Source organism: Drosophila grimshawi, unplaced genomic scaffold, assembly GCF_018153295.1.
Source record: "Drosophila grimshawi isolate 15287-2541.00 unplaced genomic scaffold, ASM1815329v1 contig_311, whole genome shotgun sequence".
NCBI lineage: Eukaryota > Metazoa > Arthropoda > Insecta > Diptera > Drosophilidae > Drosophila > Drosophila grimshawi.
This window is the reverse complement of record NW_025063098.1, coordinates 3,561,671-3,631,997: the sequence shown is the minus strand read 5'-3', so window position 1 is coordinate 3,631,997 and position 70,327 is coordinate 3,561,671. Positions and strand designations below refer to the sequence as shown.

Sequence of the window (70,327 nt, the reverse complement as noted above, 5' to 3'; positions counted from 1 at the left end):
AGCAAGGAAAGTGCAAAAGACCTTCTGTGAATCATAATAATAGTTATATAATAATAGTTAAATAAGATAAAACATTATTTAGCTATAATAATAGTAATATAATAATAGTTAAATAAGATCAAACATTATTTAGCTATTATTATATAACTATTATTAAGATCAAACATTATTTAACTATTATTACATAACTATTATTATGATTCACAGAAGGTCCTTTGCACTTATGTTACAAAATAAATAATGTTACTATAATATTATTGCACTCTATTCTTCCATTATAAAATATGACAGTTTGTATTTAAGTAGCTAAAATTCTACAGAACAACCAACTTACAGATAATAGGTAAATTTTTCACTATAGTCATGATACAAGCAAGTCATAAGATTTTAAACAAAACAAGATGCAATGATCATTATGGCAGTAATATTTTGTACACATAAAATGCTTTTAAATATTTCAAGAAGATAAGCTACAAACTGCACGATAAAATCGTAAGGGTATTCCCCTTTGCAAGTGTAGCATTAAATAAACGCAGACAGACTGCACAGACAGTTGGATATTCGGATAGTCGCATAGTCTGTGCATTGGCACACCCACCCCATTGAGTGCGTCTATAGGGTGGGGTCTCTGTACTGTTCTATTCGGTTCGGTTCTGTTCAGTTGCGTTGTCTTTTGTGCTTTTAAGCTGCAATTTGGTTGCATGTCACATTGGAAATGCTTTCAGACAATGTGCCCCGGCTACTTCACATGATGTTTTCCATTAGTCAGCTGCGAGTCAAGCACCTGCTAAACGTTTCCCTTTGCCCACGTGACGTATGCTTAATTTACACTTAAGAGCATTCCCAGCGGTAGAACAAGCTGACGCCATCCAATTTACCCTGGTCGTCCTCATAAAGGTCTGCAAGAGAACAAATAACGTTTCTAAGCTGGAAACAACTACAATTTTGTTGATATGGATATCTCTTAACGTCAAATCTCAGTTAGCTACTTGGCGAAATCAAAGAGTTATTGTATTTGGAAACGCTTTAATATCGATTGAGTAAGCTACAAGAAATGCACCGGACCTCAACATTGTTGAACACAACAAGACTGATTTGTAAGCTAATCACTCAGCATCTATATCATCTTATATGGGAATTGTATAAAAGTAATAAACAATTCAGACGAACAGCCAAAACCGAATTACAACCAAACTTGGCAACATGTTTTTGCAATTAAGTTACGGTTTTTGCTGTCCAAATATTAGCACTTACGTTTTCAATAAATGTCCCTTACTGCAACTCGGTAGAGCCAATTCATTTGCATCAGGATATGGTGTGGTGTGGTGTGTATATTTGAAGTGGCCGAGGCGATGGACAGCCACAGAGCTCAATAAGTTTGGCTGGCATTGAAAGTAAAGTCACTTCGATGCTAGAATTCGCTCAATTGAGTTGAAGGGTGGCGGGGGAAGTGGCAGAGGAAGGAGCGACTGTTGAAAGACAAACAAGAATGGCACGCACTGATTTGGCCAGTGAATGGAACAGGACACCATGAGTTGCACTCGAAAAAATATATATCCCCTTGAGTTTAGAAATCACAATTTTATTTTAAGCGTTATCCACATAAATAAATATGTATAAATATAGCAGATAGAAATCTTTTGGAAACAGAAATAAAACTACATGTAATTTTCTGATTTTTAGAAATTGAAACTCTCAATTGCAAATGAATAAAAAAAAATATATATATATTAGCCATTATCGCTAAAAAACAAAACTTAAGTTGAAAAATTAAACTGACTTTCGTAAGTTTAAAAATTATATTAAGCCATTTTCATTTTCCCAAGTGTGTCGGCACAGGACTAAATATTGCGACAGAGATGGGCGGACGAGCAGCTTACAACACTCGAAGTTTGATTGGGTAAAAGACAGGAGAAGCCGGCAACAATTAGCAATGCTGGCCAGCTCAGAGCTTGATGATGATGCACAGACTTTTCCTTCAGCGGTGAATGCCTCACTAAGTGCATGAATAAATAAACTCAAGTCACTTGACTACTTGTCTGCCCCAGTCCTCTACCCCTGCTCACTCAGTCAGTCACAGTCAACACATGTTAACAACTTGATGGCCAAAAGTCAAATGGCTTAAATGCCCAGCACATTGTAAGCAAACAGCGTCAATTCTCCATTGCCTGATGAAAAAACACAAACCAACTGAGGGACATATGCAAATGCAGGCAAATAAAATTATTATTCACATTTTTGGCATGTCCCATGAGCGTTAAACTAACAGCTACGACTACAATGGACAATTTGGACTTTAGGATGAGGTTTGTTGTTCTTGCTTGTTGTCTCTGTCTCTGTCTCTGCCTCTGCCTCTGTGTCTGTCCCCTGAATTGGGTGACAATCTAAACAACTTCAAAAGCGCTTCATAAAACCCAAGCACCAGCTACAGAATGTTCATCCCGATGTTGTTTGATGGCAGCAGGAGTGGAAGCTTCTGGCAATTCCAAATGAAGCGATCAACAGTTATGTTCTGATGATTGCCTCAAATATGCACAGTGGGGCAAGCCACAAAAGGGAAATGTTCAAACAGCGGAAAGCTTTGTAAATAAATTGCTATGCTGTCAGAAAAATGTATTCATACTGCAGCACTTAAACACAAATGCTGTAAATACTTTAAAATACAACCAACATATTCACCAATTATAGAATTAGGTTAGCTTAAGCCTTAAAGAGCAGATTATTAGAGAATGCCTTTGATATTAAAATTGAACTCAAATTTGAGTTAGATATAAAATTAAAACTAGAAAACAAGAAAGAATGGCTTAGGCCTTTGTAGACAGGAGTCAAATTGCCGACACTCAAAGTAAAGTCAAAAAGCGTCCAATTGGTCCTATGAAATCTTTATGATAGAGCTCGATCATTTTAGTCCAATTATTTGGAATATACCAATATGCATATTGGATATGTTTGGTGAGGATATCTTGATAAACAATAAAGGGGGGAAAAAACAAGGAAACAAATGGTCAAACAGACATGGCTATATCGACACGGGTAGTGATGTTGAGGTTAACGTGAAGTTATCAAAAGCTAATAAGCAAAACTGCAATTGAGTAGAAATTTAAGTAGAGTTCTTAATATGAAGTTAATAACTAAAGCCTTGAGGATAACTGAAATTCAATCTTTGAATATTAAAACAGTATTAAAACTAGATATATGTCTGAAGATCACAGGGATTTAAATGTTCGCTGTCGAAAAAACCATCGATATTGCGGACTTTCGATACGGAAATAATTAATGTATTTGATTTAATAATAACGAACTTTTAAGATATTTCTTAGGTGTAAATATGTAACTGTATTTAAGTTTTATTCTGATATTGCGATCAGCAATTGAAATGTTACAAGTAGTATGGAGCAAGTTTTCTTCAGTTGTGCCACCAATTTAGTTATCTTATGAAGCTTTAACTCAATACAATCGTTTATACAAGAAATACCATGGAGAGTGCCAATCACAGTTCAGTCTTTAATACGCCCTAGCTCTTGGAGATATAACACCCTATCTTAACGCTGAGACCGAGGAGCTCACATTGTTTTAGGGCAACACTGCAAGCCATTAGCTTGGCCAAATGTTCTCAGGCCGAAAGCAAAAGCTAGACAACAAAAGGTCAACTGCTTCTGGTCGGACTTGTACAGCAAAACTCAGAGAGACAGCCAGACAGACAGACAGACAGAGGAGTAAAGTGTTACGCCCACAAATCACGCCCTATACATGACAACCACACGAAGGCAACAAACCCAAAGAGCCACCCAAATGGCAGCAACAAAAAAAAAATGACAAGAATTTTACAGCCAGTCAATTATGGCCGGGTCTGGCAATACGAACGAGGCGGCCCCAGACAAAACGCATGGTTTGGGATTTTGTTCTGGTAGCACTTGGCCAAGCTAGTTCTGGTAGCGCAGTACCGGCAGCAACAATGCCAGCCAACAAGAGACCAACAGGCAACACAAACCCACCACGAAAAGCAAAAGTTGTTACTGCACCATTGTTGTTGGTGTTGTTGTTGTTATTGTTGTTGTCTATGTTGTAACCAAAACGCGCTTTTTCCATTCCATTGGCAGCAAGGAGAAAAAAAAAACAGCAGGCAAAAAGTGGCCATAAGCGAGGAGGGAAACGGGGCGGACCAAATCGACATATTGACAGACTAAATGGAGTTGTGGGTTTTGAGTAGTAAATCAAGTTAGGCACTCACACATACACACTCGTATATACACAAGGAGGTGCATACATAAGCGCAAATTGCATGCCACAGAGAATTTACAGAAGAATCCGACGAAAAATAAAAACACTTTGGGAATTCTCAAGTTCGGTTCGCCGAATCTTAAATGCTCTCTAGCAAATATTTTAGTAAGTTACTAATTTAATTCTAATTACAATTTTTAGAAGTGTTGACTTAGATCAATATTTATAAAGATATATATAAAACTTGCAGTTCTTTAAAAAACCAAAATTTAAATATTTATACATCTGGAATTTAATCAAATTATTTCTACAATTTATAAAAACGTACCCTGGAATTGGGAGTACAATTTTTAGAATGTCACAAGGTGAGTTACCCTTGGCCAAAAGTATGGTGATTTTCTAAAATTCAGGCAGATTATTTATTTGAGTGCAATAGTCATATATTTGCTCATATCGGAACATATCACAACATTGTGAGATAATACCTACATACTATATAACCCTCCCGCAATTCCTACTCTGTGAAAACAGTTCTATAATCTGACAAACACTCGTTCCTGAGTCGAACCCAAATTGAAACCAGATCCACTCAAATCTTGAAATAAATCATTTAATTTGATTATAATTATTATTTGCTTCTCAGAGCGAAGACGAAATATTAGAAGAGGTACTATAATAAATGAGTGTATCTATACCTTATGCAAGTCACTTTAGAAGATTTGACGTATTATGATTTAAAGGCAGAGTAACATTTTGAAGATGTACAAATGCAACCGTGAGATTAACTAGGTGAAACTATTGAAACCCTGTAAGCATTCGCTCCTTAGCCAAAATGAAGCTATATCAGTATTACAGAAGCATCCTGTAAAATGTTGTAGATTCACATGGCTGATGCAAATATGTACTTACATGCAAGAAGTATCCTTCTTCATTCGAAAGTTTTGTTATACTCTGCTGCACGTTGACAATAACTTAGCCCACCGCCCCTCCCAAAAATAACCAAAGCCAAAAGGTCTGCACGAAAGGCTTCTTGTTGTCTGCTGGTCCGCTTGGGGACTCGGTTTGGGGCAGCAACAGCAGCTTTTGTTGTCTATCAAGCGGAGTGGCCAAATATGGTTGTTAGATTGCTAGACACAAATTCAGTCCGGGCAGCGACAGTTCCACCTCCAGCCAGAGCAAACAAGTACAGCGCCAGCAGCTCTTGATGCATTGAGGCATTTGCATATTTTTGCTCGCCAAGTTGTGTGTTTTTGTTTCCTCTGTCTTGTCTTCTCCAGGGAGCTGTCTTTGGTCAGCAGTCAGTCGACTGCAGGAGCAGCTTTTTGGCTGGCTTTCTCACATGTTGGCGCCCTGTGCTCTTACGAGATTACAACAATTCAAAATCAAAACAAAAGTGCTCTTGTCGAAAGTGCTTGACTAGCAAATAACCTGTATAAGGTACCCAAAATTAAATTAACAAATGATTATTTAATCAATGTCGATATTTATCGATACTTAATAAACAAATCGACTTAGTTCCCGTCTCTGATAATGAATATATTTGCATAAGGTGGTAAATGCCTCTAGCTGTTTGTTACGAACGCTTGCTCCCTTTCCTGACAGCTCTTTCAATTAAGCAAATGATTTTTGGATGAACATCGATATTTATCGATACGTAAAGAAAAAAGGAAATAGATTGATTTAGCTGCTGATGCTCATCAAGAATATATTTGTTCAAATTAAAAGGTGGTGTTCCCCTTCATGATACCGCATTGGCCCACACAAGTTTTACAAGGGTATACAAAATCAAAGCGAAAATTCGTTTATTGCCAACTTCGCTGAATGTGGCTGCCACTCGTCAAATCATCCTCAACTGTGTGCCCCATGAGACAACTTACGTTAGTTGTTGCCACTGCCACTGCCACTGTCAGTGCCACTGCCCGTGCCACGCATTGTGTCTCTGCCACATTTCGTTGCGATTGTTTGCTGTTTGCACGCAAATTTGAAAATCACAATATGCTAGTCTCGGCTGCGCTTAGCCTTTGGCCAGGGCCTCCCAAATATCCCACGTCCCGAACACATCGATGTGCCACGTGAGGGAATATTTATGCAAAAGTCTGACTCGCTTCAGCCCGCTGTCCCAGAACTCGTTAAGTGCTGCGCTGCATTCATTGTTCCAGACGCATTTATCCATAAAACATGAGACGATTTCGTTATGATGGAATCTTGCGAATGCGATTTAGGCACTAAATTTAACTAACTGATACATTTTTCATCAATAGCTCTTGAAATATTGGGCATATTCATTAAACATTAAAGATTATTTTTAAAAAAGAAAAGCATCTCGTTTGAACTATAATTAATGTTATATATTTTCCAACTACAAATGAAAAAATCAATTTACATTTATTTTAAAAACATTAATTAAAAAAATTCTGTTATGAAATTTTGGCAAATCAAAATAGGATTTTGCATGTTAATCAATTTAGATTGAAAACAAGGACTAAGTTCAAGCTCGAAACTCCGTAATTGTGAAAACTAATTGAACTTGAGCAGAGTTTATCTGACTATTAAATGGCTGCTGACCAATCGGACCACATTTTTTTTTTGTTTGCGTCTGGTCTGACAATAACTTCATTAGCAGCAAACCGACAATCACTCCACTTGACCCAGCACTGACCCATCAGGAAGTCAAGACACTATCCCCAAACACTAACTTTTAATAAGTACACAAGCGGGTGTGTGTGACTGTGTGTTCGAGTGTGTGTGTGTGTGTGTGTGTGTGTGTGTGTGAGTGTGTGTGAGTGTGTGTGAGTCTGTGTGTGTGGGGTAGCAGTAAAAATCAACAGCAACGTTCAACAAGACAGCAAAGTGCAGCGTGTTTCCCTAATTGGCATCTGGCAAAAGGCTTCGATAGTGCAGTTTCCTACGGGTAGTTATACCCTGTTAATGGGCAAAGAAAGGGTATCATACTGTTGTGCATGAGCGTCTTCGACAGTATTAAGAGTATATATAGAGTATACACATGAGCAACACAAATGTTTTTGTGTTGCAAGCACATATCAACAATATTTTCCAAACATTTTTGATTGAGTTTTGATTTTGACAAATTACATCTAAGCAATTACAAGGTATCTTCAAGTCGGTTTTTCTCAACTAAAACTCTTTCTTTTTTTTTTTTTTGCTGCAGTCTTACCAGAAGACTGTGTGTCAATGGGTAGTCAAATGTGCGGCGTTTATTTGTTGAGCCAACCTGAGCATTTATTGACATCTTTTGGGCGTGGTTGTCTGAGAATTTACTACAAATTGGCAGCATGGGCAGCAGTTGCCACTCGCCACTTGCCACTTGCCACTCGATTCTAAGTTTTGCTCAGTGCATGCAATTTTCATTAGTTTTGAGTGGGTGATTCTTTTGCCAGTTCAGAGCTCAAGCGACCAGAACGCCCAACGGCATTGTTTCAAGTTACCAAATTTAATTAGACAAATTTTTAATTGATATCATATGGCCAACGCCCCATTGTCGGTTGCTCTCGTCTGCTTATTAAGTGTGCACACCAGAAAGTTGCACGTTCAACTTGCGACAAGGCACTGCGCCAATTATTTCCGTACAAACACAAGGCAACCAACTTTCTTACAAAATCCAGCCAGATGCCCAGTTAGTGCAGCCGCAGCCAGTAGCCAAATACGAAGAGTTTCTGCAAAATCTTATGAGTGTTGCGGTCTCTTAAGAGGCTGCTCAAGCTCCCAATTTGCTACTCGCTTTTCATCTCACTTTTGCAGCTCGCTAGCATATATATTTGGGATGCGTAGGCATCAGAACCTTTGTTAAATACTCGACTCTTCAGACTTTAGTTTTCGCTGTGATTGCCACTTACGGACAACAGGTGTCGCCAGCTGCCAGCTCCCTCTCTATTGTCTTAATATAATGCAAATACAAATGTATATGTTTTAAAATCTTGCCACAGCTGATTGGATTTAATGGGCTCAGCGGCAGCTTAAGATTGTTTTGAATAACTTTGATTATTTTATGCCCAGTCACTTGGCGCCTAATTGCGCAGACAATTAAGTCATTAAAGGCCATAGATGTAGATAGATGTGAAAGTGTTTATCCAAGTATTCAATTTGTATTTGCTCTGACTTAAATCAATAAAGCGGGTGGGATATGGTGGGGGGGCGCAGCTGACAGACAGTTTGCTAACAATTGAGGAGCTTGTCGTATGTCGAAATGGTAGCTGGATTTCAACTGCTGGCGACAAAACTTTTAATCAAATTAAGTCGAAAGCAAAAGCTGGAAATGTCAGTGACACAAGGTGACACATGTGAAGGAGCAAGCGGGAGACGAGGATGGTGGGCGAGGGGGAGAGGGGTATAGGGGAAGGCATAGACAAAGTTTTGGCCTGTCAAGCGGCGACAACTGAACGCTATGGGCAGTCACTCTGCTTCGAATACTCAATAAGCATGTATTGCCACGCCCACCGCCCCCCCTTGCGGCCAGAGCATCGCGCAAAAGCCGCACAAATGCTCAATTAATCGCATTTCGGAGCGTTAATGAAACGAGAATCTTGTCGGATCATGTGGTTTAGGCCGCTTTATGGCTGGCGCGTCTTGGCCGCAACACCCGCACCCAATTTCGGTAGTGCTGCTGCTGCCGGCTAATTGAATCAAAGCAATGTCCTGGCCATGTCCTGGCTGTGTCGTGCCGCACGCGTCGCTTAATTGCAAACTGAAAGCATACTTTTTAAGGGGTACGGGGTGCCGCCCAGGGACTGTCAAATCCATTCAATATAGCTGTTTGACCAGGTTGCCAAACGATTACGTTGCTCGCACTCCTTTCTTGTGTTGTTTGCTAATTCATCGTTTTGTGGAGTGCAACGAGCTCCCCAGCAAATGATTCTCTCGTCTTGACCAGCCAGCCAAGGGCTCAACGGGAAAAAACAATTAATATTACAACCTGCAGGCACATTATTTCCACCCATACCCTCTTAGCTGCCCCCCTAGCTCCCACTTCCACTGCCACTGTCGTATTCCCAATGCTTATCGCCTGCCATTGACAACACTCGACACAAACATCCCCATTACACACACACAGACACACGGACACACAGACACGCACCCACACAGCGAGAGAGTTGAGAATCGTGTTGGTTTATAGCCAGCCAGTCGCTTGTTAGACAATCCTTTACTCCCCCCTCTCACTGTGCCGTTTAGCAACTGAAATCTGCGCTTCTGCCTGTTAAATGCTTTGACTTAAAACAAAAAAAAGCAAGGCAACAGACAGTTGGATAGAGTAAAAGAGAGAGAGGAATAGAGAGAGGGGTGGGCTATAGGCATTGTGGGGTATTACTTGGGGGTTTTCTTAGCTTGGCTTTAAAGCGTTCAGCTCAAGTTTAAATCGTATTGGCCGCTGGCCCTGAAGCGATTTAACTTAAGACTAAAATGCGCTTTGCATTTTGTATGTAGAACAATTGAAGTTTTAAGCTGAAAAAAAATTAAGTTTACGCCTGAAGCTATTAAGTTGTGAATTTATTAAAATCCTTAGCCAATTTTCATGTGCAACAATACTGACAAAAGTCTTAAGTTTATCAATATTGTCATTGCATAATTGTATAATTTTCACAATATTATTTTAGAATTTCTTTGTTAGCATTTATTTGCTAATACACTCTTGAGTAAATTAATAAATAAATAATGTGGAAGTAATCCTTTGCTGCCTTACCTCAAATTTAATTGCTAAATTGAGTTATGGATTTTGCTAAACAGCGTATGGAAATCTCATGGAGAGTGATCATTTCCATTGGCTTGCCATTGATTGTTGAGATTGAAGAGTCGTTAAGAACTTGACAATGTGATTCATTGCCTGTCAATGACAGATGACATCCAGATCCCGATTCAAGCTTCATTTGCTTACAATAATTGAGCTGGTGTTTCATTAAGACTGAACGAACTGACTGGGGCACATTCATTAAGTCTGAACAAAGCAATCATTTGCCAAGAACACTTTCAGATCAATTCCTTTTAACGTAATTGTATTTCTTTTTTAATTAATTTTCGCATCTTTTAAAAAATAAAAATCGAAAAAACTACTTTCCAGTATCTGTTGCCTTATACAGCATTCAATCATTAATCTCGCAAATGTTTCAAGTGCCTCCGGGAAGCAGTACTTCAATTTTACTGATAGACGCCTTCATCAAACGATTTTTAATTTCGTTTCTCATTCTCCACCTCTATCTCTCATTATCTCTATGTCTCTCTCTCTCTCTCTCTCTCTCTCTCTATCGTTATCTCCATTTTTGTTTCATTGAAACGCAATGCAACATTGTTAACATTCGTACAGCAGCAAGGACGACGACTTTTGTGGTCAATAATGAGAAATTCCTTTGGCTGCGCTTTGTAATCAACGACTAAAGCTTTCGCGAAAGAAAAAAAAAAAAACACAGCGAACAACATCAGAAAATATATAAAATGAGAGAAGAAAAAAAAAAAACAAAACAAAGTATTTGCACTCCATTCAATTAACTAATGCGCAAAGCAAACCCAAAAAGCTTTGACAAATTTGGCTTTGCTCTAGAAAATCATTTAAATTCTTGACATTTCGTAGGACACTCCTCTGAAGCCTGTCACACTCAGCGCACACACACATACAGACAGACACATAATGTGAGCATGTGTGTGGCTGACATTCAAGCAATGCCTGCAAGAAATCTCCGCTTCGAAGCACTGTTGTCTCAGCGCACCCACAAAGACTTCTTCGAGTCTGTCTGGCTGTGCTTTGGGCTCAAGCGCTACAAAATGTCACTTACATGTGTAGAACTTACCAGTTAAGTCAACTTGAAACTTGCCTCAAGTGCATTTGGCAAATAAAGTTACGTATCCGCCACATGATCTGCAGTTCAAAATTCAAAGAGTTAACAGTGCCTTAACAGACGTGTAGAATGACTTCGAGAGACACAGTAGGAGGAGAGCAAATGTAAAGGGACAATGAACGTTTTAATTAGCAATTATGGAATGAATTATTATAGCTGGATAGCACTAAGCCCTTCATTTCATATATTCACAATTGTTACATTTCGCGTTTCCATTGTGCGTCGCCGTTGTCGTTAACAAAATTACAGTTTGATTTAAATAAAATAGCTGATTAAAAATGAATAACAAAACAATCATTTAAAATATCAAATAGGCAGTACCCAATTGTCTGCGAACAGCCCAAAAGTAATACAAAAATATGCAAGTTAAAAAGAGTTTTATTTCATATATTTTTTTAATTTCATCAACTAATTCTCGACAGACAGATAGATTCTGTAGAATAATTTTCTTTTCTGTATGGTTATTTTAAACCTTAAAGCCCTAGTTTAAACGCTCTTTGAGATATTTCCGGTAGCTCGCATCACCATCACCATCCACCGCCATTTGTTTGGAGAGTCATCTTTTAGGCTAATCAAAGCTAAACAAAGGTAACAAAAATTCTCATTACATGCGCACACATTTCATTTGCTTCGAACTGCCCCGAAACGCGCCCAAAGGCCATAAAAGTCAAATGTGGCACTTAAAGCGGTCCATTTGCCGTGCGGCACGAAACGAGGGCACGTCTCAGGGTCCCACAGGTGTCTGTATGTGAGTGTGTGTGTGTGTGTGTGTATGTGTGTGTATATGCCGAACCAACGAACCAGGACCCAGGTCTGAAGCTCTTCAAATTAAATGAAATGCGTAAAAATGGCAACAATTTGATTTTGTCAGATTTTCAGACAGACAGACAGACAGACACAACAGCGCCCCATTACAATCAAGCAAACCTCCCTTTCCACTCCACAAAAAAGAAAGAAAAAAAAAATGAAATAACAGTAGAAGCGCATGTTTCATGCAATCTTCATGCCAACTGCCAAACCCTCAAAACTGACCCAACGCCAACCCCAACCACCGCTTTGTAGATGCACGCGCGAGTCCCAAGTTGCTAATTTAAGTGTAATAATCCTCAAAGCCAAGGAAACGTGAGCCAATTTATATGCAGGCATTAGAGGGCTGTTGTGCGACAGAGACAGACGGAAAGAGAGAGAGAGAGAGAGAGAGAGAGATAGGGAGGGAGAAGGAGAGACAGCTTCAGATGAGTATTTTGTGTTGGAGTTTGGCTGTTGAAAGCTACTGCAATCACCTGCTCTGTTGTTTGGACATTTCCTGTTGCTGGGGATCCCAGCTTCTCCCCTTGCCGCACCACTCAAAATTATGACAGGCAACCACAACAAACAAACAAACAGTTAAAGCCACCCCCCTACTGCCACCCTATACATACACTGCTCCAGCGCACTTGTTAAAATAAATTTAATATTGATTCAGCTTTTGTAATGAGAAACGCGACGTCATCAAAAGTCCACTTAAAACCCACGGCCTAGTTTAAAAGCGTTTGTTTTAGATGTTGGTTGTTTTTTCTTTGTTGTTTAATGTAGCCAGGGATGAATACTGTCTATAGCTTTGTGTGTCTGTGTCTGTGTGTGTGTGTGTGTGTTGACCAAGCGCCATTGTTGCTTTTGTTGCATTTTGCCAGCCAAATTAAAAAGCTCCTAAATTATGTTGATGACCCGAATACATGCAGAATCTGTACCCACTATTTTCTACCTTCTATCAGCTGTGGTCCAGGGGAGGGTGTATTTTCATGTATTTCATGCTTGCAGCAGATAGGCTTTGGGCTTTTCATTATAATGCCGGGGTCATTGAGAGCAGACACCAAAAGCACTTAACACGTTGCCCGTTTTCATTAGCAATAAACATAATGTCAAAGCTGTGGAAAGGGGGTAGAAGGGAAATTTATACACATCGATGTGATGTGGATAAGGAGTGAAAGGCCCAAAAGCTGTGCATATTTGTACAGTGATCGCTCGAATATTGGAACTTCCAACTCTGAATTTAAAAATCGTATTCTTACGAATTTTATTTCTTTATGATTTTCTGCATCGGGTTAAGAATATTTTTTAAAATTAATAAATATTACATATGTTTTATATATAATTCCTATATTTTTTAAATGCTACTTAAAAGTTTTCATATTTTCAACTGCTTTATTAGTTGTGCACATAAAGTTTCCAGCACGTTTCATATATACAATTTAAAAAGTTTATTACATACTTTATACGCAATTTTCGAGTTAAGATTTTTAACTGTGGCCATAACAAAGAATTTCAAAATTACCAACTGTGCAGGTAGCTTAAATTTAGGACCGCACCGCAATCTGGAACAGCTCCCAGAATGAGAGCACTTTTACTGTTTCCCCCTTTCATACCATTTCTATGGCTGTTATAAAAGTGATTTGGCCGAATTCCATTTGAAGCGTTTTAAGCTGCTTCGCGTCTGTTGTTGTTTACCGTTTAGCATTATGCCACGCCCTCTTATTTAGAGAGCAGCTCATTAGACGCCCACTCGACAAAAGGGTTTCACTTGGGCCATTTGCCAAAGGACCTCCCTGGAGTACTTACCCAGCGTATCTATGGCCAGTTTTGGGGTACACTTGTCGCATTCCATTTTCGGTTTCTAGCTTCAAATAAATGTTGAAGTTTTAAATACCATCCCGGACTCCACAACCCCCCGCTGCGTCAGCATGAAATGAGATGACAGTTGTCAGTCTGACGGCCTACTCCACACCCCAACTTATGGGTGGGGATGATAACGCTGAGCTCGCAAAACTATTAGCCCCTCAGCGTGCCACAATTCTGATAAACCTCAAACCCCTCAAAGGAAGAAGCTCCAAATGAATGAAATGAAAGTCTTCTCAAGTTGTGCTGGCAGAAATGCAATTAATTTGAACGCCGAAACTCATTAATATTTGTGGAGGCAAACACTCGAAAAGTTTTACGTTCGTCCCCAAAAAAAAAAAATAAATAAAAAACCAAAAAAAAATATGTGCAGAGAAAAGCAAAACAAGCAAACGACCTTTTTGGGCAGCCTTTCGCTCTATGTATTTAACTCAGGTTAATAATAAAGCAGCCAAAGGCTTACGTATTATTTGCACACAAAGATGAAAACAAACTTGTTGCTCCACTTGCCACAGTACTCGAGCCGGAGCAAGAGCCGTAGCCGGAGACCGAGTCGAGCTCAGTTCAGTTTTCATATCAAATTTACCTTTTTTTTAGCCATGATTTATGGCCAAAGGGCAGCCGCAGCCGAAAATGCCGAAGGGTTCTTCCTTTGTGGCAGGCGGCAGAGGCAGCAAATGAAGTTCAAGGTATCGTAAGTAGTTTCGGAAGCCAAAGAAACATTTGAAAAAGTGTTACAAAAAAAATTTTCTCATTTCTCTACCTGGCTCAAATTGAAAAGCGCACTTGAAGCTGTCCAGCTTTTCCTTCATTGCTATATATATATATATATATATATTTTAAGAGTTTTTGGGGTCCCTGCCGCTAGGCAGTTCGAAAAGTTTCATTGTAGTCCTGGGATTCTGGGCAAACAAAATTAAGCAGTCTGCAAGTTTTTAATTAAAAAAGGACGCGAGTATGCATTAAGCAGCTCAGCTAAGACAAGGTGAGAAGCTAAAGCGAAGTCCGCCTTAAACATAACGGTGAAGGGCGAGTCCCTTAAGATTCTGAAATGCCTACAGACTCAACTCGTATGCGCTGCAAATTACCCAAATTATCCAGCGCGAATACCTTGAGGGTGGTTTTCTACGGACGTCAAAGGTTTAATAACCTATTCCGCGAGCATTTCCCTCCATAGCAGCAGTACTATATGATATAATGATATATTCATTATTTAATTTTCTTTTTGTTAAATTCTGTTTCTTTAGTAATACCAATTGTCGACATAATTCACGATCAAAGAGCATGTAGGTTGTATTTATAGGCAAGTCGTACAGAGCAACGTCTTGCAGAACGTATGGGAATTATTAAAAAATGTGAAACGCTGTTCACATAGGCAACATCAGAATTAATTCGATAAATAGCCTTCAAATTGATTTATAATATATGCAGAAATATTATTGATCAACTGTACAAATTTCATTGAGATCGCAGATATGTGGTATGCTTAGCGTACTTAAATAACTAAACATATTTAAATATTAATAGTTGTATTTGTTTGTTGCCTTATTATAGTTTAAAAAAATATCTTTAGACAGGTTGAACTGAGTAGAATCATTTCAAGCTGTCTCTCGTGTATACCCAATACTCGAATGTGAATAAATTGCGTGGCTGTTGGCAGGAAATTTGTTTAATCTGCCAACAAATTGTGGAAGACACGCAATTGGAATCGCCGCTGCGAGCATTCGACCAGTTTTCTTCGTTGTTTTCTTACGTGGTGAGCTGAAAGCTGATGAGATGCAAATGGATTGGGCGCGATAAGGCGCCAGGTGAGACGAGGCAGGCGAAGCACAGACCAAGACTCAGACGCAGACTCAGAGACTCAGAGTCAGACTTAAGAGTTAAACGTGGGCTGTTTGCGAGCTGGTAACGCCAGCTTATTATTAACTGTATAATTTAATGTGTAGGCAGGAAATTGATTTATTATCAGCGTCAGTTAATTTTTTCTCGCCATCCCCACGTCTCTCTCTCTCTCTCTCTCTCTCTCTCTCTCTTACTCTTCACATATTTTAAATTAAGCGACTCGCATGCGGCATAAATCTTGCCACTTTGTATCTCGAAAAAAAAAATAAAATAAAATAAAATAAATTACAAATTAAGTTGTTGGCTCCCACAGTTAAGCAACCGGGTGACAACAACTTTAACATTTTTAACAACAACAAGCTTGAAATAACGCACGTTATTTGTAGATAAGGATAAAGCAAAAACAACAACAACAACGCTTAAAGCTGTGTGGCAACCTTTCGCCTCGCTTAATAATTTATCACGCCTGTATTTATTATTTTTATTTTATTTATTTTTTTGCCAGCTTCCTCGCATTATCGCAATATTTCGCTTATCTTCCGGTTTTGTTATTTCTCGCCAACAGCTTAACGCCCGAATTTATCTGTAAGGTTGGGATAAGGTTGATAACATAAATATTTCATTTTGATTAATCCAGCCGACAAAAAAAAAAAATAATAGTTGAAAGATGATTGAAAAACAATCTGCGTAGAAGCTGTTTGAGAAACGAGCAAATATTGTTTAAGAAAGCCAACAGGAAAATCTGGTAAAAACCGACTATTTAAAACGACACCCAACCATTCTGCAATTTTGGCAACTTAATCTACAAAGTAGAGTTTGTTAAAGATTGCGAACTTATGATATTTATATTCTTGATCTGCCTCACTAGTCGAATCTGTTCGTTTGTCTAGTACCTCAGTTTTAAAGCTATATTGATGAATATTGACACATATGCGTCATTTTGCTGTCAGATCAGATATCTACATTTGGACTAAAAAGTCATCAACATAGGACTACTATATCATTTAGCTTCACTATCCAAAATCGATTAAAAATTTCGTTCTTGTGTCAACCAAATTTTTGCTTATATCTATGTATGAATTTTAGAATATCTTCGAAATTTCAAAACATAAAAGTTACCAATATTTAGATATAAATAAATATGCATATACAAAAATGCCTGTGCATTGAATACTTGTTGCCTGATTACAGGGCATTTTTATGGCCAATACTCTAGAATAAAATATTGCTATTTGCGTCCATCCAATGAGTTTTTTTATTTACGCCTATTCAAATATATTTAGTATTTGGCTCTCAACATGGCCATCCATCACTGGGCTGATATTGCTCAACTGCCAGAATCATCGCAAATTTGATGAAGCAAACAGGAAATTTGCTGTCAATTACCTTTTACCACTAAAGTCCAACTGTCATTTCGGCTTTGAATAGTTTGTCATTATTGGGCAGACTGGTTGTTGTTGTTGTTGTTGATGTTGTTACTGTTACCATTGTTACGATGTGCAGTCAATCATTCAGTTAGCCATGCCATGCACTCAGTTATTGAGTGCGTTGTGGCATCGAGAAACCGTGACTATTTCGAATGCATTTCTTCCAAATTTCGGCAGCTTTTATTTGTTTTTGTTTTTTTGTTTTTTTGCTGTTTTTGTTTTTGTCGTGTTTCCGTCCGAAGGGACAAATTGCTATTAAATTGCCACACACAATTGCAAAATACCATAAATCGAACAGCATCAAAACCAGTTTCCAATATGACCACTCAGACAGTTAGCCCCTTCCACCTAAGCTATGGAGAGACCCCTCTGCAATCCACAATTTTAATGGTCTGGGTTTTCCGCTTGGTTAGCTCAATTTGCGTGGCTACTTTCAATTAGGTTTCCGCTCTTGTTTTCTTCTTTTTTTTTTGTTTTTTGTTGATCGAAAGCTCATTTCACTTAAATAACTAGTTTAAATGTGTTAGACGGCAATGCTCGACTGGCAGTTGCCCTTCTACAAGTTCGGGCATGTACAGAAAGCTTGCAGAGAATAAAATCTTGGTTTTTATGATTTGCGAAGAATATTATTTAAATATAAAAAAACGAACTTTAGTTATTGCTTGTAAGAGTCAACATCTCTGAGATCAACTAAACTAATACTGATCACTATAATATATATATATATATATATATATATATATATATATATATATATACACGTAGATATTTAACTAAAATCCCTTTTATACATGTTCATTCATGTACAGGGCATATATGTTAGTTGTTTATTTGTCGCAAATAAAATAACGATAAACAGCTAGTTTATAGGGTTCGGTTGCGTTCTAATAGGTTTTATAGAGTTTTCGTTGAACTCGTAAAAATAGAAATGTTATAGTTTCAATTGCGTTGCTGTCCCGCAAATGGTTTTGACGACAGTTGCACGGTTGACAGGCGGGGGCGCGACAGGTGCAGCTGCCACCAAAAATATCGTCTTGTTGGGTCCAGCCGATTGGTAACCCGATATCCCACCCACGAACCCACCCAGACACCGAACGGCCGATTGACTAATGAATCAATTAAATGGCATCCTCAACAACATTGAACTTACCACCAAGTTCAACCTACAACATTTCGCACTTGGCCATAAATTTATCTCACGATTGCAAGAAGCTGCCAACAAATGCAGCCAAAGTCATCAAAATGCGTCGCTCGCTTTATCGAGGCACATGCATCAGGCCAGAAGCGGTTCGACGAAAGTTAAACGGGAAATTATTTCAAGCAAATAATGCGCATTTAATGTGACATCCGACAGGCGACAAGAGAACCGAGTCTCGAAGCAAAAATAAAAATAAAAATAAAAATATAAAAGACCAAAGCCAAAAGACTAAAACCGGATTTCAAAAGTATGATTTGAATTCAGCCGAAATTTATTTACACTTTTAAAAGAGAAATCATACCAAGGAAATGCATAGCAAAATTAGTTCCACTCATTCTAAAAGTGATAGAGAAACAGATAAAGAGAGTGAACACTCTCGTAAATTATAACTTTTAAAATAAAAAACGAATCTTAAAATCGAAATTTTCAAGTCAAATATACCCTCAAAAATGGATAAAAATAGTATACTCCATAATTGTATTATTGTAATATATTTTCATGATCAGCATCAAGAGCCGAGTTGATTTTGCCATGTCAGTCTGTCCGTATGAACAAGACGATCTAAGAGACTAAAATATCCATAGACTTTAAATTTAATTGCTCTCGTATTTCCCGCGCATATCCAGATAATTTCAGTTTATCGAGAACTGTCTTCCAGTTATTTGTAACATACCTTCATATGTAATTAATAAGTAGTAAACATTTCATTAAGTTTAGCTGTTAATCAAACGAATTTTGAAATTTGAACAAACTATTTAACAGCTGGGTGTGGGAAATTGCTTAGTCTTGCTTTCTCGACTTTAGCATCTTAACTTCTTTTCACTATTTTATTTAAGATACATTATAAAAATTGTCAATGTAAATAGAAACATGTTATTACTAAAAACGTTGTAAATAATGCACACAACAACCATATGATATACTAATAAGATATGATCAAGATAAACAAACATATCAAGCAAGATGAAATATATGCAAACCATATTTTTAAATGAGTAGACCTCGGTTAAAACTAGTATCAAATTTAAAATCAAATTAACACAATATTAAATGAAAACTTACTTAAAACTTTCCAATATATAACTAACATATTGTAACTTATTTAACAATAAAATCGAATTTAATATTTAACATACTTCTTAGTCAGGTTGGTAACATCTTTTGTACCTGTCAGCTGACATCTGATGTGGACTGACACCGACAGTCCCTACTCAGATGTTGTTCCTTCGCTTCCTCCACACACCAAAAGCGAACGGACCTCGAATTGAAGTGGAGAGCGTGTCTTCTCCGCCACCTAACCCGCTCCACCGTCATCAGGCCAAATGACGCATTATTGAACTGTCAATGGATGTGACAAAGGGTTAAGCGTGTCACAATCGAGTAGTTGCTAAGTTGTCTCTCTTTTTTGTGTTGTTTTGTTTTGTTGAGCAAAGGGTCTTTGAATGCATAAAACCATGTTTGTTGTTTGCTTGTCGGATGAGTTTACATATCAAATATTGATGGTAGAAGTTATATGTGATACGTAAATATATCTGTCCAATGTTGTACAGTTGAAATTGATCGTATTGATGTGTTTACAGGCACAAACAATGCGAATTGATTTTCATAGTTTTTATTGATCGTTGTGCATTGAGAAGAGCTAAGCTGAACCTGAGCTTTGCTGAAGAGTTTTTTTTTTCGATAACTTCAACTTATATCTGACTTGAAACTTCACTGCGGACTTTTGTAATTCAATCAAGCTCAGAGCAAATTTAGAAAACTTTCAGCTTCATTTCTCTTAAATAAATTATCAATAAGCATCGAACAAAAAAAAAAGAGCGGACAGTTTTTGAGCTTTTGCAAAACATTCGCTCATGAATAATAGCCCATCCCATCAAACACACAAATAAAAATTGCAAAGTGTTAGACCTTATCGGAACACACAATATTTATTGCATGAGATTGGCAACGAGGCTGTGCTAAAGACAAGGGACAGACAGCTTGACTTGGGGCTTGGCAGTTCGAACTCTAATTTGTGGGTCAGTGTCGGGAGAGCTCATCAAAGTGAACTTAGTCAAAGCAGGGAAAGAGGGAATGAGGAGGTTTCTTTGGCTGTGTGCTAATCTGAGCCTGGAACCTGGAACCTGAAACTTGAAACATGGAACATGGAGTATGGAACCTGGAGCCAGGAGCCTGTGTGTGCATCATCATCTTTGGTAGTTGGACACGTCACTTTTCGTGTTTGATAAGGATCCGCAGCGAGAACGGAACCAAAGACAAGGCAAAGGCAAATTCGAAGACGAAGGCGTGCGCCCGAATATATATTCGAATTTTATTATGCATGACAGCTCCATGAACAACAACAGCAACAGCAACAGCAACAACAATAACAACGAACACTCCCACTGCCCCGTCATGAAGTCATGTTTGGGCCACAACAGTGGAATGAGGTGGTGGGGGGTGGGGTGTGCTCTTTTTATTTTGGATACCTGTTTGACAGCGGGTTGCCGGCCTTTTGGGTACCTTTTCATTATTGGGTGCGAGCGGGAGGAGGGATTGCGCAGTATTCTATAGCCGAACCGAATGCTTAGCCATGTGAAAAAAGATAGCGTTTTTCATATTTAAATTTTAGTTGTTTAACGTTTGAATACGATTTTTGAATATCGATAAGGTGTAAGGCGGAACGGTTCCCTTTTGTTGTTGTTATTGTTGTTCTTTGGCATGTTCTGTATGCCGTTTGCATGATTATGTAACATTTCCCAACACGTATTCTTCTCGCTCGACCCGTTTACACATGCATCGATTTATATTTTGACAAATGATTTCTAAATGAGTGGACACTTTTTTATCAACCTCCTTCTCGGGCAACCAAACATCGAAATTCTTTGGAGTTAATCAAAAAAAGGAGCCTGTGTAAATATTTATTTGACTGCCAGCAGCAGGTAACGGAATAACGAGCGTACATTTAATTAATTAAACCGCGTTAAGATGCAACAACAGCAGAGGGCAACAATATATAGAAAAACGACAAAAAAAAAACGCATCGATCAATTTGACGCTGACTAATGCAGCCCATGAGAATAATTTGAAAGAAAAACACCTTTATATTTTGCATATATATGGCATTTCATATGGTAGCGGAAGCATTGTATCGATATCTGAAGAACATCAAAAGTTAGTCGGTTGCAAGAAGGCACTAAATTAACATCAACGACAAAAATCTTTGCTATATAATAAAATAAAATATATTATTATATCTATGTGAATGTGCATATCACCAAATAAGTATTACTACGCAACAACATATAAATATGGTATACATTTAACGACATACATATGTACATATAAAATACACATTAAACACATTTGCATTAAGTGCTTTTCAATTGCACAACCAACTTATATTCATTTGTAGATAGTTAATAACTTGATTTATTTAATATTTAAATTCTGATTGCCAATTATCCCATAACAATAAGTTTAAAAAAATATGGTACAATGGATATGACTTTTACAAAATTGTACATTTATGGAAATACTCAAAATCTTAAGTATTTTTAGAAATGATTAAAACACAATTGGTTTTTGAGATAAAGCATTTGAATAATGTATAGTTTGTAATTTAGCCATTTATAAGAAAATGTATAATTTATTTATTTAAACTTATTTTACTGACTGCTTATTTTTATTTTTTATATGGCAAACGTGGCTATGCGTGCCGAGCAATTATTATTAAAGAGAGCTGCGGACGTGACTTGCTTTGCAGAAAGTGCAACAAATTATTATTAAATTAAATACATTATATCGTTTTCGGTCTGCTGACTTAAATTACCAGCATGCATTTGACATAACAAAAAGCTAATTTTGTAAATTCTGTACTCAACAAGCATGCAAGTAAATTAATTCAAATTTACTTATACAAATACATTAAAATAATACTGCAAATTTACGCAATTTGTTGTTTGCATTTTTCATTTTACATTGTTTGCAATTGAACCGTACACATTTCATCTGGATAAATGTGTTTGCAGCCGCCAAGAAAATTGCAAATTGTATGCCATCGCTTGCCAGTTGACAATCAGTTTAAGGTGAATACCAGAAGCAACCAGAAGCATCAGCAGCTGCACCAGGAGTAAATTAACGGAGCATTTTACATTTAGAAAAATAAAATAAGGGTTTTGCATACATTTGAACTCCAGTGTTTCAGTGAATAAGTGCACGTAATTATTCCGACATGACGACTACATTCACAATTAACGGTCAGCCCTACACAGGTAAGTTGTAATTACAAAAATGACAATCGTACGAAGACGACTATTAGATGACCTGCACTGGTAGCTGGTAAATAAAATAAATCGCGAACGATTCCATCGGATTCAAGTTAGCGAATGGCATTTTAATTTTCCATACGTCCGTCATGTTGAACTGTTTGCTATACTAAATATCGCTTCTTATTCGATTTCTCGCTACGCAGCGAATCTGACCAATTTGCCGCCAGACATAACGCTGAACACCTTCATCAGGGAGCATGCGCAGCTGACAGCCACGAAGTTCATGTGCCAGGAGGGCGGCTGCGGCGTCTGCATTTGTGTGCTGCGCGACGGTCAACGCAGCTGGGCCGTCAACTCGGTAAGAGTGTTTCCAATTCCGGATTCGTATACCCTGTAGTCGTGCAAAACGGAGATTGTTTAGGCAGGATTATTATATACATTATGGGTCAGTACCCCAACCTTTTGCATGAACTCAGAAAAAAAAACACCCTTATTATTTAGAAAGTAAACTTCTAAAATTGATGGTTGTGGTTGAATGGTGAATTTGTCTAAAAATATATATATATTATGTAGAAAAATATGTCTAATTTCCATGGTGTGTACCATAGAAAAACTTTTACATTGCCTTAATTTGCAAAACAAACTTACAGAAATGATTTATTCTAAAAATATAGGTTTGCATTTGTATTTCATGGAAATATTTTAGTGTTAAGAAATTTATTTTTGAAAAATAGAAAATGGACCACAATTTTTTAATTTCGACGTAGAGCAAGCCTCTCTAATTTGAAAAAATATATTTATAAAATCAAGATAAAAATGTAGTTTTTAGTGAGATTTTAATTTTAGGCCAATTTTGTATATTTCAACGTGATGTTTTTCTGCTTGTACCCGTAAATAAAGAAGGGATTAATGTGATTAATTGGTAAATACTTTTTTTTTAAAACATGTTTTTGATATTTACTTATAGTGTTCTCAATACTCTCCAAACTGAAGTTTTCGTTGCTCGAATTAATAGGGTATCTTTTCGTCGGTGCACACAATCGATTCGTTCACTTGGATTTACTCACCCAAAACTTTGCATTTGCAGTGCCTGACGCTGTTGAATAGCTGCTCGCAGCTGGAGATCGTGACGTCCGAGGGACTGGGGAACAAGAGCAGCGGCTATCATCCGATCCAGAAGCGTCTGGCGCAGTTGAATGGCAGCCAGTGCGGCTACTGCTCGCCGGGAATGGTGATGAATATGCACGGATTGTTGGAGTCGCGCGGTGGTCAAGTCACCATGGCTGAGGTGGAGAATGCATTTGGTGGCAACATTTGCCGCTGCACCGGCTATCGACCCATCCTGGACGCCATGAAGTCCTTTGCCGCGGACAGCAATATTCAATTGCCAGCAGAGTGTGTAGCGGACATTGAGGACTTGAACATGAGGACCAGGAAACAGTGCCCCAAAACAGGCAAACGCTGTGCCGGCAATTGCGTAAGGTCCAACCTCATCTACGACGATGGCAGCCAATGGCATTGGCCAAAGACTTTAGTCGAACTGTTCGAGGCACTGGAGAAGGTGGGCGAGCAGGAGGAGTTTATGCTTGTTGCCGGTAATACGGCGCATGGCGTCTATCGACGTTCCCCGGACACTCCTCGGCACTTTATCGATGTGCGCGGCGTCGGCGAGCTGCAGGAGCACAGCAGCGATGCCCAGCAGCTCAAGCTGGGCGCCAATCTCAGTCTCAGTCAGGCCATGGATATCGTTAAGGACACCTCGCAACAGGCTGGCTTTGAGTATCTGCAGCAGCTGTGGCAGCATTTAGATCTCATTGCCAATGTGCCAGTTCGTAATGTACGTTTTCTCAATTTGTCCACAACTCCCAACTGTCAACTAATTCCGATCTTGATCTTGCAGTCTGGCACCCTGGCTGGCAATATCGCGATTAAGAAACAGCATCCCGAATTCCCATCGGATGTCCACATCAGCTTCGAGGCACTTAATGTCCATGTCCTGGCGTCTATAAATGCCAAGGAGCAGCAGCAAATGCCACTGGCCGACTATTTGAGCTCCAAGGATAGAAAACTGGTGCTGAAGGCATTCCTGTTGCCTGCCTATCCCAAGGAAAAATACATTTACGAATCGTATAAGGTATCCAGGCATTCCACGTACACATATTAAGAGAGCATTATTTACATTTGACTCAGATACGCACTCATTTCCTAACAGACAACTTTTGTTCCTGTGTATTATAAATATCCTTGGGGATTTTACTTAAAATAACCTCCTAATATCCCATAAAAACTTTATTCCAGGATACAATTTGAAGATTACTTTTATTTGAAATATTGTGTTCCCATTCTAATTACAGGGTATTAACCAGATTTCAAAGCATAGTCAAAAATACAATCAGATAAAAGATATAGTAGCGAGATAGTTTTCTGTTAAGTATCTGAATTTTGAATCTTCTGTTGCCTCCACAGATCATGCCACGTGCCCAGAATGCACATGCCTATGTGAATGCCGCATTTCTGCTGGAACTTGGAGCGGAGTCGCAGGTGAAAAGTGCTCGCATTTGCTTTGGCGGCATTCGGCCGGACTTTGTGCATGCGACGGCCATTGAGGAGCTGCTGCTTGGACGCAATCCCTTCGACAATGCCTGGTTGGAGCAGGCGTTCGCCAAGCTATCGACGCTGCTGCAGCCGGATGAGGTGCTCCCGGATGCCTCGGCCGCATATCGTGTGAGCTTGGCTGGTGGACTGCTCTATAAGTTTCTATTGAAGCACGCGCCCGCCGCATCAGTGAATGATGCCTTTAGGAGCGGTGGCAAGCTGCTAGAGCGAGCGCTGTCCTCGGGCACACAGGTGTACCAGACAAAGAAGGAAAACTATCCGGTGACGCAAGCGGTGCAGAAAGTGGAGAGCATGATTCAATGTTCCGGCGAAGCCACCTACATGAACGATGTGCTGACCACAACCAACACGCTGCACTGCGCCTTTGTGGGCGCCACCAAAGTGGGTGCAAGCATTGAGCAAATTGATACGACTGAGGCACTGCGCCAACCCGGCGTAATAGCCTTCTACAGTGCCAAGGATGTGCCCGGCTCAAATACGTTCACTGACCCGACATTTGGCTACGAACCCGAGGAGATCTTCTGTGCAACACGCGTGCGTTACTACGAACAGCCCGTGGGCCTGGTGGTCGCTCTGAGTGCGGAGCGGGCTCAGCGTGCTGCTAAGCTGGTCAAGATCACCTACAGTCAGTCGCAGTTATTGCGTCCCGTGCTACCCAGCTTAAGCGATGTGCTGGACATGTCGCCGCTGGATTCGTCGCTCATCATCCAAATGGCCAAGCCGAAGCCGGGCAAGTTTCAGTGCAGCGCCGAGCCGGATGTGAGTGTGCGAGGTGTCTTCCAGATGGGACTGCAATATCACTTCAGCATGGAGCCACAGACTACAGTCGCCATGCCGTTTGAGGATGGCCTCAAGATCTACTCGGCCACCCAGTGGATGGATCACACACAATCGGTGATTGCCCACATGCTTCAGCTGAAAGCGAAGGACGTCCAACTCCAGGTGCGGCGCTTGGGTGGCGGCTATGGCAGCAAAATAACACGTGGCAATCAAGTTGCCTGCGCTGCCTCCTTGGCTGCCCACAAATTGAATCGTCCGGTGAGGTTCATTCAATCCTTGGAATCGATGATGGATGCAAATGGGAAGCGCTGGGCCTGTCGTTCCGATTATCAATTCCATGCGCTTAATTCTGGTAAGATTGTTGGATTGCAGAATGATTTCTACGAGGATGCTGGCTGGAATACCAACGAGAATCCCGTCACCGGACACTCCAAATTTACGGCCGCAAACTGTTATGACTTCAACGTTGCCAACCATAAGATCACTGGCAATGCTGTCCTTACCGATGCACCCAGTTCGACATGGTGCCGTGCACCTGGCGCCGTTGAGGGCATTGCCATGATTGAGAATATTGTGGAGCATGTGGCGTTTGTGGTTGAACGAGATTCAGCCGAGGTGCGTCTTCTAAACATAGCCAAGGATAACAAAATGACAGAGCTACTGCCACAATTTTTAAAGTCGCGTGAATATCATGCTCGCCGCCAGGAGATCGAGGCCCATAATGCTAACAATCGCTGGACCAAACGAGGACTGGGTTTGTCCATCACGGAGTATCCCATAATTTACGTTGGACAATATGCGGCAACGGTAACCATTTATCATGTCGATGGCACCGTCGTTGTCACGCATGGAGGCATCGAAATGGGTCAAGGTGAATTATTCCAATATTACATATTATTCCAATATAATATAATAATAATATTCAAAAATAAAATATTCTCCATTGATTTAAACAGGGTATCCTCCAGTGTCGGGCACTCTCGACTAGCTTGGTCTTTTATCAGTGAATTCACAAAGGTGTTTTGGTCCTTTTTCTCCACAGGAATGAACACAAAGGTGGCCCAGGTGGCCGCCTTCACGTTGGGCATCGAGTTGAGCTATATTAAAATTGAGTCGTCGGACACCATAAATGGCGCCAATTCGATGGTCACCGGTGGCGCCGTGAGCAGCGAAAGTCTCTGCTTTGCGGTGCGTAAGGCATGCGAGACGCTCAACAAGCGCCTGCAGCCGATGAAAAAGAAGGGTGTCGGCTGGGAGGAAACGGTCCAAGCGGCATTTGCGGCATCGATCAATCTGATTGCATCGGACCATTACAAGGAAGGCGACATGCAGAACTATCATGTGTATGGCATGGCGTTGACAGAGATCGAGCTGGACGTGCTGACCGGCAGCAATCAAATCCGGCGTGTCGATCTACTGGAGGATGCTGGCGAGAGTCTCAGTCCCTACATCGACATTGGTCAGATCGAGGGCGCATTTGTCATGTGTCTGGGCTACTGGCTGAGCGAGCTGTTGATCTACGAGCGACAGACGGGTCGCTTGCTCACGAATCGCACGTGGAACTACAAACCGCCAGGCGCAAAGGATATACCCATTGATTTTCGCGTCGAAATGGTGCAGAATCCACAGGCGAGCAGTGCTGGATTTATGAGCTCCAAGGCCACCGGCGAGCCGCCCTGTTGTCTGGCCGTCAGCGTAATCTTTGCTCTGCAACAGGCATTGCAATCGGCCAGGAAGGATGCCGGCTTGCCTCGCGAGTGGGTCCGTCTGGGTGCACCCACAACGCCCGAAATATTGCTACTGAATGCCGGCCACGATATTAAATCATTTCGACTTAAATGAGGAGCAATAATGCAATTGAAACTGTTTAAAAAACATGTTTATATCTACGTATGTACACACTTATATATTGGACCTAGATATTAGTTAATTGATGTTAACTTCAATGAATAAATATTAACTTTGACATCCACGAACAGCTGTTCACAAAATCCACACATGTCAACAACAGTAAGTTAACATTGTGGATTTTAGGTTTGCAGCTGCTGGCAATTTAACATCGTTTTTTTTACCAATAACTTTTGTTGGTCTGAAAACAGACTTTTAATTAGGTTTAACGGCCGAAGTACACGGATCTCAGAGGCTTTAAGAGCTAGAGTAGTCGCATACCCCGCGCAGATCAGATTGTGCGGCGAATCAACAATAATTTGTATTTCTTCCATAAAAAAAAAACAATAAATATCTCTATCAGCTTAGTCCGCTCGCCACTGTGTTGGCTGTGGGGAATGTTATATAGCCTGCATGTCCCTCTCTTCCTATAAATTCCTGGTCAAAATTTATATTTATATTCCCGATGATTTAGAATTCCATTTCGTCCGTTTGCTATACCCTCACCCCACCCAATCTCATTAACTTAAGACTTGATTTCTATTGTAAATATAAGTATCGATATACCGATACTTAAGTATTAATCGTTGCTGCGATATTCAAACATATTTCAGCAATTTCCATTTCGTATTACAATAGACTATTAATTGACTCTTCGTCTATTTTCTCATCGACAATATTCTTATCTAATAAGTGTACATTTCGAATATCTAATACTCTATTGGCCAACACTAAATTCTAAATTCTGTCTATTTACAATTATTTATATTAATACGTTCAGAAGAAAAATTATGTATTTTTTTGCTAGATCACCGAGCATCACTGTTGAAGGCATTGCGCATCACTGATGCCGCAGGGGTTATGGATGATTGCGGCGTGCCAATTGACCATAATTAATTGGACGGCGGCCAACTCACGGGTATGTTGGGATGCTCTTGATCGTCTTACTGTTCCCTGGATTGCATTTCTGTTTCAGCCCCGGCGATATCCTCCGTGTTAGCGGCTGGTCAGTCTTTCGTTTATTCTATCTGTTGTTGCCGCTTGTTTAGTCCTTTTCATAGTCTTATATATTCAATTTTCTATGCGCATGCGGCCCTTTTCTTTCCTCCTTCGGCTCCTTTTCTTTCTTTCTCTTTCTCTTTCAAGGTAGGGTGCCAACATAAATGATCGATCTATCGCCGACCTTTACAAAGTGTGTTTGATTTTATCAATAACTGTCCCCGTTTAGCGAATATCGATACTTATCGTTTTCCGATAGCAATAAAAGCCATAATTTGTGATGAGAAGCTTCTAATTAATACATAAAATACATGTGGATATTATTGATCAATTGAAACTTTCATCAAGATTGAATAGAAGTCACCTGGGTTATGCATAAATATGCTAACGCAATTGTGAGAATGGGACGGGAAACTTGTGTGTATTTTGCAACTCCTCATTGTCTACGATTGTGGAATGTATGTATATACATACATATGTATGTACATACAATGTAAATGCACACGTTTGTCGCAAGCCGATGAATAAATACATATAATGATTGTTTTTACACGCGAGACCTGTCTACGATATCCGTTGCTTTGTTTTAATTGTGACTCTGTCTCTGGCTGGAAAGATGTCTGCTAAGTTTTATTTATGTGCCTTTCGATTTTTGTTACGTGCTTGAGAAGGCATACAAACATACATATACATATGTATGTGAATTAAATCAAACAAAACTAAATAAAAAACATTAGATGAGTTTTCTTTATATGCATGACGACGATCAACACCGTTTGCACAATTATTTTGATTACGCAATTTTAAGTAATATATATGTTCTGAAAGAGGTATACTTAAATAAGTTACGATCTTGAAAAATAAAATTTGATTACTATTTTTGTAAAGATCACGACCTGTCTCTTTCCATCTCTTTATGTAACTGTATATTGTGACTAACGAAGCAAGAAAACAGCAGCATCGACGAAAAACAAAAACAAAACCAGCGCCGTTAGTTTGATTGAACCGAGATAGCAAAGCTGCAATTAGAGTTGAGCAACAACAACGCCAGGCTGCGAATTATTTTAATTTTTTTCTGCTCAAAAGTCGTTAATTAAACAACAACAACAACAGGTATCTATTCAATTCAAACAAGTGCTCACAGCTGCCAAGCACGTCGACATTCAGTTGAATGCGAACAACCGAAGCCGCCAGAAGCATCAGCAGCTGCACCAGGAGTAAATTAACGGAGCATTTTACATTTAGAAAAATAAAATAAGGGTTTTGCATACATTTGAACTCCAGTGTTTCAGTGAATAAGTGCACGTAATTATTCCGACATGACGACTACATTCACAATTAACGGTCAGCCCTACACAGGTAAGTTGTAATTACAAAAACGACAATCGTACGAAGACGACTATTAGATGACCTGCACTGGTAGCTGGTAAATAAAATAAATCGCGAACGATTCCATCGGATTCAAGTTAGCGAATGGCATTTTCATTTTCCATACGTCCGTCATGTTGAACTGTTTGCTATACTAAATATCGCTTCTTATTCGATTTCTCGCTACGCAGCGAATCTGACCAATTTGCCGCCAGACATAACGCTGAACACCTTCATCAGGGAGCATGCGCAGCTGACAGCCACGAAGTTCATGTGCCAGGAGGGCGGCTGCGGCGTCTGCATTTGTGTGCTGCGCGACGGTCAACGCAGCTGGGCCGTCAACTCGGTAAGAGTGTTTCCAATTCCAGATTCGTATACCGTGTAGTCGTGCAAAACAAGTATTGTTTAGGCAGGAATATTATACACATTCTGGGTCAGCACGTCGAGCTGATGCGAACAGTCTGGTCTGAGTGATCACCTCTTTATACACTCAGATCTCCCTGAATTCGCCATACTTTTGGCACCAAGGGTTTGTCACATTATTTTCTAAAAACCGGGGTTTGAATTTCTTAATTTCAGGTTGACTTTTTCTAAAATGTAGACAAAATACGTATAATTTCCAGGGTTTATTTTGCTTTTTGTGTACAGCAGAAGAATTCCTATATTTGATTTTTACTTATTACTTACTTATTATTGTTATTAAATGTTGGTATTTTAAGATTTCACATATACAAACCTTTCACATAGCTTTGAAGTTTATATAGCTTAATTTGCAAAACAAACTTACAGAAATGATTTATTCTAAAAATATAGGTTTGCATTTGTATTTCATGGAAATATTTTAGTGTTAAGAAATTTATTTTTGAAAAATAGAAAATGGACCACAATTTTTTAATTGTCTATTTAGCGCAAGACTTTCCAAGGTTAAGAAAAATTATACCTAAAAACAAGTAAAACTTTATATTTTTTAGGATGACGTTCTGAATTTTCAGTGCGTTTTTTTTCTGTGTGTACAGTGGTAGAGTATCACTTAAAATGGAATATATCCAAATATTATTAGAAAACATAATGTTTTTCATATTTACTTATAGTCTTCTCAATACTCTCCAAACTGAAGTTTTCGTTGCTCGAATTAATAGGGTATCTTTTCGTCGGTGCACACAATCGATTCGTTCACTTGGATTTACTCACCCAAAACTTTGCATTTGCAGTGCCTGACGCTGTTGAATAGCTGCTCGCAGCTGGAGATCGTGACGTCCGAGGGACTGGGGAACAAGAGCAGCGGCTATCATCCGATCCAGAAGCGTCTGGCGCAGTTGAATGGCAGCCAGTGCGGCTACTGCTCGCCGGGAATGGTGATGAATATGCACGGATTGTTGGAGTCGCGCGGTGGTCAAGTCACCATGGCTGAGGTGGAGAATGCATTTGGTGGCAACATTTGCCGCTGCACCGGCTATCGACCCATCCTGGACGCCATGAAGTCCTTTGCCGCGGACAGCAATATTCAATTGCCAGCAGAGTGTGTAGCGGACATTGAGGACTTGAACATGAGGACCAGGAAACAGTGCCCCAAAACAGGCGAACGCTGTGCCGGCAATTGCGTAAGGGCCAACCTCATCTACGACGATGGCAGCCAATGGCATTGGCCAAAGACTTTAGTCGAACTGTTCGAGGCACTGGAGAAGGTGGGTGAGCAGGAGGAGTTTATGCTTGTTGCCGGTAATACGGCGCATGGCGTCTATCGACGTTCCCCGGACACTCCTCGGCACTTTATCGATGTGCGCGGCGTCGGCGAGCTGCAGGAGCACAGCAGCGATGCCCAGCAGCTCAAGCTGGGCGCCAATCTCAGTCTCAGTCAGGCCATGGATATCGTTAAGGACACCTCGCAACAGGCTGGCTTTGAGTATCTGCAGCAGCTGTGGCAGCATTTAGATCTCATTGCCAATGTGCCAGTTCGTAATGTACGTTTTCTCAATTTGTCCACAACTCCCAACTGTCAACTAATTCCGATCTTGATCTTGCAGTCTGGCACCCTGGCTGGCAATATCGCGATTAAGAAACAGCATCCCGAATTCCCATCGGATGTCCACATCAGCTTCGAGGCACTTAATGTCCATGTCCTGGCGTCTATAAATGCCAAGGAGCAGCAGCAAATGCCACTGGCCGACTATTTGAGCTCCAAGGATAGAAAACTGGTGCTGAAGGCATTCCTGTTGCCTGCCTATCCCAAGGAAAAATACATTTACGAATCGTATAAGGTATCCAGGCATTCCACGTACACATATTAAGAGAGCATTATTTACATTTGACTCAGATACGCACTCATTTCCTAACAGACAACTTTTGTTCCTGTGTATTATAAATATCCTTGGGGATTTTACTTAAAATAACCTCCTAATATCCCATAAAAACTTTATTCCAGGATACAATTTGAAGATTACTTTTATTTGAAATATTGTGTTCCCATTCTAATTACAGGGTATTAACCAGATTTCAAAGCATAGTTAAAAATACAATCAGATAAATGATATAGTAGCGAGATAGTTTTCTGTTAAGTATCTGAATTTTGAATCTTCTGTTGCCTCCACAGATCATGCCACGTGCCCAGAATGCACATGCCTATGTGAATGCCGCATTTCTGCTGGAACTTGGAGCGGAGTCGCAGGTGAAAAGTGCTCGCATTTGCTTTGGCGGCATTCGGCCGGACTTTGTGCATGCGACGGCCATTGAGGAGCTGCTGCTTGGACGCAATCCCTTCGACAATGCCTGGTTGGAGCAGGCGTTCGCCAAGCTATCGACGCTGCTGCAGCCGGATGAGGTGCTCCCGGATGCCTCGGCCGCATATCGTGTGAGCTTGGCTGGTGGACTGCTCTATAAGTTTCTATTGAAGCACGCGCCCGCCGCATCAGTGAATGATGCCTTTAGGAGCGGTGGCAAGCTGCTAGAGCGAGCGCTGTCCTCGGGCACACAGGTGTACCAGACAAAGAAGGAAAACTATCCGGTGACGCAAGCGGTGCAGAAAGTGGAGAGCATGATTCAATGTTCCGGCGAAGCCACCTACATGAACGATGTGCTGACCACAACCAACACGCTGCACTGCGCCTTTGTGGGCGCCACCAAAGTGGGTGCAAGCATTGAGCAAATTGATACGACTGAGGCACTGCGCCAACCCGGCGTAATAGCCTTCTACAGTGCCAAGGATGTGCCCGGCTCAAATACGTTCACTGACCCGACATTTGGCTACGAACCCGAGGAGATCTTCTGTGCAACACGCGTGCGTTACTACGAACAGCCCGTGGGCCTGGTGGTCGCTCTGAGTGCGGAGCGGGCTCAGCGTGCTGCTAAGCTGGTCAAGATCACCTACAGTCAGTCGCAGTTATTGCGTCCCGTGCTACCCAGCTTAAGCGATGTGCTGGACATGTCGCCGCTGGATTCGTCGCTCATCATCCAAATGGCCAAGCCGAAGCCGGGCAAGTTTCAGTGCAGCGCCGAGCCGGATGTGAGTGTGCGAGGTGTCTTCCAGATGGGACTGCAATATCACTTCACTATGGAGCCACAGACAACGGTCGCCGTGCCGTTTGAAGATGGCCTCAAGATCTACTCGGCCACCCAGTGGATGGATCAAACACAATCGGTGATTGCCCACATGCTTCAGCTGAAAGCGAAGGACGTCCAACTCCAGGTGCGGCGCTTGGGTGGCGGCTATGGCAGCAAAATAACACGTGGCAATCAAGTTGCCTGCGCTGCCTCCTTGGCTGCCCACAAATTGAATCGTCCGGTGAGGTTCATTCAATCCTTGGAATCGATGATGGATGCAAATGGGAAGCGCTGGGCCTGTCGTTCCGATTATCAATTCCATGCGCTTAATTCTGGTAAGATTGTTGGATTGCAGAATGATTTCTACGAGGATGCTGGCTGGAATACCAACGAGAATCCCATCAGCGGACACTCCACATCTACGGCGGCCAACTGCTATGACTTCAACGATGCCAACCATAAGATCAATGGCAATGCTGTCCTTACCGATGCGCCCAGTTCGACATGGTGCCGTGCACCTGGCTCCGTTGAGGGCATTGCCATGATTGAGAATATTGTGGAACATGTGGCGTTTGTGGTTGAACGAGATCCGGCCGAGGTGCGTCTTCTAAACATAGCCAAGGGTAACAAAATGGCAGAGCTGCTGCCACAATTCCTAAAATCGCGCGAATATCGTGCCCGCCGGCAGGAAATCGAGAACCATAATGACAACAATCGCTGGACCAAACGAGGATTGGGTTTGGCAATTATGGACTATCCCATATTCTACTTTGGACAATATGCTGCAACGGTGGCCATTTATCATGTCGATGGCACCGTTGTTGTCACGCATGGAGGCATCGAAATGGGTCAAGGTGAGTTATTCCAATATTACATATTATTCCAATATAATATAATAATCATATTCAAAAATAAAATATTCTCCATTGATTTAAACAGGGTATCCTCTAGTGTTGGGCACCCTGAACTAGCGCAGTATTTGATCTGTGAATTTAAAAAAGTGTTTTGGTCCATTTTCTCCACAGGCATGAACACAAAGGTGGCCCAGGTGGCCGCCTTCACTTTGGGCATCGAGTTGAGCTATATTAAAATTGAGTCGTCGGACACCATAAATGGCGCCAATTCGATGGTCACCGGTGGCGCCGTTGGCAGCGAAAGCCTCTGCTTTGCGGTGCGTAAGGCATGCGAGACGCTCAACAAGCGCCTGCAGCCGATGAAGAAGAAGGGTGTCGGCTGGGAGGAAACGGTGCAAGCGGCATTTGCGGCATCGATCAATCTGATTGCATCGGACCATTACAAGGAAGGCGACATGCAGAACTATCATGTGTATGGCATGGCGTTGACAGAGATCGAGCTGGACGTGCTGACCGGCAGCAATCAGATCCGGCGTGTCGATCTACTGAGGATGCTGGCGAGAGTCTCAGTCCCTATATCGACATTGGTCAGATCGAGGGCGCATTTGTCATGTGTCTGGGCTACTGGCTGAGCGAGCTGTTGATCTACGAGCGACAGACGGGTCGCTTGCTCACGAATCGCACATGGAACTACAAACCGCCAGGCGCAAAGGATATACCCATTGATTTTCGCGTCGAAATGGTGCAGAATCCACAGGCGAGCAGTGCTGGATTTATGCGTTCTAAGGCCACCGGCGAGCCACCCTGTTGCTTGGCCGTCAGCGTAATCTTTGCCCTGCAACAGGCACTGCAATCGGCCAGGAAGGATGCCGGCTTGCCTCGCGAGTGGGTCCGTCTGGGTGCACCCACAACGCCCGAAATATTGCTACTGAATGCCGGGCACGATATTAAATCATTTCGACTTAAATGAGGAGCAATAATGCAATTGAAACTGTTTAAAAAACATGTTTATATCCACGTATATACACACTTATATATTGGACTAGATATTAGTTAATTGATGTTAACTTCAATGAATAAATATTAATGCGGATGTTATCAGACCTATCAGCTTTTATCCATTTACTTATTCTCTTAAAGTTGTAGAATTTTCTTCTTGCTCCAAACTGTTTTTAAAGCTCCTTTTGCAATATTTAAATTATCCTTTTAAATATAAATGGATTCGTGCAAATTGTGTAATAAAAGCTGATAACAGATAGCAAATCACCGGGTGGGTGTCGCCAACAAATACTGTCCAAACTTGCCTTTTAAATTGCGATAGATAAAGCTAGTAACGATGTTTGGTAACTGAAGCTCTTAAAAAACGGTCGATGAAACGTTGAAAATTTTGGGCGAGAGAGTGGGCGTGCCCGAAAACATTATTTGAGAAGGTTCCTAGTAATCTTCCTTCCATGATCGGTAATTTTAGCTCTTAAATTACGAGTTAATTACTAGTGCGATCTTAGCTCTTAAATTGCTTTTATCGTTTTTAAGGGCGAAAAATTTGGTGACTAGCTTTCAAATTGTGTGCGAAATATTGTTTTATCGACTTACTCTAACAGGTGTATCCGTTTAGGGGGCGGAGTGGGCAATTTTTGATCGATCTCATAGGGGAGTTACGAATAACACACTTTTCAAATTTGGTGACTCTAGCTTACAAATTGTGGAAGATATGCGCATTTCAAATTTGTAGGGTCGAAGTTCCTGGGGGCAGCGGGTGCGGGCGAGGTCTAAAAATTGTCAAATATTTCAGAAGATATAACCATTTAAAATTTTTAGGCGTCGACTCCGGGGCGAACATCCCCAACAACCTACCAACAAAATTTGGTGATTTCAGCCTTAAAATTATGGGTGATATGTGGCCTTATCGATTTGCAAATATCGATTTTATTGATTATCTAGCCCCCTAGATGATAGATCTAGTGGACGTAGCATGCAAATTTTTATACTTTGTCCGACGCGGGCACAGACCAATATATGTTCAAAGTTTCGGTCGCGAAATTGCAATATATTTCAATAATAATAAATAAAAATGTCGATTAAAACAAGAAATAATAAGATGAAAGGAAGAGGCGCGCATGTCGAATATCGATGAACCCATATTTGCGAAAAAGGGGACTTAAGGAAGATTTGCAAGCGATGAGAGTATTCAGAAAAATGTTTGATGTATTGGCTTTTTATAAAATAATTTTAGAATTTACTCCGAAATCCGGAACTATTTCATGAAATCTTTCATATGAGCGCCGAAAATTGTAATTACCTGTTTGGATTGTTGGAGGGGTATGACTATGAATCGAAACACCCGATCGCTTTTCAAATAGGTAAATGTACTGATGTATAATTTGTATGCCTGGCGTTCGGAAATCTACAACGCTACGTTGGCTCAACATATTATTTCTATCACAATTACTTTTATTATATTTATTTCGATACCTTTTCTGTTCTCATGTTGTTTTTGGGTAATTTGTCGCTAGCCGCCGCCAACACAAATCAAAGTTGATTATTTTGACCCTGTGGAACAGCTGTTCACAGAATCCACACAAGTTAACAGTGGGTTAACATTGTGGGTTTCAGTATTGCGGTCTCAATACGGAAAAAATGTTGCTGATGATTTTATATCGCTTTATCGATCACTAATTCTAATTTATATTTAATTGATCAACTGGAATATTTCATCACGATCGGATAAAAAATACCTACGCATAAATATGGTAGCGTATGTGTGAGAAAGGGATAGAATGATAATCAACGCACACTTAAATATGTTTGTGTGTATTCTGCAACTCCCGTTATTTAAAGTGAAATTTGGCAATACAACTAGAATATAGTTAATCAGCTTTGTTCAGGGTATATCGTAGTCGAGCTCACGCTTACTTTTTTCTTATATTCTTACATGCTTTATTATCTAATCTCCGAAGCACAATAATCATTTAATGTAAATAGCCAAAAAGAAAAGACAGCGCATATGATAGTTATCATATATATGTATGTATACGTTAAATTTGAAATAGTTTATAATATGCGAGACTTGTTTTACTTGTTGCTTTATTGCTGGAAAGATATATTTTTTTTATGCCTTTCGATATTGTTAAGTTGTTTTGTTGAGTTGTTTATATATTTATAACATCAAACAACATTGTATATATTAGTTATTGCTATCTTTGGGGCAGTGATAATGAAATGCGCTTGCACTCATATTATAAATGCACTCTGTATAAAAATGAATATATATATACGTATACATACATATATATATATATATATATGCATATATGTTCTTGAATGTGTTAGAAATTTTGTTACGAAAAAAAATTGTTACACCAAAAGTAAGTAATTCGTAGATTTAACTTATTAAGTAGAAGCAGAGAAAAATAGAGAGAAAGAGACAGAGAAAGAGAGAGGGTGAGAGAGAGAGAGAGAGAGAGCGAGTCAGAGGCGGAGAGAAAAGCTTAAAAGCTTACTGATTCAATGGCATTCTGCAGAGCGAACGGGAGTGAGAAAGACAAAGAGCGTGTGAGCGTGTGATGAAGCAAGCGATAACGTCAATTAATCGTAGTGATGTAACGTTTCTTGCTCTCACTTGAAATTGACGAACATTCACGAGCGAGTTCGGCTAACATATAAATGCTGTAGCTTATGGGCTCGGACCTCCAGTTTTGCGGAGATCGGCGTGTGAATAGTTGCCACGAATTGTGAAATACGCACATTCCAGAACATTTATTGACTCCAAAACGTAATAGGTGCGCGGTATTAAAAATAGCTTTACGAAAACGAGTGGGTTTGAATTAGTTGAAAAAAAAAAAAACACTGATAATGTCTAGAAGTATAACTATCAACGGTGATTGCCATGCAGGTATGTATGCTTACCAATTACATAAATACATACTTAGGCACAAACAAATTATACGTTAAGAACACTATTTCAAGTGGCTAATTGAGGACAGACTTATATACATACATTTGTACATATGTACATACATACTATCGATGGAAAAAGCCAACTATACTATAATATACTACTTCTGAATATAATAATCTATATTTGTTTAATAATTAACCATGTAGGTGAAACGATGTTTTTTTTTAACTTAAGAAACTATTTGTTATTATCATTTTAGTGGCACTGATACGAATTATAAACATGAAAAACTCACAAAGTTTTAGTGGTTTCACTTTTTATCTACGTTAAATAAGAAATAGTTGAGAATATATTGTGATGATATTTTTAAATATCCACTTAGCCACATTAAAATTCCGTTACTGGCGTTTTATAAGAGCCGTTGATCTATCATAGCGTTGCTGTGGAAATACTGGCGCTCTGTGTTGGTCAACGTTTAACATTTAAGCTGCAGTTTGTTCAACGAAAATAAGGATAATAAAAATTAAAACAAACTAACGGCACTTTAACAGTCCTATAAAACTAAAACAACTAAGAAGTCTAGTTAAACGTGCCTAATATGTATATAAAGATATATATTATTATAGCTAACAACAAATTTTCTTTTAGTGAACCTGGCAACTCTGCCCGCTGACATCAGCCTGAACACTTTTATACGGGAGCATGCCGGTTTAACGGGCACCAAATTCATGTGCCAAGAGGGAGGATGCGGCGTCTGCGTTTGCGCCCTGAGTGGCATAAATCCGGAAACGGGTGAACTATGCACATGGGCGGTCAACTCGTGCCTGACGCTGCTGAACAGCTGTTTGGGTCTGATAGTGACCACATCAGAGGGGTTGGGGAATAAACGGAAGGGCTACCATGCCATACAGGAGCGTCTGGCCAAGATGAATGGCACTCAGTGCGGCTACTGTTCACCGGGAATGGTGATGAATATGTATGCACTGCTCAAGTCCAAGCATGGTCAAGTCACCATGGCTGAGGTGGAGAATGCATTTGGTGGCAACATTTGCCGCTGCACCGGCTATCGACCCATTCTGGATGCCATGAAGTCCTTTGCAGCCGACAGCAATATTGAGGTGCCAGCGGAATGTGTTGCGGACATTGAGGATCTGAGCAGGAAACAGTGCCCAAAAACAGGCGAACTCTGTGCCGGCACCTGCAAGCAAAAACATGGCGTACAGCTCTATGACGACGGCAGTCGGTGGTCCTGGCCACAGACACTGCCGGAGCTCTTCGAAGCACTCCAGGTGGCTGGCAAGGAGCAGCTACCCTATATGCTAGTGGCAGGCAACACGGCGCATGGCATCTACAGGCGTAGTGCAGAGATTAAGGCGTTCATCGATGTTCGCTCCGTTCCGGAGCTGAGAGGTTACAATTTAAAGGATGGCCTTCTCACACTGGGCGGCAATCTGAGTCTCAGCGAGACAATGGATATATGCCGCAAGCTGGAGCAAACTAGCGGATTCGAGTATCTGGCGCAGGTCTGGCAACATTTGGACTGGATTGCCAACGTGCCAGTGCGCAATGTGAGTCAATTAATACTTATCAAGACGAGTGCACTCGTATCTTATCACAATATGTCCACAAGAATCTAACAATTGTATAATCGTATCATTATTCAGGCTGGCACTCTAGCTGGTAACTTGGCCATTAAGCACGCACACCCCGAGTTCCCCTCCGATGTGTACATTGTGCTGGAGGCCTTAAATGCCAAGGTCATCGTTCAAGAGTCGGCGGAAAAGCAGCTAACGTTGACTCTGGACAGCTATTTGAAGCTGCCAATGCTGGGTAAAATCCTTCGTGCAATTCTTCTGCCCGCCTACTCAAAGCAGAATGTACTATTTGATTCGTATAAGGTAAGAATCGAGTTCATTTATTGATCAAATATTTACACCCATTTATCTAAAATGACAGTGCGATGAAATTATAAATTAATTAATTAAAGTATAATTCTTAATAATATACAATATAATTATTGTATATCTACAGCCACGCCGAAATTACTACCTTTTTCAAAGCATTCTTCAATCTTAAATTCGAAATTCTTTCATGTAAAAATATTTTGAAAATATTAATTTTACATTTTTTTTATTTGTGATAACTTACAATTGCAGCTTACAGCTGGCGTTTATAATATGGTTAGCTTTAAGTTAAATAGGAACTATCGCTTTAAATAATTGAGATGTTTGTAATTTGGATAGTTTATCCACAAATTGATTTATGACTTCATATTTTATTTTTCAATTTTGAATGCAGCAGGTTATGTGTGTGTTAATTTGTGGTAACTGTAGTAATAAATTCGACAATCGATCATCTCTATGCTAAATTATCTTCTGCCTACAAATAATAAAGCACCTATAGCTTTAGCATCAATATGCATTAAAAGACAGCATTCATCCTTCTTTTTCAGGCTACAATTTGAATATTGATTATTGTTGGATGGTTTTTATTTAGTTTATTTTAAATGAAGGGTATTTACTATACCTCATACCATAATCAGAAATGTAATCGGCTTTTAGGTTAAGTAGCGAGATAGTTTTCTGTAAGGTATTTGAATCTTGAATATTCTGTTGCCTCCACAGATCATGCCACGTGCCCAGAATGCACATGCCTATGTGAATGCCGCATTTCTGCTGGAACTTGGAGCGGAGTCGCAGGTGAAAAGTGCTCGCATTTGCTTTGGCGGCATTCGTCCGGACTTTGTGCATGCGACGGCCATCGAGGAGCTGCTGCTCGGACGCAATCCCTTCGACAATGCCTGGTTGGAGCAGGCGTTCGCCAAACTATCGACGCTGCTGCAGCCGGATGAGGTGCTTCCGGATGCATCGCCAATCTATCGACGCAAGTTGGCCTGCGGTCTGTTGTACAAGTTTCTGTTGAAGGCAGCCACGGAGAGGAAGAAGGTGAAGGTAAGCAGTCGCCATTTAAGTGGCGGCTCCTTGCTGCAGCGTCCTGTGTCGAGTGGCAAGCAGAGCTACGAAACGCACGAACAGCACTATCCGGTTACGAAGCCAACGGAGAAGCACGAGGGTTTAATACAGTGCTCGGGTGAGGCGACCTATGCCAACGACCTGCCCACCCAGCACAATCAGCTGTGGGCGGCCTTTGTGACGGCGAAGCGAGTGGGCGCCCAGGTTAGCAAGGTGGACCCAACATCGGCGCTGGCCTTGCCCGGCGTGGTGGCTTATGTGGATGCCAATGATATACCGGGACCAAATTCGTTGCGTCCCAAGGCTACGGACGAGCACTTCTTTCCGCAGGAGGAGCAAATCTTTGCCACCGGTGAAATCAAGTTCTACCAACAGCCCATTGGATTGCTGCTGGCGACATCCAACGAGTTGGCTCAACGCGCCGCCGAGCTGGTGGAGCTGACATATGTGGGTGGCGCCGAACAGGTGCTGCCCAGCATGATGCATGTACTGCAGTCGGCAGCTGCTGCATCCAGTGACCGGATTAAGCACACAGTGAAATCAATGCTTGATAAATTGGACTTACAGGAGTCATACGAGATTCAGGGTACGGGCAAATTGGATTTGGGTTTGCAGTATCATAATTTTATGGAGCCGCATACGACGGTGGTGCTACCGTTCGAGGGCGGTGTACAGATGTATGTGGCCACACAGTGGATGGATCTCACTCAGGATGTCGTCGCCAAGGCTCTTAATCTGAGGAGCAATGAGGTGCAGGTGAAGACCCGTCGCATTGGGGGCGGATATGGTGGCAAGGCGACACGCTGCAATCTTGCTGCTGCTGCTGCAGCGGTTGCAGCCCACAAACTGAATCGTCCAGTGAGGTTCGTACAATCGCTGGAATCGATTATGACAACGACAGGCAAGCGTTGGTCCTGCCACTGTGACTATGATTTCTATGCGCAGGCAAATGGTAAAATTGCTGGCCTAAATTGTCGCTTGTATGAGGATGCCGGCTATTTGACCAGTGAATCGCCCATGGGGCATGCGGTGCTTTTGTCAAAGAATTGTTACGAGTTCGGTGATAACTATAAGTTAGATGGCTTTATAGTAGTCTCCGACTCGCCCAGTAATACGGCGTGCCGTGCTCCGGGCTCCGTAGAGGGCATTGCCGTGATTGAGAATATCATTGAGCATATTGCGTTTGCAACGGGCAACGATCCGGCGGATGTGCGCTATGCCAACATCTTGCCGGCGCACAAAATGGGCGAAATGATGCCCCGATTCCTGGAGAACAACAGTTATCGGGAGCGCCGCGCCGAGATCATTGCTCATAATAAGGAGCATCGTTGGCACAAGCGCGGCTTGGGCCTGGCTATCATGGAGTATCAGATTGGATACTTTGGACAGTTTCCGGCCACGGTGAGCATTTATCACAGCGATGGTACCGTTGTCGTCGCCCACGGAGGCATCGAAATGGGTCAAGGTAAGTTTGTACAAAAATCATAAATTGACATTAAAAATATGCTTTGATTGATAAAGCGAAGATTTTCATTTCTTTCCGAAAAGAGGTGAAAATATTATTTAAATGAAAATCAAACTTGTTTGCAATGAGAAAAGCTTTTAACAATTCTTTTTATTTATTAAGCTTCTAAAATACAATTTTAATAGTGCCTTTAATGCAAATTTTCATGTGGTATTTTTGCTAATATTCTAGTTGCCAATTTTTTTGTGTTCTTTATATATCAACTTATAAATATGTATTTGACATTTTCTTTTTTGTTTTTTTTTTTTGTTTTTGGTTTTAGGCATGAACACAAAGATCGCTCAGATTGTGGCTCACACGTTGGGCATTGCCATGGAGCAGGTGCGCATTGAGGCGAGCGAAACGATTAACGGTGCCAATTCGATGGTCACTGGTGGTGCTGTGGGAAGCGAGTCGGTTTGCTTTGCAGTGCGCAAGGCGTGCGAGACACTCAATTCCCGACTGGAGCCGCTCAAGGCGGAGCTGAAGCCGGCGGACTGGCAACAGCTGATCAACGAGGCATATAATCGCAAGATCAACTTGATAGCCAGTGACCAGTGCAAACAGGGCGATATGGAACCGTATTCGGTATGTGGACTGGGCCTCATCGAGGTGGAGCTGGATGTGCTAACTGGCAACTATCTGATTAATCGGGCCGACATCCTGGAGGATACGGGCGAGTGCTTGAATCCTCACGTGGACATTGGCCAGATCGAGGGCGCCTTTTCGATGGGCCTAGGCTACTGGACCAGTGAGCAGATTGTTGTCGATCCGAAAACGGGCGAGTGCCTGACAAACCGCACCTGGAATTATAAGCCGCCGGGTGCGAAAGATATACCCATTGATATGCGCATCGAGATGCTGCCCAAGAGCTCCAACAAGGCTGGCTTCATGCGATCAAAGGGTTAGTTACAATTATCCGTTGCATGCCAGCTTTTTCTACTCTCTCAACAACAAATATGTGTGTCACAGTATTTAGAAAATCGTCAGTTTGCCACTTTTATACCCTTAATCTAAATTAACCTGTCTGTCCGTCTGTCCGTCGGATACGAAAAGAGCCAGAGATCGTTAAGATTAGATGACAGGTACCCTGCCATAATATCATCCGTAAGTACACATATTTTTCTGTGCGTTGGTTTGCATATCTAGGACGTGTGGGACTTATGATAAGGAATGAATTGGGTTCAGTGTATTTTCTCGCTGAGCTCTCTCAAATAGTGCATTCTTACTTCTCACATACAGTTTTATGTTTCTTAGTTTATATATATTCATATTTTTTATTTTTGTATTTGCTTTCTTGCGGCCATTTCAATATTGGTTCGATTTTCATAATTCAAGCGCATATTTGTTGTTTGAGAGTATTAACTGTCCCTCTCTGTCTATTTTGTTAGCTACTGGTGAGCCAGCTATTTGCCTGGGCGTAGCAGTCGCCTTTGCCCTGCAGCAGGCCCTGCAATCTGCCCGAGATGATGCCGCTCTGCCAAAATCGTGGGTGACCCTAAATGCTCCAATGACGCCGGAGTTGCTTGTTCTGCATGCCGGCACCGAACCAGGTCAGCTCAAGCTGTGATAAGACCACATACCTAACTGAACTCAGCTCCCATCCACCGTAATGAAGAGCAATTCAAAAGCAGCGCGTGAGATGCGGCACGTGGCCACAAGAACCCAGTAATGCGAATGCGCCGATAATCACAAGCTATATAAATATATATATATATAATATATATGTATGATATGATATAAGAGATATGTATATATTTATGCATAGAGCACACCTTGCTTTTTGTTTTTAATGCACAATAAATTAGAAACTTATCCAAGTCAAATCCAAATGACATTCATTGCACACTGCTAGAGGGCTGTCCTGAGAGGTCAACGGCTATCTAGCAATTGTCGAAAATATGGGACAGATTGATCTCCCTTAGAAACTTTCAGTCAAAAATCAATTTATTATTTATATTGAGAGCAATGCATATTTATTACTCGGCGTGTAAAATACAGCTTATTAAAATTGTTTATATTAATTTATTTATTCTTTTTTGTTGTTAATGTTTGACACCTTTACAGTCCCCAGCCCTGTTTGCGAGGTATCTCATTAATTTTAAAAACATTTTTGTAAATAAATTGTATGCCATACGAAGCGTTAAATTAATTCAGTGTGACAACGGGTGTTCAACATGTGGGTTGAAACGCAATTAGGGGTAGGGGTAACTGTTTGGTTAATTTGCCAGTTACAATAGGCTTTCTTAGATATTACCAACAGGACATTCAATGAGCAGAATATTAATTGTAATAATTACGGTGCTTTAGCGATGCATTTTTCAATAGGATCATCAGAACATGAGACTTCAGAAAGATCAATTGATTTGGCAGTGGGTCGTCGTATCGGATCTTGATGCCAACAATCCTCAATCAATTTTACTAAAGGCTCACCAAATTTGTGTTTAAGTTCATCATCCAGTAAAGGTCGATTCCCATCGGCAGTAAAACGTAGCATTGCCATCGGCTCGGACTTCCCAAGGTGATCAAAAGGCTTCTTTCGTGACATTACCTCCCAAAGAATAATGCCAAAGCTATAAATATCGCATTTTTCTGTATACATTCTTTGTCCAGTGAAAACCTACGAATGCATGAATCGACTTATTAATATTTTTACTAAATGTTTGTTGAAAATAACTGTATTTGCCTATGTACACCGCAGCTTGTCTTGCATTCCCGTTTTGTAGTCTTAATCTGTTGTTGCCTGCGAGCAACGGTAATTGTAAGTTCCTTATGATGAAGACCTTCTTCGATGCTATGTTTAAGCTATTTTCATGAAGTAAGAGTCAGTCGCTTTTGGTCGCTTGAATCGCGTAGTATAAGTCGCATGAAGCGGACATATGTATATTCTGTATTAAATACAAAGCTCTGAATAAATATAGACCCCAAGTTATAATAGGTTATGGGCCCAGAACACGGAAAATTCAGCTCGTAGAAAATACAGTGAATTGTTCTGAGGATTACTTGTAGAAGGTGAATGAGAGCATTCTGGACTTTCTTGGACAAGTGTGATAACTGTGTGGTTAAAGAAAATGAATACCTCGATGAGTTCGATCGAGAAGTTGGACGACCAGAATTACAGTGCCTGGGTCGTTCAAATGAAAAGCGTACTCGTGTATTCAGAACTATGGCAGTATGTGTGCGGTCATGTCGTGAAGAACGAAAATGACAGTGCTGAGCAAAAGGCAATATTTGATGCAAGAGACGAAAAGGCTCTGGCAAGCATAATGCTTTGCATAAAGGCATCCCAAATAAATAATGTGAAGAATTGCCAAACATCAGCAAGTGCCTGGAACACCCTGAAAGAAATTCATATGCCAATGGGACCTGCGCGTCGTGTAACTTTGCTAAAGCAGTTGTTACAGCTAAGATTGGTAGAGTCGGGTAGTATGGCAGAGCACATACATAAGTTTGCGGACTTAGTAGAAAGACTAAGCGAGATCGGCTTTTTAATGGTCGAAGAGTGTTTGTCTATATTGTTGTTGTCAAGTTTGTCGGATGGATACGAAAATTTCGTGATCGCCATGGAAACTCGTGACACGTTGCCGTCGCTAAGTGTGATAAAAATCAAGTTACTCGAAGAGAGTGAACGGCGTAGAGCAGACGGGCAGACAGAGTCAAACGGAGAGACAAAAATGTTCTCGACGCGTATAGACAATCGAGCAAACAAAAATACAGACGAAAGTAACGGTAAAGTGAATTGTAGAAGTGCGCAGCAGATAAAGCCAACACAGGCCGGCTGCTGGACATGTGGTCGCCGTGGGCACATTGCTGCAAATTGTCGCGCAAAAGACAGCTCCGAAAAAGAGCAAAGCAAGAAAAATAAAGAGAGTAAGAAATCGTACTCAGTGTTTGCAGCGGCAAGTAACCCAAGTAGTAGTAGTTTTACGAAGAACACGTGGTGTCTAGACAGTGTCGCCACAGCGCATTTGTGTAACGACAGATCGTGCTTCATAGAATTAAGAGAGCACAAAGAGAAAATTATTTTAGCTGGAAATAATTACATACAGGCATATAGGAATGAAAGCCCGCATAAAGTGAAAAAATAACACTATTGTTTTGAGCGACCTTCAATGCAACTTTGTGTCAGTATCGAAAGTAGACGAAAAGGGATTCAGGATTCACTGTAAATTTGGGCAAAAGAGAGCGCGCATTGAAAATCGTAGAGGCGATGTGATCTTAGTTGTTAAGGAGCAGCAAGACTTATATTTGTTCAACGCAGATGAGCAAACGTGTTTCAGGGCGCAAGCTAATTTAACAGACATACTGAACTCGCACAAGCGACTTGGTCATTTAAATTTTGTCAGTCTGAATAAAATGATTAAGAAAAATTTAGTGCACGGCTTGAAGGCCAGGCAGTGTTCGGACTTAAAAGAACATGTATGTGAAACATGCGCGAAGTGCAAAATAAGTGTAAAGAGATTTCCAAAGAAATCTGAGACCCGCGCCGTAGGCACACTAGACTTGATACACATTTGTGGCCCAATGAGAAAATGTTCTGTAGGTGGTGCGCGGTATTTTGGCACATTAATTGCGATAGATCGCGGTTTGTGCATGTGTGTTTTATGAAAACTCGCGATGAAAATTTTGAGAAGTTTAAAGAATATAAGGCGTTTGCAGAAAAACAAACTGGACGCAAGATAAAATGTCTCAGAAGCGACAACGGTCGTGAATATTTGAGCGGCGATTTCGAAAAATATTTAGTGAGCAACGGCATCAAGAGGCAGCTTACTGTGCCGTATACACCCCAACAAAATGGTGTAGCGGAGCGCGCGAATCGAACGCTGGTAGAAATGGCACGAAGCATGATTGTGCATGCTGGTCTCAAGGAGGATTTCTGGGCAGAAGCTATAAATACGGCGGCTTATCTGTGAAATCGCTCAGAGACATCTACGCTGGAGGATATGACACCATATGAGTCATAGTCAGGCAAAAACCGTCTGTAAGTCACCTAAAAGTTTTCGGTACAAAGGCTATCGCACTTAACAAGAAGTACAATAAGAAATTCCTACCAAAAGGTGAGGTGAGAGTTCTAGTTGGTTACTCTGCAACAGCTAAGGTATACCGATTGTATAATCCCGATTCACGAGAAGTAATCGAAGCAAGAGATGTGATATTTCTTGAAGGTGAAATGACAGATGACAGAGTAAAGGACAGAATCTCGCTGTGTAATAATGATGTTACACTGATCATGAAGAATGTCGAAGATGAGCCTGTAAGTCTTCATAGTGGCGATCAAACTGAGGATCGCTAGATTTCCGAACGAGATGACGAGGTGCCAAATATATCTACAGATGGAGACATTGGTGACGACGAGGAAATCGAGTCATGCGACGCACCGGGCAAAAGAGGTCCTGGAAGGCCAAAGAAAGTACGCACCGGGCAGCCGGGACGCCCTCGAAAGTTGTACAACAGTTTGAATGTTATGACAACGGATGACGTAGCTGCACCTGCTAGCGTCAATGCAACCTTGAGTTCTGATCATGCCAGTGAATGGAGGGCATCGATGCAGAAGGAGATAGACAGTCTACAAGAAAATAAAACTTGGGAGTTGGTTGATCTACCGAAGGGAGAGAAGGCAATTGGCTGTAAATGGGTTTTAGCAGTGAAGCGTGACGAACATGGCAAAGTAGTACGCTTGAAGTCTCGACTAGTGGCCAAAGGATGCGCCCAACAATATGGCGTAAATTACACTGAGACGTTCTCCCCTGTACCAGATATTCGACAATCAGATTACTGATTAATCTAGCGGTAGAAAATGGTATGTATATGCATCAGATTGACGTCTTCTGCTTATCTCAACAGTGAGCTGCGAGATGTGGTTTATATGCGACAACCAGAGCGGCAGTGCGTGGAACGAGAAACTAAACACCGTGCTAATCAGGATTGGTTTCACTCCCTGCCCTAGCGAGCCATTTTTGGTTGCGTGAAGGAGTGCATATCACAGGAGTTCGACGTAGTCGATAGCGGGCAATTGAAGCATTTCCTAGGAATGGAAATTGATCCTGAAGGTGAAACGGGCTGCGTTACTGTCGGTCATAAGTACTTAATTGAGAAGAAGTAGACAAACTGCGTTCAGAAGTGTTGGAAATAACTGTATTTGCCTATGTACACCGCAGCTTGTCTTGCATTCCCGTTTTGTAGTCTTAGTCTGTTGTTGCCTGCGAGCAACGGTAATTGTAAGTTTCTTATGATCAAGACCTTCTTCGATGCTACGTTTAAGCTATTTTCATGAAGTAAGAGTCAGTCGCTTTTGGTCGCTTGAATCGCGTAGTATAAGTCGCATGAAGCGGACATATATTCTGTATTAAATACAAAGCTCTGAATAAATATAGACCCCAAGTTATAATAATGTTCAACTTTTTAGCTAATACAAATACAAACCTCGGGAGCTGTATAAGAGGGTGTGCCAACAGAATCTGTATTTAATGTCGTCAATTCTTTTACAGTGCCAAAATCACCAATCTTCAAATTTTTGAATTCATCGGTTAATAGTAAGTTTTTAGATTTCAAATCACGATGAATAATGGGTTTACTTCTGCAATTATGCATGTAAGCTATACCCTATAAATGAGAAGGGACACTAAATCATAATTTGTTACAATGTACATGTGCACGAACCAACCTCAACAAGTTGAATCATCCAGTTAATACCATCTGACCTTGTGTATTTACGTTGATCTTCTCCATGCAAGCAGTCGTAGAGAGATTCACACTCTGCATATTCCATGAGTAAATAAAAAGACTGCGAATGCGACGCGGTGGCATATAATTTCACAATATTTTTGTGGCAAAGATCAGAAAGAAACTTGATCTCATTCTTAATTGTTTGAAGGTACTTTTTTGTTTGGGGAGTCATTTTTTTTAATGCAATAGTTCTATTAGACCATTCAGCTCTGTTAACAACGCCGAATGAACCTCGTCCAAGGATCTGTAAACTTAAAATTTAATTATCTCTGAATTAACTTATTTTGTTTTTTTATACCTCACAAATTTGTATATCGTTAAAATCCACATTCTCTGCGTATGCTGGCCTGTGAATAATTAGCATAATATTTTATCATGTCGGATAAGAAAAGAAAATTAATGAAGTCACATCTAAATAAATTATGTTTAATTTTACACAAATTTGTTGTTTAACTGCAATACATACTCAACTTCCGGAATTCGTTCCTTTGATTTTTTTGTTGCAAGCGTAGCCCACTGGATCCGAAATCACATAGAAAACATATTAATTGTGAGAACAAATATTGATATGTTAAGCATTACCTCTTCTTCCTCCAATTGTTTCATGGGATGATAAATGTGTGATTTTTCAGATGTTCTGCAATAAAATCAGTCATACGACTTGATAAAATTATCTTTACTTTACATTACTTGCTGCAACTCATTGTAAGCTTACATGACCATATTTTTGAGTTCAGAAGAAAGCCATTCCATTTCTAGTTTTTTTTCTTTCCGACGCGGGTACCAACAACGGTGTATTATATCTTCAATCGGTTTTGCACCTTCTATAATAATAAATGGCGTATAAACCATCACCATATTTTTGTGGTGTGTTCGAAGTAAAGCTCTCCTGCGTGACATCACCTCCCATAGAATAGTTCCAAAGTTAAAAATGTCGCTCTGAATTGGACTTATAATTCCTTTGACGTTTACTACTGTTGATTCTTCGTGTGGACCTCCTGTATATATTTTTTTGTTCATATAATAAGAATTGCTATTGTAAGGAGTAAATGAAAAATGCAATTCCTGAGCAATGCCAAAATCACAAATTTTCAAATTTCGGTAATTATTGGTTATGGGTAGTAGAAGGTTGTGTGGCGATAAACGACCATGAAACAACGGGTTTGGTGTCATGGTATGCAAGTAATTTAAACCCTACAAATACATTAATTGTCAAACAAAAGTTCCTGAATTTATGCAATAATATTAGACCAAACCTTAGCACATTGGCTCATCCAATTGAGTCCTCGCATCACTGTATACTCAAAATGTTCTTCTCCATACAAATAGTTGTAAAGCGATATGCACACTGGGGAATCCATTAGTATAAAGATATGATTCTCATCAAAGGCAATTCCATATAGTTCCACAATATTCTCATGGTTAAGTCGGGAAAGCTGTTGGAACCATCTTTCAAGATCTGCTGAGTCAAAATCGTCCCCTCCAAAAGTTTTCGTTGTACATTGCTGTACAGCGATCTCTTTCTTAAACCAAGTAGCTTTATAGATATCGCCGAAGGTACCTTTTCCAACACTTTCCTGATGGTTTAAAATGATTGTTTTTCAAACAAAATTCATATTTTATTGCATGTTACCTTTCCCATATCAATATCCCTTAGGTCTACGGCCGGAGCTTCTTCAGATTCACACCTAGCAACTTCTTCAAACGCCCTAAGAAATGGATATGGATTTAATTTATTGATATTGAATAACGGAAATTAATTAAAGGGAGCTCAAAGAATTAGATTTATAATTCATTTAAAACTTACTCAGGTTTATACAGCTCATCGATCAGTGTTGTAATTGATGGACGTTTTACTGGATCTCCATCCCAGCACCTTTTAATTATGTCCTTATACTCTGATTCAATTATATCTTTCAGATCCGGTCGTAAGCCTGAAAAACTTAAAATTGTTGTTTGATTTTTTGGTAAAGCTTCAACTTTCGTACCATTAGTGATGTCTTCTTCTACTGATGTATCCAAATCGGGAAATGGCTTCTTGCGTGTCATCACCTCCCAAAATACAATACCAAAGCTATATATGTCGGTATCTTTTGAATACTCTCCGTCTTCGAGAGCCTAAGCAGGAATTAATGTTATTTTCTTTAAAAAACTTCTTGGATGCAATACAAACTTCTGGTGCTAAATATGCCCTATTTTGATGGGCTGGAAGATTATCTCGATCGTCAGGAAAGCAATAGTCACTAATTTTCAGGAGTCTGCAGTTTTTGAACAGCAACATATTTTGAGAATTTAAATTGCAATGTATTTCTGAAATGGTTCTTCCATGCAGTAGATAGTTAATGCCCTTTAAGTGGAAAATAAAATCTATTAATTTGCCGGACAATAAGAAAGTAAGAGATACCTTTGCCGCCTGATACATCCAGTGGAGGGAATTCTTAACTGTGTACGTTCGCTGTTCCTCATCATGCAAATAGTTGTAGAGGGATCCGCAATTAGCGTATTCCATGACTAAATGTAGAATATCATTTTTATCATAAGTAATACCATATAGTTTTACAATATTCTCATGGTTCAAGCGTGAGTGACGAGTGACCTCTTCTTCAAGACCTTTCTTGATATTGTGCTTAAAAACTTGTTTAAATTTTTTAACTGCTATCTCCGTCTCTCGATAATCGCCTTTGTAAATTATACCAAATTGACTTTCGCTAACAATCTGTAGGACAAAATTTCTTTTAGTTCAGTTAGTTCAAATAAAAGCGAATTTGTTAGAGTAATACATTTAGATTTAGTTCCAAAAAATCGATGTCAACCGGTTTCCTGAAGAGCAATGGTAATGAAACTTAGTAATTAATATTTAAGAAGATTCATTAATAATTACTCATAGATTTTGATTTCTGACTTCAGATTCTGCAGTGACATCAATAATTCATCCATTTTGTATCGCTCTTCCGGTTTTTGATGCCAACATTTCGTAATGAATGTTTCTATTGAACTCGAGGTAATTTCAGCTATGTTTTCAATAGGCGGATGTTCACCTGCAAGAGTCAAAATGATACAACCACTTCGGTAGATAGTCAACTTTCTTACCTTTTTCGACCGCGCTCATTATCTGTAATGGAGTTTTATATTTATCGAAAGGTTTCTTGCGTGCCAATACCTCCCAGAAGATAATACCAAAGCTATATATGACACTCTGCTCCGTGTAAGCTTCTTCTCTGATTGACTACGAACAAATTAATATGTACATAGTAAACGTATTTTCGTCTGCCATAAATGGCTTTCGTGTCTTACAAACCTCCGGTGCCATATAGGACGTATCTAAATTGTTTTTCAACACTTTTTCATCGTCAAACGCAAGACAAAAATTACATAATTTCAAATATGTGAAGCCATCAATGAACTTCAGATGCTTAGTCTTCAAATTACAAAGGAAACGGGGGTCTAGCTTCATCTCACAAAACAGGTATTTGATGGCCTACAAATGACAATAAGTAAATTAATTTAATATATATGTAGATCCGTATGTTATAAAAAATACCTCCGCTGCAGAATACATCCAATCCATAGCCGAATCGATAGTAATTTCTATCAATTTATTGTGGACACGGTTAAACAGGGATTCACCCTCTACGTATTCCATAAGTAAATATGTAGATTCGGCATTCATAGCGATTCCGAATGTATGTACGACATTTTCATGTAATAAATTCATCAGCTGCATGGCTCGATGTTCGATATTTTCATTGATAATGTGTTTCAATTCCTTTACAGCAATTGTCTGAGAATACCACGTGGCCTTGGACGTAACGCCAAACTTGCCCCTTTGTATTTCCTGCAAGATGTATGATTCATAAATGATTCATATTTTTCAGAGCAGAACATTTGGAATAAAACGATATGATTTTCTGTAACGCGATTTGTTAATACCTCGCCTATTAGAATTGCTTCATAGTCCAAAACTGCTCCTGCGTTAGAACTTATGATTTGATCCGAACCACTTCTGCACTCAAATAAATTATAAATTTGATATAACATATTTAAAATGATCAATTTCATATATATCCTACTTAAGAAAATGTGCGATTTTTGAGCATATCTCATCCATTGAGGGCCTCATATCCGGTTCGGAATTCCAGCATTTTTCAATTAATTCCTTGATCTGCTCACAGTTTTGTAATCGTATTTCATTAAGTTTCGGACGTTCCCCTACGAATGAAGACGAAAGAAGATTTAACAACTGCGTACACTGTTTGGTACATCATTCACCTTTTAAAACATATTCTTTAATCTCATAAACTGGACAATTTAAGTGTTGGAAAGGTAACTTGCGTGACATCAACTCCCAAAAGATAATACCAAAGCTGTATACGTTGCATTTGTGACTCGCATTTTTTTCTGTTAGCACCTGCATGAAGACACAATTAGGTTGGTTTATATATGTATCTTATTATACTTATAGAGAACCTCCGGTGATGCATATATGCTATCGCCAATTCTGGTTGTATGATGAATGCCACAGATTTTTAAGGTACCAAAGCTGTTGGATAGCATAAGTCCTCCGGTTTCTATATCTCGAAAGGACGGTATAGGGTCCCGGGAATGGATGTATTGAAGACCCTTATAGAAGATTAAAATTTATTGAATTGCCTCTGCCTTCAAAGACGTACCTTACCTTGGAGGCCTGATGCATCCAGGAGAGCAAATCTTTAAATGTATATTCTCGCTGCTCCTCCCCATGTAAGTAACGACTCAGAGATCCACAATCCGAATATTCCACAAGTATATGAACGAGGTATTCATCTTCTTTTAAATTTATGGTATTATATATTTCAGCAATATTTTCATGCTTAATACTCGATAGGAATTCTACATTGAGCTTCTCAAGTGCAGTCTTATCTAATGGAACTACCACTGTTGGTTTATTTCTCCCTTTTAATATACGACAATCCATAAAATTCCCATAGTCAAACACCTGAAATTATTACTCTTTTATTTGGTATCGAAAATATTTTAAAGTTATTAATATGTACATCACTTAACTCCAAATTTTCAGCCATTCTTGGCAAGTTGCGTATATATCACGTATAAATATATTTATTTACGTATATAATTTGTTCGACCGCACAGAACGATTTTCAGTGAACTAAACGAATGTTTCTGGATTGCTGTAGCGGCGACATGAAAGATTTCTTCAATCGAGTACGAGCTTTAGGGCATATAAAGCTAAAAAGCTCTCCCTACGACTTTGAGATAACAGTATTAAAAAAATCAATTTTATTTGTTTATTTTTCTTTATTTTCGCAACGAGTCACAATCCAGCGGCGAAATACCCCATCACGATTTCGATTCATACTTTGTATACCACAACCCATATTACAATTCGAATATACTTTAAGAATATGGAATAAGAGATAAGATAATATTTGCGTATTTTTTATCTCTTAATTAGTAAACAAAAGTGAGAGACGTCCGGGACGGGAAAAGTATGTATATACATAAATGTATATGTACAATTTTGACTTTAGCATAAATAAACAAGGCGAGTGCTTATTCATGCTCAATTGGTATGTACATATGTATGTACGGCATAGTCGGCACTTTAGCGCAGGACTGTCAGCATGGGATAGCTGTTGTTCAACGACGATTATTATTATTATAATTGTTTAGTTATTCTTATTATCGGGTTCACATTCACTTCACTAGACATTATATGATTTTACAACTTTGATGAGCTGGGTGCGTAACTTTAAATATGCGTGCGAATCAGACGAGATCTTGACACCAAATGAAAGATTTCACCATTCTCTCTTCGCGCTCTTAATGTCTATCTGTTCGTCGTTCATTCTGTTCTCGTCTCTCAGGTTCTATTCCCATTCCTACATAGAAATATTGCAAGCAAGTGTTACTGTATGAATAAGCTACAATATAAAATAAGTAAGAATGCTACGATATACAAATACGAAAACTATTAAATCTTTTATTGTTTAAGCGATTAAGCGAGAACAGCTCTGTCTAACAATGTTCCGGCCCTGCTCATGGCCATGGGGTGGGCTTTTCTGTTCTCATTTGAGTCTGCGTTACATAAATACAAATAGTAGACAGAGACATAAGAAAGCAAACCGAAAGCTACCAAGAGTCGATCGACGACCACTATCAAGTAGAGGTGCGTTAAATTGTCTGCACTTCCACTTCGATTGCAATGGGCGCTGCCACCTGCACCAATAAGGCAAGGCCTGCCAACTGGTTGTCAATCAGAAGGATTTATATCAGCTTTTCTCTGACTCGCTGCCGAGTTGGAAAATTAAAATTGTAGTGGGACATTTTAACATCCTATTTTTTGTATGGCATATCCTCACAAGTATATTTTTTAACAAATTTCCTTTTCGAATTTGTTAGGTCTTCACGTATGGGTGCAACACATTTTTAACTTTCAGGGTACGGGCAAATTGGATTTGGGTTTGCAGTATCATAATTTTATGGAGCCGCATACGACGGTGGTGCTACCGTTCGAGGGCGGTGTACAGATGTATGTGGCCACACAGTGGATGGATCTCACTCAGGATGTCGTCGCCAAGGCTCTTAATCTGAGGAGCAATGAGGTGCAGGTGAAGACCCGTCGCATTGGCGGCGGATATGGTGGCAAGGCGACACGCTGCAATCTTGCTGCTGCTGCTGCAGCGGTTGCAGCCCACAAACTGAATCGTCCAGTGAGGTTCGTACAATCGCTGGAATCGATTATGACAACGACAGGCAAGCGTTGGTCCTGCCACTGTGACTATGATTTCTATGCGCAGGCAAATGGTAAAATTGCTGGCCTAAATTGTCGCTTGTATGAGGATGCCGGCTATTTGACCAGTGAATCGCCCATGGGGCATGCGGTGCTTTTGTCAAAGAATTGTTACGAGTTCGGTGATAACTATAAGTTAGATGGCTTTATAGTAGTCTCCGACTCGCCCAGTAATACGGCGTGCCGTGCTCCGGGCTCCGTAGAGGGCATTGCCGTGATTGAGAATATCATTGAGCATATTGCGTTTGCAACGGGCAACGATCCGGCGGATGTGCGCTATGCCAACATCTTGCCGGCGCACAAAATGGGCGAAATGATGCCCCGATTCCTGGAGAACAACAGTTATCGGGAGCGCCGCGCCGAGATCATTGCTCATAATAAGGAGCATCGTTGGCACAAGCGCGGCTTGGGCCTGGCTATCATGGAGTATCAGATTGGATACTTTGGACAGTTTCCGGCCACGGTGAGCATTTATCACAGCGATGGTACCGTTGTCGTCGCCCACGGAGGCATCGAAATGGGTCAAGGTAAGTTTGTACAAAAATCATAAATTGGCATTAAAAATATGCTTTGATTGATAAAGCGAAGATTTTCATTTCTTTCCGAAAAGAGGTGAAAATATTATTTAAATGAAAATCAAACTTGTTTGCAATGAGAAAAGCTTTTAACAATTCTTTTTATTTATTAAGCTTCTAAAATACAATTTTAATAGTGCCTTTAATGGAAATTTTCATGTGGTATTTTTGCTAATATTCTAGTTGCCAATTTTTTTTTGTCCTTTATATATAAAACTTATATATATGTATTTGACATTTTCTTCTTTTTTTGTTTTTGGTTTTAGGCATGAACACAAAGATCGCTCAGATTGTGGCTCACACGTTGGGCATTGCCATGGAGCAGGTGCGCATTGAGGCGAGTGAAACGATTAACGGTGCCAATTCGATGGTCACTGGTGGTGCTGTGGGAAGCGAGTCGGTTTGCTTTGCAGTACGCAAGGCGTGCGAGACACTCAATTCCCGACTGGAGCCGCTCAAGATGGAGCTGAAGCCGGCGGACTGGCAACAGCTGATCAACGAGGCATATAATCGCAAGATCAACTTGATAGCCAGTGACCAGTGCAAACAGGGCGATATGGAACCGTATTCGGTATGTGGACTGGGCCTCATCGAGGTGGAGCTGGATGTGCTAACTGGCAACTATCTGATTAATCGGGCCGACATCCTGGAGGATAGGGGCGCGTGCTTGAATCCTCACGTGGACATTGGCCAGATCGAGGGCGCCTTTTCGATGGGCCTGGGCTACTGGACCAGTGAGCAGATTGTTGTCGATCCGAAAACGGGCGAGTGCCTGACAAACCGCACCTGGAATTATAAGCCGCCGGGTGCGAAAGATATACCCATTGATATGCGCATCGAGATGCTGCCCAAGAGCTCCAACAAGGCTGGCTTCATGCGGTCAAAGGGTTAGTTACAATTATCCGTTGCATGCCAGCTTTTTCTACTCTCTCAACAACAAATATGTGTGTCACAGTATTTAGAAAATCGTCAGTTTGCCACTTTTATACCCTTAATCTAAATTAACCTGTCTGTCCGTCTGTCCGTCGGATACGAAAAGAGCCAGAGATCGTTAAGATTCGATTACAGGTACCTTGCCATAATATCATCCGTAAGTACACATATTTTTCTGTGCGTTGGTTTGCATATCTAGGACGTGTGGGACTTATGATAAGGAATGAATTGGGTTCAGTGTATTTTCTCGCTGAGCTCTCTCAAATAGTGCATTCTTACTTATCACATACAGTTTTATGTATCATATTTCTTATTTTTGTATTTGCTTTCTTGCGGCCATTTCAATATTGGTTCGATTTTCATAATTCAAGCGCATATTTGTTGTTTGAGTGTATAAACTGTCCCTCTCTGTCTATTTTGTTAGCTACTGGTGAGCCAGCTATTTGCCTGGGCGTAGCAGTCGCCTTTGCCCTGCAGCAGGCCCTGCAATCTGCCCGAGATGATGCCGCTCTGCCAAAATAGTGGGTGACCCTAAATGCTCCAATGACGCCGGAGTTGAAGAGCAATTCAAAAGCAGCGCGTGATATGCGGCACGTGGCCACAAGAACCCAGTAATGCGAATGCGCCGATAATCACAAGCTATATAAATATATATATATATGATATGATATAAGAGATATGTATATATTTATGCATAGAGCACACCTTGTTTTTTGTTTTTAATGTACAATAAATTATAAACTTATCCAAGTCAAATCCAAATGACATTCATTGCACACTGCTAGAGGGCTGTCCTGAGAGGTCAACGGCTATCTAGCAATTGTCGAAAATATGGGACGGATTGATCTCCCTTAGAAACTTTCAGTCAAAAATCAATTTATTATTTATATTGAGAGCAATGCATATTTATTACTCGGCGTGTAAAATACAGCTTATTAAAATTGTTTATATTAATTTATTTATTCTTTTTTTTTTAATGTTTGACACCTTTACAGTCCCCAGCCCTGTTTGCGAGGTATCTCATTAATTTTAAAAACATTTTTGTAAATAAATTGTATGCCATACGAAGCGTTAAGAATTCAATCTGACAACGGGTGTTCAACATGTGGGTTGAAACGCAATTAGGGGTAGGGGTCACTGTTTGGTTAATTTGCCAGTTACAATAGGCTTTCTTAGATATTACCAACAGGACATTCAATGAGCAGAATATTAATTGTAATAATTACGGTGCTTTAGCGATGCATTTCAATAGGATCATCAGAACATGAGACTTCAGAAAGATCAATTGATTTGGCAGTGGGTCGTCGTATCGGATCTTGATGCCAACAATCCTCAATCAATTTTACTAAAGGCTCACCAAATTTGAGTTTAAGTTTATCATCCAGTTCAGGTCGTTTCCCTTTGGCAGTAAGATGTTGCATTGCTGTCGGGTTGCGTTCCTCAAGGTGATCAAAAGGCTTCCTTCGTGACATTACCTCCCAAAGAATAATGCCAAAGCTATAAATATCGCATTTTTCTGTATACCTTATTTTTCCAGCCTGCGAGTGCATGAATCAACTTATTAATATTTTTAGTATATGTTAAATTTTTTAGCTAATACAAATACACACCTGAGGAGTTCCAGGGGAATCCTACGAGTGCATGAATCAACTTATTAATATTTTTACTATATGTTCAATTTTTTAGCTAATACAAATACAAACCTTAGGATCTATAGTTCCAGTGTAAACCTGCGAGTGCATGAATCAACTTATTAATATTTTTACTATATGTCCAATTTTTTAGCTTATACAAATACAAACCTCGGGAGCTGTATAAGAGGGCGTGCCAGTATAATCTGTATTAAATGTCGCCAATTCTTTTACAGTGCCAAAATCACCAATCTTCAAATTTTTGAATTCATCGGTTAATAGTAAGTTTGCAGATTTCAAATCTCGATGAATAATGGGCTTACTTCTGCAATTATGCATGTAAGCTATACCCTATAAATGAGAAGGGACACTAAATCATAATTTGTTACAATGTACATGTGCACGAACCAACCTCAACAAGTTGAATCATCCAGTTAATACCATCTGACCTTGTGTATTTACGTTGATCTTCTCCATGCAAGCAGTCGTAGAGAGATCCACACTCTGCATATTCCATGAGTAAATAAAAAGTCTGCGAATGCGATGCGGTCGCATATAATTTCACAATATTTTTGTGGCTAAGATCAGAAAGAAACTTGATCTCATTCTTAATTGCTTGAAGGCTTGATTTTGTTTGGGGAGTAATTTTTTTTAATGCAATAGTTCTATTAGACCATTCAGCTCTGTTAACAACGCCAAATGAACCATCCCCAATTTTCTGCAAAGTTAAAATTTAATTATCTCTGAATTAACTTATTTTGTTTCTTTATACCTCATAAATTTGTATATCGTTAAAATCCACATTCTCTACGAATGATGGCCTGTGAATAATTAGAATAATATTTAATTATGTCGGATAAGAAAAGAAAAAAGAAAATTAATGAAGTCTAAATAAGTTATGTTTAATATTACACAAATTTGTTGTTTAACTGCAATACATACTCAATTTCCGGAATTCGTTCCTTTAATTTTTTTGTTGCAAGCGTAGCCCACTGGATCCGAAATTACATAGAAAACATATTAATTGTGAGAACAAATATTAGTATGTTAAGCATTACCTCTTTTTCCTCTAATTGTTTCATGGGATGATCCATGTGTGATTTTTCAGATGTTCTGCAATAAAATCAGTCATACGAATTGCTCAAATTATCTTTACTTTACATTACTTGCTGCAACTCATTGTAAGCTTACATGACCATATTTTGGAGATCAGAAAAAAGCCATTCCATTTCTAGTTTATTTCCTGTCCGATGCGACATCCAACAACGGCGTATTATATCTTCAATTGGTTTTGCACCTTCTATAATAATAAGTGGCATATAAACCATCACACTATAATTGTGGTATGGTCGAAGCAAAGCTCTCCTGCGTGACATCACCTCCCATAGAATAGTTCCAAAGTTAAAAATGTCGCTCTGAATTGGACTTATAATTCCTTTGACGTTTACTCTTATTGATGTTTGGTGTGGACCTCCTGTATATATATCTTTGTTCATATAATAAGAATTGCTATTGTAAGGAGTAAATGAAAATTGCAGTTCCTGAGCAATGCCAAAATCACAAATTTTCAAATTTCGGTAATTATTGGTTATCGGTAGTAGAAGGTTGTGTGGCGATAAACGACCATGAAACAACGGGTTTGGTTTCATGGTAAGCAAGTAATTTAAGCCCTACAAATACATTAATTGTCAAACAAAAGTTCCTGAATTTATGCAATAATATTAGACCAAACCTTAGCACATTGGCTCATCCAATTGAGTCCTCGCATCACTGTATACTCAAAGTGTTGTTCTCCATGCAAATAGTTGTAAAGCGATATGCACACTGGATAATCCATTAGCATAAAGATATGATTCTCATGAAGGGCAATTCCATATAGTTCCACAATATTCTCATGGCTAAGTCGAGAAAGCTGTTGGAACCATCTTTTAAGATCTGCTGAGTCAAAATCGTCCCCTCCAAAAGTTTCCGTTGTACATTGCTGTACAGCGATCTCTTTCTTAAACCAAGTAGCTTTATAGATATCGCCGAAGGTACCTTTTCCAACACTTTCCTGATGGTTTAAAATGATTGTTTTTCAAACAAAATTCATATTTTATTGCATGTTACCTTTCCCATATCAATATCCCTTAGGTCTACGGCCGGAGCTTCTTCAGATTCACACCTAGCAACTTCTTCAAACGCCCTAAGAAATGGATATGGATTTAATTTATTGATATTGAATAACGGAAATTAATTAAAGGGAGCTCAAAGAATTAGATTTATAATTCATTTAAAACTTACTCAGGTTTATACAGCTCATCGATCAGTGTTGTAATTGATGGACGTTTTTCTGGATCTCCATCCCAGCACCTTTCAATTATTTTAATTATTATGTCCTTATACTCTGATTCAATTATATCTTTCAGATCCGGTCGTAAGCCTGAAAAACTTAAAATTGTTGTATGATTTTTTGGTAAAGCTTCAACTTTCGTACCATTAGTGATCTCTTCTTCTACTGATGTATCCAAATCGGGGAATGGCTTCTTGCGTGTCATCACCTCCCAAAATACAATACCAAAGCTATATATATCGGTCTCTTTTGAATACTTTCCGTCTTTGAGAGCCTAAGCAGGAATTAATGTTATTTTCTTTAAAAAACTTCTTGGATGCAATACAAACTTCTGGTGCTAAATATGCCCTATTTTGATGGGCTGAAAGATTATCTCGATTGCCAGGAAAGCAATAATCACTAATTTTCAGGAGTCTGCAGTTTTTGAACAGCAACATATTTTGAGAATTTAAATTGCAATGTATTTCTGACATGGTTCTTCCATGCAGTAGATAGTTAATGCCCTTTAAGTGGAAAATAAAAACTATTAATTTGCCGGACAATAAGAAAGTAAGAGATACCTTTGCCGCCTGATACATCCAGTGGAGGGAATTCTTAACTGTGTACGTTCGCTGTTCCTCATCATGCAAATAGTTGTAGAGGGATCCGCAATTAGCGTATTCCATGACTAAATGTAGAATATCATTTTTATCATAAGTAATACCATATAGTTTTACAATATTCTCATGGTTCAAGCGTGAGTGACGAGTGACCTCTTCTTCAAGACCTTTCTTGATATTGTGCTTAAAAACTTGTTTAAATTTTTTAACTGCTATCTCCGTCTCTCGATAATCGCCTTTGTATATTATACCAAATTGACTTTCGCTAACAATCTGTAGGACAAAATTTCATTTAGTTCAGTTAGTTCAAATAAAAGCGAATTTGATAGAATAATACATTTAGATTTAGTTCCAAAAAATCGATGTCAACCGGTTTCCTGAAGAGCAATGGTAATGAAACTTGGTAATTAATATTTAAGAGGATTCATTAATAATTACTCATAGCTGCTGATTGCTGACTTCAGATTCTGCAGTGACATCAATAATTCATCCATTTTGTATCGTTCTTCCGGTTTTTGATGCCAACATTTTGTAATGAATGTTTCTATTGAACTCGAGGTAATTTCAGCTATGTTTTCAATAGGTGGACGTTCACCTGCAAGAGTCAAAATGATACAACCACTTCGATAGATAGTCAGCTTTCGTACCTTTTTTGACCGCGCTCATAATCTGTAATGGAGTTTTATATTTATCGAAAGGTTTCTTGCGTGCCAATACCTCCCAGAAGATAATACCAAAGCTATATATGACACTCTGCTCCGTGTAAGCTCCTTCTCTGATTGACTACGAACAAATTAATATGTACATAGTAAACGTATTTTCGTCTGCCATAAATGGCTTTCGTGTCTTACAAACCTCCGGTGCCATATAGGACGTATCTAAATTGTTTTTCAACACTTTTTCATCGTCAAACGCAAGACAAAAATTATATAATTTCAAGCTTGTGAAGCTATGACGGAACTTCAGATTCTTAGTCTTCAAATTACAAAGGAAACGGGGGTCTAGCTTCATCTCACAAAACAGGTATTTGATGGCCTACAAATGACAATAAGTAAGTTAATGTAATATATATGTAAATCTGTATGTTATAAAAAATACCTCCGCTGCAGAATACATCCAATCTATAGCCAAATCGATAGTAATTTTTATCAATTTATTGTGGACACGGTTAAACAGGGATTCACCCTCTACGTATTCCATAAGTAAATATGTAGATTCGGCATTCATAGCGATTCCAAAGATATGTACGATATTTACATGTGATAAATTCATCAGCTGCATGGCTCGATGTTCGATATTTTCATTGATAATGTGTTTCAATTCCTTTACAGCAATTGTCTGAGAATACCACGTGGCCTTGGACGTAACGCCAAACTTTCCTCTTTGTATTTCCTGCAAGATGTATGATTTATAAATTATTCATATTTTTCAGAGCACAACATTTGCAATAAAACGATATGATTTTCTGTAACGCGATTTGTTAATACCTCGCCTATTAGAATTGCTTCAAAGTCCAAAACTGCTCCTGTGTTAGAACTTATGATTTGATCCGAACCACTTCTGCACTCAAATAAATTATAAATTTGATATAACATATTTAAATGATCAATTTCATATATATCCTTAAGAAAATGTGTTATTAATATGTACATCACTTAACTCCAAATTTTCAGCCATTCTTGGCAAGTTGCGTATATATCACGTCTAAATATATTTATTTACGTATATAATTTGTTCGACCGCACAGAACGATTTCCAGTGAACTAAACGAATGTTTCTGGATTGCTGTAGCGACGACATGAAAGATTACTTCAATCGAGTACGAGCTTTAGGGCATATAAAACTAAAAAGCTCTCTCTACGACTTTGAGATAACAATATTAAAAAAATCAATTTTATTTGTTTATTTTTCTTTATTTTCGCAACGAGTCACAATCCAGCGGCGAAATACCCCATCACGATTTCGATTCATACTTTGTATACCACAACCCATATTACAATTCGAATATACTTTAAGAATATGGAATAAGAGATAAGATAATATTTGCGTATTTTTTATCTCTTAATTAGTAAATAAAAGTGAGAGACGTCCGGGACGGGAAAAGTATGTATATACATATATGTATATGTACAATTTTGACTTTAGCATAAATAAACAAAGCGAGTGCTTATTCATGCTCAATTGGTATATACATATGTATGTACGGCATAGTCGGCACTTTAGCGCAGGACTGTCAGCATGGGATAGCTGTTGTTCAAAGACGATTATTATTATTATAATTGTTTAGTTATTTTTATTATCGGGTTCACATTCACTTCACTAGACATTATATGATTTTACAACTTTGATGAGCTGGGTGCGTAACTTTAAATATGCGTGCAAATCAGACGAGATCTTGACACCAAATGAAAGATTTCACCATTCTCTCTTCGCGCTCTTAATGTCTATCTGTTCGTCGTTCATTCTGTTCTCGTCTCTCAGGTTCTATTCCCATTCCTACATAGAAATATTGCAAGCAAGTGTTACTGATTGAATAAGCTACAATATAAAATAAGTAAGAATGCTACGATATACAAATACAAAAACTATTAAATCTTTTATTGTTTAAGCGATTAAGCGAGAACAGCTCTGTCTAACAATGTTCCGGCCCTGCTCATGGCCATGGGGTGGGCTTTTCTGTTCACATTTGAGTTTGCGTTACATAAATACAAATAGTAGACAGAGACATAAGAAAGCAAACCGAAAGCTACCAAGAGTCGATCGACGACCACTATCAAGTAGAGGTGCGTTAAATTGTCTGCACTTCCACTTCGATTGCAATGGGCGCTGCCACCTGCACCAATAAGGCAAGGCCTGCCAACTGGTTGTCAATCAGAAGGATTTATATCAGCTTTTCTCTGACTCGCTGCCGAGTTGGAAAATTAAAATTGTAGTGGGACATTTTAACATCCTATTTTTTGTATGGCATATCCTCACAAGTATATTTTTTAACAAATTTCCTTTTCGAATTTGTTAGGTCTTCACGTATGGGTGCAACACATTTTTAACTTTCGGGGTACGGGCAAATTGGATTTGGGTTTGCAGTATCATAATTTTATGGAGCCGCATACGACGGTTGTGCTGCCGTTCGAGGGCGGTGTACAGATGTATGTGGCCACACAGTGGATGGATCTCACTCAGGATGTCGTCGCCAAGGCTCTTAATCTGAGGAGCAATGAGGTGCAGGTGAAGACCCGTCGCATTGGGGGCGGATATGGTGGCAAGGCGACACGCTGCAATCTTGCTGCTGCTGCTGCAGCGGTTGCAGCCCACAAACTGAATCGTCCAGTAAGGTTCGTACAATCGCTGGAATCGATTATGACAACGACAGGCAAGCGTTGGTCCTGCCACTGTGACTATGATTTCTATGCGCAGGCAAATGGTAAAATTGCTGGCCTAAATTGTCGCTTGTATGAGGATGCCGGCTATTTGACCAGTGAATCGCCCATGGGGCATGCGGTGCTTTTGTCAAAGAATTGTTACGAGTTCGGTGATAACTATAAGTTAGATGGCTTTATAGTAGTCTCCGACTCGCCCAGTAATACGGCGTGCCGTGCTCCGGGCTCCGTAGAGGGCATTGCCGTGATTGAGAATATCATTGAGCATATTGCGTTTGCAACGGGCAACGATCCGGCGGATGTGCGCTATGCCAACATCTTGCCGGCGCACAAAATGGGCGAAATGATGCCCCGATTCCTGGAGAACAACAGTTATCGGGAGCGCCGCGCCGAGATCATTGCTCATAATAAGGAGCATCGTTGGCACAAGCGCGGCTTGGGCCTGGCTATCATGGAGTATCAGATTGGATACTTTGGACAGTTTCCGGCCACGGTGAGCATTTATCACAGCGATGGTACCGTTGTCGTCGCCCACGGAGGCATCGAAATGGGTCAAGGTAAGTTTGTACAAAAATCATAAATTGACATTAAAAATATGCTTTGATTGATAAAGCGAAGATATTCATTTCTTTCCGAAAAGAGGTGAAAATATTATTTAAATGAAAATCAAACTTGTTTGCAATGAAAAAAGCCTTTAACAATTCTTTTATTTATTAAGCTTCTAAAATACAATTTTAATAGTGCCTTTAATGGAAATTTTCATGTGGTATTTTTGCTAATATTCTAGTTGCCAATTTTTTTGTGTTCTTTATATATCAACTTTTAAATATGTATTTGACATTTTCTTCTTTTTTTGTTTTTGGTTTTAGGCATGAACACAAAGATCGCTCAGATTGTGGCTCACACGTTGGGCATTGCCATGGAGCAGGTGCGCATTGAGGCGAGCGAAACGATTAACGGTGCCAATTCGATGGTCACTGGTGGTGCTGTGGGAAGCGAGTCGGTTTGCTTTGCAGTACGCAAGGCGTGCGAGACACTCAATTCCCGACTGGAGCCGCTCAAGATGGAGCTGAAGCCGGCGGACTGGCAACAGCTGATCAACGAGGCATATAATCGCAAGATCAACTTGATAGCCAGTGACCAGTGCAAACAGGGCGATATGGAACCGTATTCGGTATGTGGACTGGGCCTCATCGAGGTGGAGCTGGATGTGCTAACTGGCAACTATCTGATTAATCGGGCCGACATCCTGGAGGATACGGGCGAGTGCTTGAATCCTCACGTGGACATTGGCCAGATCGAGGGCGCCTTTTCGATGGGCCTGGGCTACTGGACCAGCGAGCAGATTTATGTCGATCCGAAATCGGGCGAGTGCCTGACAAACCGCACCTGGAATTATAAGCCGCCGGGTGCGAAAGATATACCCATTGATATGCGCATCGAGATGCTGCCCAAGAGCTCCAACAAGGCTGGCTTCATGCGGTCAAAGGGTTAGTTACAATTATCCGTTGCATGCCAGCTTTTTCTACTCTCTCAACAACAAATATGTGTGTCACAGTATTTAGAAAATCGTCAGTTTGCCACTTTTATACCCTTAATCTAAATTAACCTGTCTGTCCGTCTGTCCGTCGGATACGAAAAGAGCCAGAGATCGTTAAGATTCGATTACAGGTACCTTGCCATAATATCATCCGTAAGTACACATATTTTTCTGTGCGTTGGTTTGCATATCTAGGACGTGTGGGACTTATGATAAGGAATGAATTGGGTTCAGTGTATTTTCTCGCTGAGCTCTCTCAAATAGTGCATTCTTACTTCTCACATACAGTTTTATGTTTCTTAGTTTATATATATTCATATTTTTTATTTTTGTATTTGCTTTCTTGCGGCCATTTCAATATTGGTTCGATTTTCATAATTCAAGCGCATATTTGTTGTTTGAGAGTATTAACTGTCCCTCTCTGTCTATTTTGTTAGCTACTGGTGAGCCAGCTATTTGCCTGGGCGTAGCAGTCGCCTTTGCCCTGCAGCAGGCCCTGCAATCTGCCCGAGATGATGCCGCTCTGCCAAAATAGTGGGTGACCCTAAATGCTCCAATGACGCCGGAGTTGCTTGTTCTGCATGCCGGCACCGAACCAGGTCAGCTCAAGCTGTGATAAGACCACATACCTAACTGAACTCAGCTCCCATCCACCGTAATGAAGAGCAATTCAAAAGCAGCGCGTGAGATGCGGCACGTGGCCACAAGAACCCAGTAATGCGAATGCGCCGATAATCACAAGCTATATAAATATATATATATATAATATATATGTATGATATGATATAAGAGATATGTATATATTTATGCATAGAGCACACCTTGTTTTTTGTTTTTAATGCACAATAAATTAGAAACTTATCCAAGTCAAATCCAAATGACATTCATTGCACACTGCTAGAGGGCTGTCCTGAGAGGTCAACGGCTATCTAGCAATTGTCGAAAATATGGGACAGATTGATCTCCCTTAGAAACTTTCAGTCAAAAATCAATTTATTATTTATATTGAGAGCAATGCATATTTATTACTCGGCGTGTAAAATACAGCTTATTAAAATGGTTTATATTAATTTATTTATTCTTTTTTTTTTAATGTTTGACACCTTTACAGTCCCCAGCCCTGTTTGCGAGGTATCTCATTAATTTTAAAAACATTTTTGTAAATAAATTGTATGCCATACGAAGCGTTAAGAATTCAATCTGACAACGGGTGTTCAACATGTGGGTTGAAACGCAATTAGGGGTAGGGGTCACTGTTTGGTTAATTTGCCAGTTACAATAGGCTTTCTTAGATATTACCAACAGGACATTCAATGAGCAGAATATTAATTGTAATAATTACGGTGCTTTAGCGATGTCTTTTTCAATATGATCATCAGAACGTGAGACTTCAGAAAGATCAATTGATTTGGCAGTGGGTCGTCGTATCGGATCTTGATGCCAACAATCCTCAATCCATTTTACTAAAGGCTCACCAAATTTGAGTTTAAGTTCATCATCCAGTAAAGGTCGATTCCCATCGGCAGTAAAACGTAGCATTGCCATCGGCTCGGACTTCCCAAGGTGATCAAAAGGCTTCCTTCGTGACATTACCTCCCAAAGAATAATGCCAAAGCTATAAATATCGCATTTTTCTGTATACCTTATTTTTCCAGACTGCGAGTGCATGAATCAACTTATTAATATTTTTACTATATGTTCAATTTTTTAGCTTATACAAATACAAACCTCGGGAGCTGTATAAGAGGGCGTGCCAGTATAATCTGTATTAAATGTCGCCAATTCTTTTACAGTGCCAAAATCACCAATCTTCAAATTTTTGAATTCATCGGTTAATAGTAAGTTTGCAGATTTCAAATCTCGATGAATAATGGGCTTACTTCTGCAATTATGCATGTAAGCTATACCCTATAAATGAGAAGGGACACTAAATCATATTTTGTTACAATGTACAAGTGCACGAACCAACCTCAACAAGTTGAATCATCCAGTTAATACCATCTGACCTTGTGTATTTACGTTGATCTTCTCCATGCAAGCAGTCATAGAGAGATCCACATTCTGCATATTCCATGAGTAAATAAAAAGACGGCGAATACGATGCTGTCGCATATAATTTCACAATATTTTTGTGGCAAAGACCAGAAAGAAACTTGATCTCATTCTTAATTGTTTGAAGGTACTTTTTTGTTTGGGGAGTCATTTTTTTTAATGCAATAGTTCTATTAGACCATTCAGCTCTGTTAACAACGCCGAATGAACCTTTCCCAATTTTCTGCAAAGTTAAAATTTAATTATCTCTGAATCAACTTATTTTGTTTCTTTATACCTCATAAATTTGTATATCGTTAAAATCCACATTCTCTGCGTATGCTGGCCTGTGAATAATTAGCATAATATTTTATCATGTCGGATAAGAAAAGAAAATTAATGAAGTCACATCTAAATAAATTATGTTTAATTTTACACAAATTTGTTGTTTAACTGCAATACATACTCAATTTCCGGAATTCGTTCCTTTAATTTTTTTGTTGCAAGCGTAGCCCACTGGATCCGAAATTACATAGAAAACATATTAATTGTGAGAACAAATATTAGTATGTTAAGCATTACCTCTTTTTCCTCCAATTGTTTCATGGGATGATCCATGTGTGATTTTTCAGATGTTCTGCAATAAAATCAGTCATACGAATTGCTCAAATTATCTTTACTTTACATTACTTGCTGCAACTCATTGTAAGCTTACATGACCATATTTTGGAGATCAGAAAAAAGCCATTCCATTTCTAGTTTATTTCTTGTCCGATGCGACATCCAACAACGGCGTATTATATCTTCAATCGGTTTTGCACCTTCTATAATAATAAGTGGCAAATAAACCATCACACTATAATTGTGGTATGGTCGAAGCAAAGCTCTCCTGCGTGACATCACCTCCCATAGAATAGTTCCAAAGTTAAAAATGTCGCTCTGA

General features: G+C 39.8%; 7 protein-coding genes across 15 annotated transcripts; 5 read left to right on the top strand and 2 right to left on the bottom strand.

Annotated features, from left to right (window-relative positions):
• The first annotated feature begins 22,330 nt into the window (after positions 1-22,330).
• On the top strand, positions 22,331-27,803 carry LOC6563145 (indole-3-acetaldehyde oxidase). Its single transcript, XM_001990470.2, has 6 exons — positions 22,331-22,438; positions 22,639-22,793; positions 23,523-24,272; positions 24,336-24,569; positions 24,902-26,702; positions 26,874-27,803. Exons 1-6 carry the CDS (start codon positions 22,399-22,401, stop codon positions 27,671-27,673), a joined length of 3,780 nt encoding a protein of 1,259 aa, XP_001990506.1. The 5' UTR covers positions 22,331-22,398; the 3' UTR covers positions 27,674-27,803.
• Positions 27,804-29,970: 2,167 nt separating this feature from the next.
• LOC6563146 (indole-3-acetaldehyde oxidase) lies at positions 29,971-35,579 on the top strand. Its single transcript, XM_032736794.2, is given in 7 exon segments — positions 29,971-30,076; positions 30,277-30,431; positions 31,297-32,046; positions 32,110-32,343; positions 32,676-34,476; positions 34,648-35,019; positions 35,022-35,579. Coding segments are annotated over 7 exon segments (3,777 nt in total). The 5' UTR covers positions 29,971-30,036; the 3' UTR covers positions 35,447-35,579.
• A 2,587-nt stretch (positions 35,580-38,166) lies between these two features.
• Positions 38,167-44,986, top strand: LOC6563581 (indole-3-acetaldehyde oxidase). Its single transcript, XM_001990472.3, has 6 exons — positions 38,167-38,368; positions 39,023-39,942; positions 40,039-40,272; positions 40,999-42,811; positions 43,134-43,754; positions 44,242-44,986. The coding sequence occupies exons 1-6, from the start codon at positions 38,329-38,331 to the stop codon at positions 44,418-44,420; spliced, it is 3,807 nt and encodes a 1,268-aa protein (XP_001990508.1). The 5' UTR covers positions 38,167-38,328; the 3' UTR covers positions 44,421-44,986.
• Positions 44,987-45,059: 73 nt separating this feature from the next.
• On the bottom strand, positions 45,060-55,454 carry LOC6563143. 3 transcript variants are annotated; one of them, XM_032737560.2, is made up of 23 exons: positions 54,252-54,545; positions 54,044-54,196; positions 53,846-53,984; positions 53,647-53,785; positions 53,507-53,579; positions 53,118-53,411; positions 52,875-53,054; positions 52,667-52,802; positions 52,458-52,614; positions 52,357-52,396; positions 51,981-52,292; positions 51,750-51,923; positions 51,565-51,694; positions 51,384-51,510; positions 51,210-51,285; positions 50,833-51,153; positions 50,292-50,770; positions 50,159-50,213; positions 50,043-50,092; positions 49,875-49,923; positions 49,515-49,820; positions 49,274-49,453; positions 45,060-45,470 (listed from the first exon to the last, which is right to left on the bottom strand). In XM_032737560.2, the coding sequence occupies exons 1-23, from the start codon at positions 54,528-54,530 to the stop codon at positions 45,147-45,149; spliced, it is 4,173 nt and encodes a 1,390-aa protein (XP_032593451.1). In that variant the 5' UTR covers positions 54,531-54,545; the 3' UTR covers positions 45,060-45,146. The 3 variants fall into 3 exon arrangements, with proteins under 3 accessions (XP_032593451.1, XP_043071084.1, XP_032593452.1); XM_043215149.1 differs by lacking the exons at positions 53,647-53,785; positions 53,846-53,984; positions 54,044-54,196; positions 54,252-54,545 and adding an exon at positions 55,152-55,454; XM_032737561.2 differs by lacking the exons at positions 53,647-53,785; positions 53,846-53,984; positions 54,044-54,196; positions 54,252-54,545 and adding an exon at positions 54,620-54,651.
• Positions 55,455-55,582: 128 nt separating this feature from the next.
• LOC116805479 (aldehyde oxidase 3-like) lies at positions 55,583-58,525 on the top strand. Its single transcript, XM_032737568.2, is given in 4 exon segments — positions 55,583-55,742; positions 55,976-56,893; positions 57,208-57,828; positions 58,299-58,525. Coding segments are annotated over 4 exon segments (1,875 nt in total). The 5' UTR covers positions 55,583-55,597; the 3' UTR covers positions 58,490-58,525.
• Positions 58,526-58,809: 284 nt separating this feature from the next.
• LOC116805478 (dual specificity protein kinase pyk3-like) lies at positions 58,810-64,660 on the bottom strand. 7 transcript variants are annotated; one of them, XM_032737563.2, is made up of 22 exons: positions 64,629-64,660; positions 63,924-63,996; positions 63,535-63,828; positions 63,292-63,471; positions 63,084-63,219; positions 62,875-63,031; positions 62,774-62,813; positions 62,398-62,709; positions 62,167-62,340; positions 61,982-62,111; positions 61,789-61,927; positions 61,615-61,690; positions 61,238-61,558; positions 60,697-61,175; positions 60,564-60,618; positions 60,448-60,497; positions 60,278-60,326; positions 59,918-60,223; positions 59,677-59,856; positions 59,578-59,604; positions 59,485-59,505; positions 58,810-59,412 (listed from the first exon to the last, which is right to left on the bottom strand). In XM_032737563.2, the coding sequence occupies exons 1-22, from the start codon at positions 64,643-64,645 to the stop codon at positions 59,107-59,109; spliced, it is 3,522 nt and encodes a 1,173-aa protein (XP_032593454.1). In that variant the 5' UTR covers positions 64,646-64,660; the 3' UTR covers positions 58,810-59,106. The 7 variants fall into 7 exon arrangements, with proteins under 7 accessions (XP_032593454.1, XP_032593453.1, XP_043071085.1 ...); XM_032737562.2 differs by lacking the exon at positions 64,629-64,660 and adding an exon at positions 64,097-64,210; XM_032737565.2 differs by lacking the exon at positions 64,629-64,660 and adding an exon at positions 64,097-64,212 and having other exon boundaries at positions 59,299-59,412; positions 59,485-59,524.
• An 857-nt stretch (positions 64,661-65,517) lies between these two features.
• Positions 65,518-68,225, top strand: LOC6563582 (aldehyde oxidase 3-like). Its single transcript, XM_032737569.2, has 3 exons — positions 65,518-66,370; positions 66,683-67,303; positions 67,791-68,225. The coding sequence occupies exons 1-3, from the start codon at positions 65,533-65,535 to the stop codon at positions 67,886-67,888; spliced, it is 1,557 nt and encodes a 518-aa protein (XP_032593460.1). The 5' UTR covers positions 65,518-65,532; the 3' UTR covers positions 67,889-68,225.
• Positions 68,226-70,327: the final 2,102 nt, after the last annotated feature.

Bases quoted from the DNA above. Each gene is read 5' to 3' on its own strand.
- LOC6563143 (XM_032737560.2), bottom strand. From the start codon at position 54,530: ATGGATTGTCGTATATTAAAAGGGAGAAATAAACCAACAGTGGTAGTT. The intron at 52,615-52,666 runs GTAAGAAAGTTG...TGACTCTTGCAG, and splicing joins AATGAGCGCGGTCGAAAAAG to GTGAACATCCGCCTATTGAA. The intron at 50,214-50,291 runs GTAAGCTTACAA...ATTTTATTGCAG, and splicing joins GAACTCAAAAATATGGTCAT to AACATCTGAAAAATCACACA.
- LOC6563582 (XM_032737569.2), top strand. From the start codon at position 65,533: ATGGAGCCGCATACGACGGTTGTGCTGCCGTTCGAGGGCGGTGTACAG. The intron at 66,371-66,682 runs GTAAGTTTGTAC...TTTTGGTTTTAG, and splicing joins AGGCATCGAAATGGGTCAAG to GCATGAACACAAAGATCGCT. The intron at 67,304-67,790 runs GTTAGTTACAAT...CTATTTTGTTAG, and splicing joins TGGCTTCATGCGGTCAAAGG to CTACTGGTGAGCCAGCTATT.
- LOC6563145 (XM_001990470.2), top strand. From the start codon at position 22,399: ATGACGACTACATTCACAATTAACGGTCAGCCCTACACAG. The intron at 24,273-24,335 runs GTACGTTTTCTC...TTGATCTTGCAG, and splicing joins CCAATGTGCCAGTTCGTAAT to TCTGGCACCCTGGCTGGCAA. The intron at 26,703-26,873 runs GTGAATTATTCC...TTTTCTCCACAG, and splicing joins AGGCATCGAAATGGGTCAAG to GAATGAACACAAAGGTGGCC.
- LOC116805478 (XM_032737563.2), bottom strand. The intron at 62,341-62,397 runs GTATCTCTTACT...TTCCACTTAAAG, and splicing joins GGATGTATCAGGCGGCAAAG to GGCATTAACTATCTACTGCA. The intron at 59,413-59,484 runs GTGTGTATTTGT...ATGCACTCGCAG, and splicing joins ATTCCCCTGGAACTCCTCAG to GCTGGAAAAATAAGGTATAC.
- LOC6563581 (XM_001990472.3), top strand. From the start codon at position 38,329: ATGTCTAGAAGTATAACTATCAACGGTGATTGCCATGCAG. The intron at 42,812-43,133 runs GTAAGTTTGTAC...TTTTGGTTTTAG, and splicing joins AGGCATCGAAATGGGTCAAG to GCATGAACACAAAGATCGCT. The intron at 43,755-44,241 runs GTTAGTTACAAT...CTATTTTGTTAG, and splicing joins TGGCTTCATGCGATCAAAGG to CTACTGGTGAGCCAGCTATT.